We start from the raw sequence: 69746 nt of genomic DNA on the forward strand, positions 1-69746 counted from the left end.
CATCCGCTAATGATCCAGCCCATCAACCACCATATATTCATCACTATATGATATGCCATTATTTCAAGATGCAGTTTCAATAGAAGAATTTTTTCTATCTTCATAGATCAATGTTTGTTAACGAAATTTTATCCAAATATATTTATGTAGGGTCTTTTTTTTTGAAGGATTTGTTGTAGGATATATAAGGGTCAAATAGGAACTCAATTTTGATACCCAGTTTGTAAACTAAGCGTTTTTTAGTTTATCAAAAATATCACATGTGATGATGTTAGCAGTTTTTGTTGGACTTGCATGCATGGCTACAGACAAATGAAGAAAAACTTCAATGTTTCTTCATTTGTGAACTTTGAATATACAGATATAATATATTAATGTTGCTAAAGTAATATGAGCATTACATATTTTTTTTCCAGGAAGACTATCTTCAAACTTTATATCATAGCATCAGAGATCGCCTGTAGAAGAAGAAAATAAATTCTTATCATTTCGGAAATAGTAATGGTTATATGAGCAATAAGACACATATACTTATATTTCATAATGACTTATACTTACATTATTAACATAGAATTTTCTCATATGATGAATGACTACATGGTTCACATGGTACATAGGATCACAACATCACGCACCGACACCGCCCCGGCCCGCCTCACGTCGTCGTCGTCGTCAGCACGCCGGCCCGCCTCACGTCATCGTCGTCAGCACACCGGCCACCGCGCCGACACATATATATACGTCATTTGTATTCATATGCATTTCGTCCATGCGTTTCTATGTATACGGCGGAGCACCGCCGTCCTCGTTCATCCATGTGTACAGACATATATACGGCGGAGTGGAGCACCGCCACTCTTGTCACACCGCCCTTTCTCGTGCCCTAATTCGCCCTAGTACCGACGTAGTTCGTCCTAGTGTGGCGAATTGCGTCCGTGATCGAGGGGCAAGATTTAATAATGCATATTGTTTGTAGATTTTACGCATGTAATAAGCAAAGATTTGACGTACTATATATTGGTTTTGTTTTTTGAAGCTAGATGGCCGACCTAAGAAATATGGATGAGGAGGAGTTGATGATGAATTTGATCAACACTGGCACTCAAGTTGCCGGCGATGATGGTGCTAAAAATAACGTGCAAGAGGATGTAGATGACGGGAGTCAGTACTTAGCTCTTGAACAAAATGAGCAACAACATATTGGCCAAGTATATATTTTTTATTATTAGCTATATATATATATTATCATATGTCTTATGTGTGCTCATGACATTAAAAATAATGTTTATGTTTTGTAGCCCTCTGGATCGACATCAACAACTACAACGAAGAGTAAAAATGTTCGAGGTCCCAAAAAGCCATTGGAGGGTCGCTTCATCATCTCGGAGTTCAATGTGGATACAGGAGAACCGGGGGGGCCGAATAAAATGAAATTTGTGCACCACTGTGGTTACCTTGTACGGGACCGGCTCCCGATTAGTACCCGTGAATGGAAGAAGAAGACCAATGCTCCTCATATCAGTTTTGTCTCCGATCGTGACAAGGCGTTAATTTGGAATGATGTCTTGGTACATTTCACGCTCCAAACAGATGATTATGATGATATAATAGATGGTGATGAATTGAAGGAGCGAGTTAGGGATTGGGCAATGAAGAAGATGGCCACCCAGTTTCAGACTTGGAAGAAACACCTATACACGACGTATGTCAAGAAGAACATAGCACCAGATTTTACTGTCCCAGGCCTGATCTCAAAGCAGAGGCCCTATTGGGATGAGTTTGTACAGTACAAGACTTCGGAAGAGGGTGTGAGTCGGGTGATAAAGAACCAACGTAATGCCCAACAGAAGACATACCACCATACCTTGGGATCAGGTGGCTACCCGACTGCCATTAAGAAGTGGAACAAAATGGAAGCAGACCTTCTTGCCAAGGGTATCAGACCAGAATCACTCGAGTGGGGAGAACGTGCAAAGAATTGGTTTTTCGCTCATGGGGGAACACTAGACCAGGAGACAGGGAAGTGCGTTTATGGCGCAAGACTACAAGAAGCAGCAGAAAGATTGTTTTATGCTCAGAGAGCTACTGCTAGTGGTGCGTTCAGGCCCAACAGAGAGAAGGATGAGCTGACATACGCCATCGGGACTATTGAACATGGTGGCCGAACTAGAGGCAAAGGAAGTGTCTCATGGGAGCATGGATTCCCTCAGGACAGACCTTCCTACAGAAGTCGCCAGAGAAAGAAGGAAGAAGAGGCACACCGGCTCCAGAGGTTGGAGGAAGCGGTGCGTGAAGCACAGGAGCGGGAAAAAAACCTTGAAGCGAGAATGCAGGAGGAAATCAAAAGGCAAGTGCAAATAGCAGTGAGTGCAAGCAAGCAGGCATCAGAGCTAGGAATCAACATTAGCCAATCTGTTCAGTTGAAAAGCAGCTGCGCTTCCACGGAGATACCAAATCAAGGGGACACAGGACTGCGCTTCCCTGTGGATGATGTCACTGAACCTTGTACAACGTGTGAGCTACACATTCCGAAGGAGAATTCCACAATCAAGGTGGCTATCGGTCTTGTTAATCCTATCGACCGAACCAAGACACCAAGGATTCATGGGAATATAATCCAAGAAGGATATGCTACCATCTCGGTAGATAAAGCTGAAAAAGGTTTTAGTGATTTGCCTCTTGACATTCCTGGAGGTGATGGCGAGAAGACTCTAGGAGAAGCGGAGAAGACATTCATTCTATGGCGCAAGCGCTACATCATCATTCCAGGGATGTCGGCTCCACCTCCTCCTGAACTACCTCACCATAGGTACGTGCGGATGAAAACACTACATCATTAATTTGTATTGGCTTAAATAATTAACAATCTGCTCATAATAATATGTCATTCCTTTTTTGTAGCAGATCCTCCCCCAACCTAAATCCAATTGTTCAATCGCCAGATCATCATAGTGCTCTGTACGATGACATTGTGTTGGAAGACGAGGCTGCATCCACACCCTCTCCAAGGAGGTCTCCAACGCCGCAGCCGCCACCTCCAAGGAGGTCTCCAACGCCGCTGCCAACACCTCCAAGGAGGTCTCCAACGCCTCCCCCGCCCCCACCTACCAAGAAGCCTAGCAAGAGGCCAGCCCCTCAAACGAAGAACCAGTCCCCGCCTGCAAAGAAAGCCACCGTGAAACCAAGAGCTATTCCCAAAATAATATCTGAAGGGAAGGAAGAAGGAACTGATGCATATAAAAAAGACATGTCTAGATTCTATGACAAACTTAAAATGAATCAAGAAGCAAGGAGAAACCCAGAGAAACCGTACTTCTTCGTAGCTCCGGATATTTTAAGAAAAAAGGTGACTTCTTACCAGCAACAACAGCGGGAATCTCGTAAGCCGTCCAAATCAATGTTATCAGACTATGACCGCACTCTCACCAAGTCAATTGAGGCGGCACAGAAAAAGAAGCGGGCAGGGAAAGGAGTTGCCCAACTCGGACAACAAGCGCACCAATCAATCCCCCCGCTAGTTGTTGGTAATGAATATGGTTCGAATTTAGGATTAATGCATCAGGTAAACATACCTCCGGATGTCGATTTGGATCACCTTGGTGAATTTCTTGATGAGACTGGTCTCGACCTTTACCAGATGTTTGGTGATGGAAACATTGAGAGTGCGGCGGAGGTTGATATTTGGAAGAAAAAATTTGTACTAGGCCAGAGTCTATACAACCCTCAAGCCTTATCTGATCTAGGGACGCAAATGTACCTACTAAACAAGTGGTACATGCAGGCGTCTACCAGTGGAGACTTCTGCGTTGGTGTCAGAATTAGAGACGAACATTGGTTCCGTGGCGATGATGTTATGTATGTTGACTTTGCAGAATTTCATCAACTATGCCACCTGACCTCTCTGGACAAAGTTATCATTAGCTGCTATTGCCTGTAAGTAATAATTCTTTCGATCTATTATTAAACTCATCATATGTGTGTATATGCATAAATTATCCTAACAAGTACTATATATATGTAGATTTACAATGACAGAGCTCAGAAAGGAAGGCTGCAATGAAATTGGTTTTGTTGATCCCCATATAGTATTCAAAGACCCAATTACTCCAATGACTAATTGGAAGTCTGAGTCAGAGAGTAACATCATGAACTTCTTAGTGAACCAACGCCACAAGAAGGATATACTCTTTCCCTATAACTTCAAGTGAGTGTTAATCATGTCGATCATAGCCTTAATGGTTCATATGTTGAATGTAGTTAATTAATGAGTGTTATGCGTTATATCCTATAAACACATGCAGCAATCACTGGATATTGATGGACATCGATCTGGTGAAAAGTCACTTGATAATCTATGACTCGATGAGAAAACCGCAACAAGACTACCAAGATATGATAGATATTATCCAGAGGTAATTTCAGGATCTCTAGCAACTATATATACACACAAACATGATGATTAACTATATCTGATGACGTGGCAAATTTTTTATTGGGCAGTGTTTGGAAAACCTTTATTGAGAAGCAACACATGGAAAAATGCAAAGCGCCACTGAATGTAATCCCTTTGAAAGTAAGTCCCCTAAATCGCATCATCTTTATTAATTAAACATATAGCTTTCACCGGATCACCAGATTGGATGACAAATCTTTTTCTCGTAAAGTGGTGTCTGAGGCAGGAACAGGGGAACAACTACTGTGGTTACTATGTTTGCAAGTTTATCAAGGTGCTCTCCCAAAGAACTCCTACAGAGAGACTCAAAGTACGTTAAAAATACACTATATATTCATTTAATTATTATTATTGATTGTGTTACTATGTCTTTATATATATATATGTACATATATTAATTTATTTTCCTTTAATTCAAACCTGTAGACTCGATGGTTGGAGAAAAAGGTCATACGGCAAGACCAAATCAAAGCAATTCAAGAGTCTATAGCCGGATTTTTTAATGAGCAGGTCATCGATTCCAAGGGCGAGTTCTACTTCGATCCAACACTGCCATTGAAGCCAAGCTAGAGGATGAGAGGAAACTTGTTTTGTCACAACAACTATAATGCAATCTTTTGTATTATATTCACATAAAATATTATAATGTAAAATACACATATGCATGCATGCATGTAAATATATATATGATGCATGCATGCATATATATATATATATAAATATATTTCTATGCTTGAATTGTGTGATTTAATATGTTCATTGTGCTTGAACCGAAACATACTATATGCACGTATAAATGTATAATTAGCATCGTACAATACGACTTCGAAAACCTATTTTGAAAAGAAAACAAAAAAATGAAAAGAATAGAAAAAAGAAAAAATCCTTTAGTCCCGGTTCGTATTACCAACCGGGACTAAAGGTGCCGGCCATCGTGGCATGTCAGGAGGCACCTTTAGTCCCGGTTGATGTTACCCACCGGGACTAAAGGTCCTCCTTTAGTCCCGGTTCCTGACCCGGGACTAAAGGACCCCCCTTTAGTCCCGGATGCTTGCTCCCGGGTGGGGAACCGGGACTAGAGAGGGTTCCCCACCGGGAGTAAAGCTCGGTTCTCTACCAGTGCTAGCAACTGAACCAAAACCACGTTGGGCCTAGACAGCGCGAGCTAACGGGCTAGCAACTGAACCAAAACCACGTTTTTGGGCATAGGCCTGTTTATTGGAACAGCTTATTGGGCAAAGATATTGTCTTAAAAGCTAAGCTTGAGAACTGAGTGCTAGCTCAGTTGGTGTGCTCTGCGGGTGTACAAGCCACCCGTCCGGTTTGATCGTACGGATGTGCCACCACCGTAGTATCTTGTAGCGGTATTCTCTTAGCCCTAGATATAGGTTGTAAATCTAGCTTGCATATTATGGATGTGTGTGTGGTGTGAGTCAGTACGTGAGGGTGTCTCTTCGGGAACAATGTTTCCCTTTATAATTTATATTGCCTCGCACGGATGTGCCACCACCGTCGTATCTTTCAGCCATGTTCTCTTAGCCCTAGATATATAGGTTGTAGATCTAGTTTGCGTACTATAGTAGTAGAGAATAGACCTTTCATCCGAGGTCAAAATGGGCTCTAGTCCCGGCATTTTTTTGCGCCCGGGACTAGAGAGACCTTTAGTCCCGGTTGGTGTCTCCAACTGTGACTAAAGGTCCCTGCCCAACGACTACTGCAGTCGGCACAGTGGCACGGTTACGTGTGTATGGTGTGTGTGGTGTGAGTTAGTATATGAGTTCAGATACCATAGCTTGTATTCGAAGGTTGAGGCAATAAAGAAATTTCAGGCTCGCTCGTCTCCCTCCTTACCACCTCCGAACTCCGATCCGTCTACTTGAGCAGCTCCGGCAAAGCCCCTCCTGCCCCCACTGCCAGAGCGTCGTCCCTCATCATCTGCAGAGGCGTAGAGCTACGGAACGGACTTCACGTCCTCTCATGAGTCCCATCATCCTTAACCAACAAACACAAGTAGCTCTTGAACAAATAACCCGTGTCATGCACGTCTGACAACCAAACAACGAAACTAAAACAGCAAGCTTCACGATTGCAGCACGAATGCACTAGCTTGGATATCCTGATATGCACCTTAAGCAACACGCACATATATAGCTCCTGACGACGACTTGATCCTAAGCATCTAGAGAACACACCACTAATCAACAACTAGCAACTAACAGCAAGGGCTCTGTTCGCTTGAACTTATCAGCTATACCGTTTTAGTGATATAACAGTATTTTTCTCTCACAACAGATCAGTATCATATCAGCATCAGCATCCGCCGTTTTTTCCGGCCAACCGACGGGTCCACCGGTACGATCGAGCTCGGTCTTAGTCAGTACGTACGGTACGTACTGCGTTTCTTTTAGAGTTCAAAGGGTGGCACCCCGGCCTTTATATACGTACGTACTGCGTTGGCGGAGGAGCATCTAATGGCGAGAAAATCGCAGACCAGCCTTGCCCCGTTCGCTGGTCTGAAGTTTGACTGAAACTGACTAAAAAACACTATTCTAGCTAAATTGTTGTGAGAGAAAAATACTGTTCCAGCTAAAAAAAGAAACCGAATAAACCGAATACGGGGTAAGCCCAACAGACCCAGAACGATCGCTCGACTGCAGTGTGTTAGAAGATGCTCGATGACGAGTGCTACTGATAGCACCTTCTGCGTCCTTCACCTTACCATCTTACCATTTTTGTGGTGTGGCAAAAACAAAAAACAAAAAAAGCAGAACGAGTTTCGTGCATGAGTAAGGAAAATTACCAATATCAGGGTTTTTTCCTGAATGGTCCAAAAGGGAATTACAAGTTTATATATATTTCTTAAGCATATCCTAGCTACATCTTCAAGCAGAACAAGGGATATCCTTAGAAGAAAAAACATAATTTGAACACTGAAGAGACCTCTGCACATCTGTTCCTTAACTGCCCGTTTGCTAAGGAGTGTTGGAGTTCAATTGGAATATCCTTCCAAGGTAACATCATTGCCACATAGGCCGTCCTGGAGATAAGATCACAGTCTAATAACAGATTCTTCATGATCTCTGCAATTTTGATGTCCTGGGCAATTTGGACGATAAGAAACGACTTCATTTTCAAAAATCTTCAGCCAGAGGTAGAAATGGCAAAGGAGGTGTTCAAGAAAGAAATCCAGTTTCTGTCCCTAAGGGCCAAGGCAAAAGATTTGGCTTTATTTAATCAATGGACTCAGAATCTGTTGTAATCTACTTTGCTTCGTTACATTTTCTTTCTTTCTTTCTTTGTTTCTTGAGTTTCTTGCCTTGACTGTTGTTCACTCTTGTGACTTTATCTTTCAATAAACTAGAGAATACCCCGCGCATTGCAGCGGGAACTTCCAGATGAATTAGCTAAACTGTTTTCAGCGCCTTGCTTCATCGAGATCTTGGCCTTCTTGGAGCCATGCACCAGTCGGCAGGACCCCTGCTTCTTGATTTCTTATTTAATTGAGCAAATGGTTGGATCAGGTGTGTTGTTGAATCATGCTTGCTTATAGTATATAGAAGTAGAGTCACCTTCCAGGACCTGGAAAGATAGATTCTAACTAAGATGCCATTTTTTTTTACTAAGGAAACCCTGCTTTTATAAAGCCAAGAAGAGTGTTCTAACAAAGATATTCAGACAGGTCTAATAAATATACTACTATTTAACTCTCTCGATTCATCCTGGCTATTCAATTTAACAGAAACAACGATGCATAACTTAATACTGAAGCAGTAATCACGTTTTAGAAAACTCAGCTCCTAATTTGCTAGAGTGACTTCGAAGATCCATGAGTATGAGAGATTTTCTAAGGTACTTACAGGAGAACTTGTTTTCGTTGGCATGTATGAAGATGGAACGTGCGTTTGCAGTTTCCCACCGGTCCATGGAAGCAAGCATCACCGGCAGCTACGAATTCGTTGCCTTCTGAGTTCTGATGAATGGATCAACTGTACTGAGTCACATAAACGTATAATATACTCAGTTACCTCTCAAAAATAAGGGAGGCATTCCGTACAGGCACAGTCTAAGATGGCAGCCCTGTCTACGTTCTGGAGCAGGTGCCCAGACGCGGGTAGGTCGTACACGACGCCGACCGACGGCAACGGCGGTCGGCGGGTAAGGTAGTAGTACTGTTGTACGCTGCGACGGCTTCGGCAATGGGATCTGGGCTGTCTAGCTTCTTCTCCTCTTTCTTGTCCTTGCAGCCCACAAGCTGTGCAGGTCGCTGGTGAGCTTGATGGAGTCGACGTCCTCGCCGCCGACGACGACCTGGTCCTTGACATCGCCGGCGATGGCCACGGAGTCGACCCCGCCCACGGCTGCCACCAGCGCCATGGCCATGAACCGGCATGTCTCGACGTCGCCATGGAAGCAAGCATCGCCGGCTTTGGATTGGATTAACTCTAGCATAGCAACAAAGAGAAACACACTGCATCTTGCAGGGAGTATAGGTTGCGGATGGATATTCTTAAGCTAGACGGAGCGGCGATTGGATCATTGGTTTTTGTATGAACTGTAGGCGAAGTGATTTGATCGTGGAGGTGGCAATAAATAAAAAGTCCCTTTGAATCCCTCGTGTCTGTTTGGTGCCTGCACTGAACACGCAGTTGAAACAGCTGATCAATTGATGAAGGGAGGGAGGGGAACTGAAGAGACAGCTATGACGGAGAAAAGCTACCCCTTCGAGTCTGGGTGACGTGGCTTAACAGAACAGCAGGAAACCAGCTAGTGGGTATCTCCTATTTAGTTATAGAAGATAAAAGATTTTCTCTAGGGGTGAAAGTACCTCCAGTTTTCTTAAAACAACATCTTCAAGCAGAAGAGTAGAAGAAAAATTGGTTATGTTTTATACATAGGAATCAACCGTCATCATTGTTGTAAAAAAAACGTCATCATTGGTCAAATGAACAGACATGGGAAAACTAAAACAAACAATATTGACATGTTTGGCACGGCTCACAACAACTTCATGAACTATTTTTTTTCAAACACCCATTTCCAAAACAGCTTCTTAGGTGAAATATTTTTCTCCTCCTCTCACAAAAGGCATGAGTTGGGATGAAGATGAAAATAGTAGCTCACCCAGCTCTCTCCCTCATGAGCTGTTAACAAAGCTATTTTGCCAAACACTTTTTCCCAAAACAGCTCAGCTTCGCTAAAAAACTACTTATTGAAAAACAGCTTTACAAGCTAGTGAAGCTGATCTGTGCAAAATAGCCCTATGTACAGGGTTGGGCCTAGGGGAGGAGTGAGGGGTGTGACCACCGGGCGCCCAGCCCAGACAGGGGCCCAAACCCAGGTATGCAATCCCCCATAGACCATTGAGAGAATTCCTTATTTGACACCAGACAAATGACTTGTTCCTTTCTTGACCCTAAAAAAAATTATTCCCTATTTGACACCGAGTTCAACTTGCATTCCTTACGTGACACTCCGTTGCATTTTCCATCCGGCCATCGTTAACTGCGCTGTGAAAAGACAATTTTACCCTGTGGGCCCCACCACCCTTCTCCCCTCCTTTCCTCCTCCAGGCCGCCGTGTCCTCCCCCAGTCCGCGGCCGCGCCACCTGAGGAGCAGGCCGCCGGCCATCCTCGCTACCCATGGGCCCGCCGAGCCCATCCACGGGCAGCCGTCGACGCTCGCTGGATCCGCCGCCGGGGTGCATCCTCCACCGTCGAGCCGAATCCGGCTTCCCCACCAACAGATCCAGCCGATGCCTCGCCCGTGCCCGCCCTCGATTTGCCGCCGGCGAGCTCGCCAGATCCGTGGGTGGATTCGCGTGCCCCGAGGACGGATCCGCACGCTCCGAGGCCAGATCCATGAGCCCCGAGGCTGGATCTGCTGGATCCGCGCGCCCCGAGGCCAGATCCGCGAGCCCCGAGGCCGGATCTCGCTGGACTCCACCGTCGTCGTCGTGGCCGCCTGCTCCACCGCGCCACCGTCGTCGCCGCTTCTAGTCCACTGCCGGTCGCCATCGAGGAGAGGGAAGAGCGGGGAAGGGAGGGGCGCCGCCGCGCCTAGTGATGAGGACATCGCCACGCTGGACACACCGACGCCATGGTCTTCCCCAAGTTGCAATTCGTTTCCAACTCAGCTGCCACGTCGTCCTCGGATTCAGCAGACACGTCGTTACTGTTTCGGTCATAACTTCCTCATACGACATCGAAACGGGCCATTCTTGGATGCGTTGGAAAGGGGACGACGATGCCGTCGTTTTGGATCTGGTCCCAGCTCCAGAAGGTCCGTGGATCATTCTGTGTGACCACGGCAAGGTGCTGCGTCACCTATTTGGGCCAACTTGGCCATGTATCGTGTCGGGCCTTAAGCCCAAGTTGTGGGCGCCCAACCCCTGGTCGTCCCCAACCCTAGGTCGAGTCTTAGACTATAAACACAGCCGCCGCCGCTGCTATACAATGGGGTTTTTGTTTAGAGTTTAGTTTTCCCTCGAGAAACTGAATCGTTCATTGTAACTGTGGTGACAAATCCTTTTACAGTGATCCAGGGCCCCTGTTCTTGATCTCCTCCACTGTGTCGATTAGTCCTTTGGAACCGAGTTCTTGAACCCTCTATTGATTTTCGCGTCATTCATATTTGCAATTTCAGATTGCGTGTTTTACCTTCTTGCTTGTGCTCTTCGGTTCGCTTGCAGGAAAAGCCTTCTTGGCGAGGTCAATCAAGTTGTGCTTGGTTGATAACCAACGGAGCGGTGGTGTAACGGTTGCAGGGTTCGAATCGTGTCTGATTTGAAGCCGGATCGCCAACGTCGAGATCTCCACAAATCGAACTTACCGGCTACCTCTCGGAAGATCGGGCCTGTACTCATCACCTAGGGAAGGGAGGACCACCGCCGTGCTCGGGAAGGAGAGGGGCTCGGAATGGAGAGTTGGAGGGAGAGAGAGTGGAGAGAGGGAGAGAGTGGAGGGCACCATCGGGAGGGACTGGCGCGCCTTCAGCTGCGCGACTGCGGGGAGACGGAGGGAGTGAGGCGACTGCCAGGAGGAGGAGAGGAGGGAGAAGGGTGGTGGGGCCCATAGGAGTAAAATCGTCTTTTCACAGCGCAGTTAACGGTGGCCGGATGGAAAATGCAACGAAGTGTCATGTAAGGAATGAAAGTTGAACTCGGTGTCAAATAGGGAACAAAAATTTTTTGAGAGCCAAGAAAGGAACATGTTATTTGTCTGGTGTTAAATAAGGAATTCTCTCTAGACCATTAGCTGTTAGGCCTTCCTGAGGACTGAGGAGCGACAAGAGCAAGGCCCTATGAAGACGAAACGACCGTGTGTTCATGAATCCATGATCCATCGACTCATCCTCACGTCACTACTCTTGGCCTGGCCTTGTGTGCTTTAGTAGTGATTCAGTTGCCCGCTCCTGATACTCGATCGCCGATTCACCATGGCCCCTCGTGATGCAGTTGTGCTGGTGTGCCACGTGTAACAAGCGAGCAGGAGCCTGACATCCTGACAAGCAGCAGCCAGCAGGCCATGGCCATCGGGCGTCGGCCATCAGATCCAGGGATCAGCACCCTAGCATGTGACGCCCTGAAGTCTGAAGATTCAATTCTCAACTCTCAATCACCGTGGAGTATGTCAGCAACTAGACATTCAGATCGTTCTAGGCAATGGATATGACGGATATGATTAGTTTATAATAGTGTTGTTCATCGATCATTATTAAATATGTTAAAATTGAGAATATATTCCCATAAAAAATTAAGAATATATAATTACATTTGTTTTTGTTTTGCAAGTGAAATTAGATATACGTATATATCTATCCTAAACAAACATATATATAATCTTGAGGGCCCATCCTAGTGAGTTCGCCTTAGCACCCTTAAAAACTTAGGGCCGGCACTGCCTATGTATGCATTTCTCCTTGAGCATGGGCATGCTTGGTGGCCGGCAATAATATCCTAGGCCAGCGCTGGCCTAGTGGACAGCGGTCGACCAACAGGGTTTGTTTCTCTAGGACATCAACTTCAGTTAGCAATGCTCCGAGCAGCGTGAAGTCGTAATTCAGATCAACCTTCATTCTCTTCTCAATCTCAAAAGCATTTAATTTAGAGGCCGTTTGGTCAGCCCGTCGATGATTCATAGTGTGAATGGGTATCCTTGCTTGGACCTCTCCCCTCCTAGCGCTATCCATTCCCTTCAGGGAGTCACGACTGACAAAAATCAGACTCCACCGCCCCCTGTCCTTGCCCCGGCGTGCTTTGCCCTGCTTGCCTCTCCCACGCCGCACTGACTCTCGCACTGTGTCCATTTACGGTGGAAGCCTGGAAGGCTTCATCGTACCTTCCACTTGGGCATCCACGTCTTCAGCGCCCACACGTGTGCACGTCGCCCTTAGTGCGCCACCCTTCGTCGATCGGCATCCTGGACTCTCCTCCGACAACCCTCTCAAATCCATGGTTTTTTGTGAGCCTCGCCCTTGTTCCATGTCCTTTCCCTTTGATCATCTTCTTTTGTTTTTCTCTCCCTAGGCTTTGGAGCTTATTATTTCACGAAATATGTAGTTCTTGCGTGCTTCTCTGTCAGAAAAGATTATGGTTGGGAGATTTTTTTTTTGAAAACTTCAACGGGGGATAATTCCCCACCTGATTTTATTGATCTATAGCACTGGTAACATGATTACAAAGCTGTTTACAGCGAGTTTCTGTGAAACCTTATATGGCCCTGGATTACATTTGGCTTCTGTTCACGGAAAGATCAAAAAGTCTAGACCAGTCATCAACGACCTTTTTGCTTCTCTTTGGCATTCTGGCTCTCCAGTGATTGGCCTCGGCTTTGCAGGATAGAATTAGCTGCCTTAGAGTTAGGTGCTCATCACGGAAGACGATTCCATTTCTCCTGCCAGCAACAGAGGGTGATGAAAGCGCTGTACTGGTCTTCAGGGATGCCACTGATCCTCTGAATGCAATGCAGATTAGTAGTCTGAAGGCTTGGGTTCAGTTGCAGTCCAATGACAGACCTATGGTTGGGAGATCTCTTGATCACGGTAGGCTCTTTCCCCGAATTTTTTATTTTTTTAGCTCTTTTTTTGAAAAATTTTCACAAATATGCTCCTGGAGAAAAGATTTCAGAATCTGGACTTTTAGCTCGGCGCCATCGTCACTGGCGCCGAGCTAACACATCTCGGCGCCAGCGTCCATGGCGCCGAGCTCTTGGGCTCGAAGCAAACGTGACGGTGACATGGCAGGAAACTCGGCGCCAACCACCCTAGCGCCAAGATCTACGGAGCTCGGCACCGTAGATCTTGGCGTCGAACTTAGCGCCAGGGTAACTGGCGCCGAGCTTGTGTTTTAACCCCGGCCCCAACTTTCCTGCCCGAGCCTTCTTCCTCTTCTTTCTCCTCCCTCTCAGGTTTTTTCTCTCCCCACTTCGTCCTACCTCACGAATCGGCATATTGGACCTCGGAAACTTTGATTTGATCCGTAGATCTTCGAGAGCAAGGTATCCTCGCTCCCCTCCTATTTTTTTCGTATCGATTCGGTATATATTAGTCGGATTTTTCAACCTAAGAATCGTCATTACTTAGGGTTTCATTTTATCCCTCAATATTTGTATTATACAACCGTAGAATGAAGCCAAGGCGTGAAAAAGCTAGCAAACCTAGGTAACCGCAGCGTATGTAGTTATGTTATGTGTTCATTGTTGTGCATCAAATGGGAAACCCTAGGTTTAGGGTTTAATGTTAATTGCTTTCGGTTCTTAGAACGAAATTGGTTGTATTGTAGTTATGGTTCTCATTGACATTTATTTTTGATGTTTTGACTTTTGTTTGTTAAATTACATCCGTTTTGTTAGATTCAAGAAATGTATCGGAAGGAGTTTTGGCGAAAATAGGGGCGTTCTCGAGAATTATATCCTGACGCGTCTAGCAAAGAAGCCCCCGTCCCTCCTAACCTCCCTGTCTCTAACTGTGATTATGGTTTCCTAGCCCACGTTTTTCAATCGAAACATCCTGACACAGCGGCGCGGTGCTTCTACACATGCAGTCATTTTAATGTAAGAAATTATTTGCACTATCTTTTTTCTTTATTTGTGTAAGTATGCTACTGATATTTTGTTAGAATCTCGTTGTGTAGGACCATGAGAGGTGCTTTTTCTTTCAATGGATCGACGGTGCAGACAAGTTTGATCCTAGGTACCTCCTTTTCGATGATTGGTTTAGACGGAGACATCCACGTGAGCACTTCAAGCGGTGGGTTCCACCCCCAACCCTCCACCAATGACGGCTAAGGAGAAGCACCTAGCCGCAGTTAGACGACTCGAGAAATCTCCTCTGTGCGATTGCGGAGATCGAGCTGTGATAAACCCTAAGAATACGTTGGAGTTTGTGTGTCCAAACAAGCATGAAGTAAGTGCAAAGTGTATGTGTTGAAATATTAAGCTATATGTGTTCATGTACTAATGTCACCTTATTTAGATGTTTTTAATAGCAAAGTGTCATTTCAAGGAGTGGTTGTATGGTCCTAAGAATAAATGGCCGGAAGAACCACGAAAGGTTAAGAAAAGAAAGAAAGAAAGGGTAATTTACAAAGCACCTCCTGTCATGTGCGAATGTGGTGTTAAATCCAACTATGGCCTAGTTCCTTCAGAGCTTGGAATAGGCCATTATTACGGCCATATGGTTGACTATGATGAGGTTGGTTATTTTTATGGTCAAAATGAAATTATATTTTTTTTTCTTCTGCTAAGACATATGATATAATTTTTTGTTTGAACAGAGCACTAGGAAATGCAGGTGGAAATATTATGATGGTCAAGCCAAGTTCTTGAATGAACTGAAGGGGAGGCAAGTAATTGCACGGAAGAGGGGATATGGACCTGACTACATCAACCTATTCGTTAAACATCACAAAGAAAATATACGTGAGTTTGCTAGACAGCGCGGTATTTGTAACCCGATCGATGTTAGGCTTGATAAATAGGGATTGAAGAGACGAATGACGTTAGAGGAGAAGAGGGCAAGCAAAGAGACAAGGGAGAAGACAAGAGTACAGATACATGTCTTGAACGAGCATGTTGTTGTACTATATGTCAGTGAGTGCTTCAAAGCCTTTTTTCGTTGCTTGATTTTAATTGTAATATAATCGCGTTGCTAACTGATTGCATTTTATACATGTAGGGATTGGATGCAGCGAGAAACATGCCGCAGAGGTGGCTCGTGCAAGGAATGAGAAAAAGAAGTTAGATGAGCACAGATCGCGAACTGATCGCACCGTTCAATCACTGATTATGTTGTCTGATGAGGGGGCGAGGATGAGAACGACATTGGCAGACTGAGTGAGCTCATTGCTCTAGTAGAGGTGGGCTTCTAGGCGGAGGAGGCTAATGACGACACTGGCAGACTGAGCGAGCTCATCGCTCTAGCAGAGGCAGGCTTACAGGCGGAGGAGGATGACGACGCGTTCTTCACTCTGGCTGCAGGTGACGGGGCCGGCGGTGGCACGCGGCGGGCGCAGCGTGGCCGGCTCGACGGGCGCGGGCGGGATGGGCTGGCACGGTCGAGGCCGGCGGTGGGGGGTGACACGGTCACGGTCACGGCACCGGCGCGGCGGGGCATGACCAAGGCGACCGCGGGTGCGAGCGGTACATCAAGCGAGGCGAGGGCACGGCTCGGCGTGGGCGTGGGGAACGGTGAGGGGACCGGCGCGGCGCGGGAGGCAGGCGCGGGCACGACGCGGGTGGGCGGGCGGGCGCGGTGAGGGAGAGGGCGCGCCGGCGCCGGCAGCCGGGTGCGGGACAGGGCGCGGGCGGCGGCGGCGGTTCGACACTCGGGCAAGGGAAAAGCGAGAGAAAGGGAGAGGAAAGAAATGATTGGGGCCCATACATAAGGTAGGCTCGACGCCAAGATCTACGGCGCCGAGCTTGGCGCTAGGGTGACTGGCGCCGAGCTTCCCTGCCATGTCACCGCCACGTTCGATTCAAGCCCAAGAGCTCGGCGCTAGGGACGCTGGCGCTTAGCAATGTAAGCTCAGCGCCAGCAACGATGACGCCGAGCTAAGAGTCTAGATTTTAAAATCTTTCCTCCAGGGATATATTTGTGATTTTTTTAAAAAAAGAGCTAAAAATAAAAAAATTCGAGCTCTATCCTAGTCACTGATTTTAAACATTGTCTTCATTGTGGACTTGAGCTTCTATTGTTGCCACTTCATTAACTTGGAAGTGGTTGAAGAATCTTTAAAAGAAGTAGCAAATATGGCCGTATATTGTAATGGGACAAAGAAAAACTATAAAATGTTAGTGGGAAACGATGACGGGAATCGTACATATCTATTTACGTTTTATTCTTTCTATAAAAATTTGAATCTATATTTATTTATTTTATAATTATTGTGAATCTATAATATAAGTGGTTGACAATATATAAAAATGTCCTATTAAGTCTATATTGAGTTAAAATACAACTTGTAAAGCGGAGAAATATTTAGACGTAAATATATCATTAGCTTTAGTGTTCATACTATCCATGTGTTGTTGCAGTTAAATATTGAACTACTTGACTTTTTTGAGGACTCATAAAATATATAATTGTAATATCTAATTAAAGCCAGTAAGAAATTACTTGCAGACATGTCAAGGATTAGTTTGTCTGCCAATGATCATGAAGAGAAACCTCTCTTGATTTTTCACAAGGCATCCTTCGTTGGGGATTACAGAGATACATTTATTTAAACTAATTGGTTGGACCATTGACTGAGCCATATTTTAATAAGAATAAGGCTTTTTCTATAACAAAAACTACATTATCAACTGTTGGAGGTTTTTTTTTTTTTTTTTTGCTTTTGGCAATTATCAAAATAGCGGAGGAACACAGAAAAAACTGGACCCAAATACCAAGTGGAAAAAAAGGAAACACGAAAACAACATGGAGTGAAAAAAAATACTCGGAAACAACTGAACGTGGAGCAAACAACAAATCGGATAACCGATAACTGAACACAACAAAGAAAAGGAAAAAACGGAAACACCGAACAAGATGACAAATCAACAGAAAAAGGAAACAACCAACGACAAAACGGATAATCGACCACAACAATGAAAAGGAAAAAAAAAAAAAAACAGAAACATGGAACACGGAGCAGACGACAAATCAACTTGGAAACAACCGATTGAGGATCAAACCGAGCGGACCAAAAATGTGGAACTGGTAGGCAGAAAAAAATGTGGCAACAAATTGGGTCTTTAATATTAGACTAGGTAGCGTGTCCGTGTGTTGCTACAGAATAACTAAATCTTTTGTATTAAAAACACACGGATCCCACGATAAAATAACAATGCTGTTAAATTAAATATCGATGTCAAAGTGACATTTAATTCAAAAAGCAAAATTCATGAAATTAACACAGTCACAAAGAGCGTGACGTCGCAGGCTCACAAACTCTACTGTATAGATTTTTTCATGATACGGTTAAGATAATAGTTTATATCGGCAAAAAGAATTCTACGATATTCATTTCTTTCATGCGCCAATAAATCCATGAAATAAGTTCCACTGCATCTCCATATAATTATGTACACACAGGTTCGAGTATATATGCAAATAGGTTCGTGCCCGTGCGTTGTTACGGGACAGCTAAACTTTTGTATTAAAAACACACGAATCGCACGATAAGATAATAATACTGTAAAAATATATGACCGACGTTAAAGTGACATTTAATCCAAAAAGCTAAGTTCGTGAAATTTACACAGTCACAGAGAATGTGGCGTCGCGGCTCACAAACTCTACTGTGTAGATCTTTCCGTGATGCGGCTAAGATCGTTTTTATACGGGTAGGAAGAGATTTCTGATATCCATTTCTTTCGTGCGCCAATAAATTCACGAATAAGTTTCACCACATCTCCATACCATCCTGTACACGACGCTGGCAAGCGAATTAGCCACAACTTATGTAATTAGTTTTATAATTAGCTCATGTTTAGTCCTCCCCATTGATATCTAAAAATTCAATGTGACAGGAGACTAAAGTTTAGTTCTAGGATCAAACACCCCTAACTCTCGACTCCTGCCGGCTGCTCACTTACACCACCATGTCTATGTGTCTGCACGTATATACTTTAATGCCAGAACGTCTAAGATGGTCTTTATTGTTTACCCTTTAAAAATATCATAACTTTAAGGTTGTCATTTGTGTATGCTGTAGGATTGGGATGCTTTGCACTGATCCATGAGGGTGTCCATGAGAGTCAAAAATTTTAATACCATTATGAGGTCTAAGCTTACCAATCAGACAAAGACGAACTTGATTGTTAAAATATTTTCAACACTGGCTTTCATATGCTCCCTCGGTCCCAAAATAGAATTTATTCTCGCTTCTCGAGAAGTTAACTTTTTTTAACTTCGACCAATTATATATAAAAGAATATTAATATTTATAATATATAATTAGTATCATTATATAGAACATTGAATATATTTTCATAATAAACTTATTTAGAGATATAAATGTTGCACGTATTTTTTACAAACCTAGTTAAAGTTGAGAAAGTTTGACCTGCACGCATCCCATAACGACTTATATTTTGGGGTAGAGGAAGTATATGCTAATGGGAGTAATCAACTGGAAGTGGTGATGAACACAACAATACTTTCATATTATATGCTAATAGGAGAACAAAGAAACACAGAGGAATGGACCTATATACTAATGGTGGGAATATTCGTTTAGGAAATTACAGAAGGTTCACCAGTCTCACCATGTATAACATGCACATCTTTTATTTGGCACCACCGATGTTTTCTTCCATGCATGATTATTGTTTCCTTCTATGCATGTAGCCTCAGGTGATCGATTTGTTTCCTTCAAAGCAGATGGGGATCGCAGGGATGTCAGTTTTTTTTTCTATCGCGCCTTTCATTTTCTCGCTCGCCCGTTGGACAGCGTGGCAGGTGGGATCGATCGCATGGGGTGGTAGACGGACGAACCAAGGCAATTGTCGTACCAAAACGGTGTTCACACTTTGTTCTTTTTAGTTGTAAGAGATTATATATCGTATAAAATTTTGAGTTTATTTTGTGGATAATGGTTTTCTATTCATCCCTTTATGAATTTATTTGCTAGAATATGGTTAGTTAATCTTTGTTATCGTTTGGTGAGCAAGAGATGTCTGGCCTCGCTTGATTTGAAAATTCCACGAACTTTTCATTTCACACAAATGCTTAAGTCCAATAATGCACGGCCTGTCTAGAATGAACGAATTTGTATAGAGAATTGTCGGATAGGTAGTTAGTTTGCATAAAAAAATTATCCAAACATTCCGTAGTATTCAAAATGAGCATTTAGCGTTAGAAACAATAGAGCAATTTCTGTACTTTAGTTTTCTTTATTTTTTTCCTCTCAACTGTGGATCTAATTCCGGTCATTTTATGTACTATACTTCTAAGCTCTAGCTTTAGTTTGCTGTTGACTAAGCTCTTGCTTTAGTTGCTATAGAAGCTTTTGCCTGATGCTTGTGGATAAATGTTATTTTAGTTTGCTCTCAGTTTGGTGCCCCAATGTGCATGGACAAATGCTTTTTTTTCCTTCTTTTGCCTAAGGTACTGTGGTATAGTTATAGTTTGTCCTACATTGTTATCGTAACTGAATATTGTTGAGTATATTGATTTTGATTCTACATTCGAACAATGTGAGAAGCAGCAATATGAAAATCTTGGCCATGTAATTATTTCAAAATGTTGCTTCTATTTTAATTTGTTTCAAAATAATTCTATTGTTTTACTTTTCAATTTGACACATTAGCAATGTGTGGATAAATATGTTATTTTCACAAGTGCTACAATGTCCAGAGCCACCCAAATATTTGATGATTCGTTTGTTTGAGTCTATTACTGAATTGGCCAAACATTGGTTTCATTGGTTCTGAACTTGTCAAAGTTGCAAGTGTCTTTGTGAATGTCCCAAATTAGACAGCTATGTTTTTTGCGGTTTTAGAGACTTTAAGGTCAGAATTTCATACTAATCGTGCTTGCTTGTAAGTTGTTCCTAATGACCTTTCCATTCTCTTGTTCGGATGTTCCTCCTACTTGGTGTTTTTCTAGCCACAAATGACGCCAGGACTCTAATTTCTATATGTTAACTTTTTGCGGTATTTTTCAAGCATGTTGTTGTTGTCATGTGGTTAGTAGTTAGCGGCCTAGTTTGCTCATTTTTTAATTTATAGATAGGTGGTAGAACATGTACATAATCTAGCAGTTGTGTACGAAGTGACATGAAAAGCTGTTGGCTATAAGTAGAGTCTAGTATTTTGTTGCCGTGGAACACTACATCATGATGACAGTTCCGTTGGTCCATTTTTTTTTTTCTCTTCATTATGAAGAGTTTGCTTCTGTTACATATGGAAAAATGACACGTACTCACGTTGTACCATTTTGTTTCATTAGATGAGGCTTAAAGGAAGAAGTGAAGGATTTGCTACTTGATGCTTGCTGATAGCTATAATAATTTGACAAGCTAATGCCAATGTTCATTTGGGAAGCACATGAAGCTCAAAAGAGATATTGCCTTATAATTTTCGCCCTGTTCGTTTGGGCTTGTTTGGCTGATAAGCCATGGCTGAAAGTACCATTGATTGATTTGATGTGAGAGAAAAATATTGTTCGTTGGCTGAAAAAGTATGGTTTATAAGCCAAACAAGCCCAAACGAACAGGGGCGTTCATTCATGGATAATGTATTCTAAGAAGTGTATTGTTCATAAATTTGATCACTTTTATTGAGATTTTGAACCATTTATTGATATTTTGATTTGTAAAAGAATGGAAATAGTCTTTTCTCTTACCTGAGAATTTTGATTACTTTAGAATTTGTCTTAGAAAAGGTTTGATAATTCATAAATAAAGTGTCATAAGCTTTTTGTGTTGTCCTTGTTGTGTTCGATACTAGCATCGAACACACAATGTCTTTGTTGTCCTGGATTGAACCAAACAAGTAGCGTTTTTAATTCCCTTGTAATAGTTAGCGCTGGCAGCTAATCGCATTACCATCCCCTCAAAAAAGCTAATCGCATTACCATTCCCGCACCCACCTTTGAACTAAACAGTAGCCTAATAATAATATAAATAACACAACAAATGACCTATCATCAAAATAAAAAAGAAACACAAGAACAGGAGGTTGGTTACATAGAGGAAGGACCAGAGGCGAAGCGAAGGAAACGCAGCACGAAAGGGGGGTGGGCTGTCCGGACGCGAAAGCCACACACCGCCAGGAAATTCTTCCCCAGGGGAACGGCCACAGCACAGCACAGGTCACAGGAGGGCGAGAGCTCCCGGCCGAAATTCCCCAACCCCTTCCGCACCGCGCACCGCGTCCGCGTCCCTCGTGCGCCTGTCCACCCCCTGCCCCCACCACCGCCACCACCGACCACCGTCTCCGCCGCCCCAACGCCGCGGCCGACCAGCGCCATGCGCATCCGTCGCTACGCCGCGCGCCTCCTCTCCTCCACCTCCCCCGGCTCCGCCACCACCGCCGCCCCCTCCTCGCCGCCGCCCCCGCCCGCCGCGCCCTGGCTCCACACCGACGACGACGACTGCTGCGCCTTCTGCGAGCTCAGCCGCCCCGCCCCGCAGGTAACTCGATCCCCTTCTCCTCCCCCCTCCTCTATCGCTGCATTATTCGCCCGCGTCGCCATGGAGGGGAGCGCTTTTACTTCGTTTGGGGCGGGGGGTGTAACAGTGGGGGTGTGCCCTGGAATCGCAGGAGGGCCAGGACGCCATCAAGCTCAAAGGGCACATTGCCGGCCGGGTGCCGGAATCCGATGTCAGGGCCGACGAGCGCGTCGGCTTGCCCCAGCGACCGCCTGCTCCCGAAGGTTCGCACTGTATTTCCGTTCAAAATATCATTTGCGTTTGCACCGTGGTAAATGCTAATGCAATAACTTACTGTTCCTTTTGGTGTTATATGGACGATTTCAGTTAAGAAATGCAAGATTGATCATGTACCTCCTGTGAATAAAGCTCCTGTGGGACTGCGAGTTTTTAAACGTGCTTCTGAGGTTAAACCGGAAGGTGCTACTCCTGTTAGTGAAGCTGCTGCTGGTCCTGCAGCTAAAGCCGGTGCTTTTGTTGTCAATGATGCTGCTATTGAGCAGGGAGTTAAATTTAGAGCTTCTCTTCCGGGTGGTGACTCCAAGCTGGAGGTTACAGCGGAGAATTCTCTTGTGAATGGGTCGACCACTGAATTAGGAGTTTTCAAGGGCGCGTCCCTCGCTAATGAATCGGCCGATGTGCCAGGGGTTACAAGCACTATGCCAGAAGTTACAGGCAAACCTGTTACTGATCCAGGGGTTATAACCACCGTGGCGGAAGTTAGTGATACAGGTTCTTTCGTGCATGAAACTACTGAACTGGAATCTGCAGGCAAAGATTATATTGCTAGTGAAGTTGCTGCTGAACCGGAAGATGCTGGCAGAGCTTCTTGCAATGTAGATGATACTGCTGCTTTAGATGAGCCACAGCCGCCTAGTTGTGATCCGAACATAGGCAATGTGCAGGTTGGAAATGCTATAGACACTGTTGCTAGTACAGTGCAGCCTTCTCGATGTGATGCTTCAGAAGACGGTGGTTCTGTGAATTCCACAACCAATGGTCCTGTTAGAGCCAGAGGACCAACCGTTAAGGCAGAAGTATCAAAGGATAAATCTGTTGCACCCAGTGTTTTACGTGTATTAGACGCAGTGACTAGAAGCATTGGTAAATCAGGGAGAACAGATGTTATTTGTTATGCTAGGCGGACAGGTAAGAGGAAGCTGGAGCTGCTGGAGGTAAAGAAGGAAAATATTGACTTGGAAGATGGTGTTATATGCGAGAAAGAGGAGACACTGGTGAGAAGTGATCGTTGTGAAAGTGTCTTGTCAACAGCTGGGTCCATAGATGTTAAACTTGCTGACATAAAGAAAGACCTTATGGATAATTCAGCTGCAAGCAAGGTTAAAAAGATGAAGACAAATAAATTTGAATGTAATATTGATTACTGCCACATGGCGTTCAAGACAAAAGCTGAGCTTGCTGTCCACAAGAAGAACATGTGCACGGTCAATTCATGCAACAAACATTTCAGATCCCACAGGTACCTGAGGCGCCACCAGAGTGCACACAACGATGATATGCCTTACAAGTGCCCATGGGATGGTTGTAATATGGCTTTCAAGTGGTCATGGGATCGGGCTGAGCATTTCAAGGTCCATGCTGGGGTCAAGCCTTACAAATGCACGACGCCTGGGTGCAGCAAAATATTTAAGTTTGTTTCAGATTTCACCCGGCATAGGAGGAGGTGCAAACCTCAGAGGTAAAAGCTTGCTTGATACTATAGAATTAGGATAGTAGTGAAGTTTGTGCTTGCTACTGTAGATGTTTTTTTTTTATTTGCTAGGAGATCCATCGCCCAACTGTTCTGACAACTTATAGTGGGATTATCTGTTTCTTTGTTGAGGAAAATGCTAAAATCTTTAGCTTAGAAACTTGAGTTTCTCAAAATATCAATGTACATTTGCGGAAGGTAGTTGTGCGCTGGTTATGATCAGCGCTGTATCGAATCTGAGACTTAGAGCTGTAAATGGGAAGCTATTATTTTTTATTTCTTTTATTTTTTTTCAGCATAGTATTCCATACTTATTTATCTACTTGGATTAACATGATTGCACCCGAGTACAACATAAGGTTAGTCTATTTTGATTACTCAACCGCTTTATATAAAAATGATTTCTGTTACATTCATCTCATCATCTTTATACTCTCAAGGGTAGCAATCTCATATTTTTAAATAATTTGTGATGTTGTTTGGGGCAGGCCTGGTGCAGTGGTGACAGTTGTCTCACTGAGTCACCAGGTCGTGGGTTCGAAGCAGCCTCTCCGCATATTTTGCGGGGGAAGGCTTGCCTCGGTTTTTCCCTTCCCTAGACCCCACTCATGTGGGAGCCTCCGGCGCTGGGTCTGCCCCTTTTTGTTTGCAACTTTATATCGCGTGGTTGTACAAAGGAAGATAAATCACAATCCGTTGCTTCTGGGTGCCTGGTGAACTTCACAGCTGTTCAATCATTAACTAATGTGCTGTGTCCATTGTCGTGACAAGCTTGTTAATTGTTTCTGCTGTGCTTTCCAAGAAGAATGACATTGTCAATTTGGAAGTTACAGAAGATACTAAAATGTGAACTCTTATGCTTTGAATTTTACCTGATGTGCATTCTGGCATGGATTTGCCTAGGTTCTTAATACCTGAATTACTACCAAGCCAGTGAATGTGTTCCTTGACAGGGAAACAAGTACTAGCTCTCAAATATAAATATTGTAGTGTTATGAATGGAATAGTTAGGAGCATGCTATATGATTTTAATGACTAATCTTGTTTTCGTAGATAGATTATTTGTAACAGTTCAGTGCATTGTTAGATTTGCACTAGATTGCAAAAGCAAAACCAAAGTTGAGCCTTAGCAGTACATAAGCACCTTCTGTAACTGTTCTCCTTTTCCAAGGAAGAAACATTTATTAATCTTTTCCTCCACAAAAAATGTCTGTCAAACGAAAGAAAGAGCTGAGACTTCTGGACTCTGGGGTCCTATGGTCTATCTGGATGCTGTATATTGACATTTCCTGCATGTTAGTTGCAATCTGCTCTTGCCTGTTCTCCATTTGACTTCTTATACATAATTCATTTGGCTATTTGTTAAACACATCACAAGTAAACATAGACTGTTTTTTCATAAGTAGCGGTATTTGGTTAAAATGACCTCTTGCCTTCAAATCCTGATGGCCCTAGTTAATTTCATGATTGAAGTGAATCCATAGCAGTTCAGATGTACTAGTGATCAGCTTATACCAGATAGTCGCTGAACTCATAATTTTGGGCCACACAATGACGTGTCACGGTATATCCTACTTTTAAGATGGCACAGTTAATTTTCAAGTATGGAGACAAGTATGGAGAACTGGAGATGGTTGAGGAGGGTACATGTTTTGCCTTGATTGAGTTTTCGATGAGAAGTGCAAGTTTGTTTTTCGTTGCCATCCTACCAGACGTATATCCTTGACGACGTTTGCTGCAAAGTGACGACTTGACGAGCTATTTGGGATCTGCATTCAATCTTTTTTGCTACCTATCTTCTGTGATGCTTCAGGATTTGCTACCTGCTCTGCATATATACTTGAACCTGGTGCTGTAGCTGGATACTGCAGTACTATTTCAGGAGCCGTTTCATTGCAATTGAATTTTGGTCCAATCTTTCGGTGATGGTTGGGTGAATGTTTGTCGAAACTTCCTTGTTTATGTAAAGCGATGACCGTGTTGAGTATGTAATAATCTGCGGTTATGATATTATTACCATGCGTCTTTTAGGGTGAAGAATCCTGTCCCGTAAAACCGTACGGCTGCGGGCTTCCTCTCAAATCCAGTCATTTTTGTCTCTGTCCTTCCGTGAGATGCAGTTTTGGCTCTTGTACGGCTGGGAGGAAGAGAGCCGTAACATCCTGCACGCGGCTGGCTGCCTAGTTTAATTGTCTGCTGACTGAGAAGAGATCATGTTTAGTTATATATCGTCTGATTGAGAAGAGAGTGTTCAGTTGGGATGCAATAAACTGCATGTTTGCATGCCATAATTGGACGGAGTTATAGAGGCTGACATTAATCGACATTTTAGCTCGAAGATAAAAGAGGTAACTGAGCTACTTGTCAGGAAGGCAGCTCCCAGTTCCCCCGTCCAAACTACGACAACAGTGAGTCCCGCACCCCCTGTGCCGGGATGAGGCACCGCACAAATTGAACGCCAGGAAAGAAAGACTGAAAGAGCACAAATACAGGTACTGAATGTTGCTAATCATACGCTGAACATTGCCCATCATAGACAACAAAACAAAAGATGCATTACTGCATGGAAACAAGAAGATTTCTTCATGCGTGATGCATTTACCTGTATAAGAAAACCTACAAGATATACACACCATTAGATAGCTGGTACTCGTATATGTTTGCTCAGCAACATTTTCACACAGCATACTAAGACCTGTAGGGGATTTTCTGGTTTCTAGCTAGTAGACACAAAACATCTAGGAAGGCCATCAGTCCTGTTCACAACCACTTGCGGTAACTGAAAGAATCCCAGCAATTGGGTGATTTCCACCACCAATCTTTGAAGAGAGGCAAACTGGAATACATCTTCTGTTCACTTGATTGCTCCAGATGATCTGCTTCAGTTCATGGCAGAGGTGGGTACAACCAACTCCCTGTAATCTTTACGTATGCTCCACAGAATCTCTACGGACCGCCTCATGCTCGGTCGGTTCCTCTTTGTTGGAGCTAAGCATTGCAGAGCCAGCTCGTACAACTTCTCGACTGCAAGATTGATCGCATCGGTTGCTTCCAGATTTGGATCTAGTGTTTGGATAGCATTGCCCTCTGCAAATTTTTCCATTGCCTGTAAAAAGTAAAAACACGTGTAGTATATTAATAGGACATGAATGAAGCACATTAAGACCAAATATAGACTATTTTTGTTGACATATTACTACATGACTCTGTTTCTATTTCATCAGGTAATGGGAACCAGTGGTAATGCAATACAAGTATGATGTCTGGAGCGACAGCAACTAACCCATTTTGTGGTAACACGCTCAATGATTGACCTCTTTGGCTCTATAGGGCGCCTCCCAGTAACCAACTCCACCAGAAGGACTCCAAAGGAGTAGACATCACTCTTCTCATTGAGCTGGTATGTTCTGAGATATTCTGGATCAAGATAGCCTGCTGTTCCTTTGACTTGAGTAGAAATATGACTAGCATCAGTTGGAGCCAGTTTGGCGAATCCGAAGTCAGCAACCTTGGCTCGACAATTGTTCATTAGAAGAATGTTTGAGGATTTGATGTCCCTGTGGATGACTGGTTGGTCTACATGGATGGAATAAATTAGAGTATTAATTGCTAATGATCCGGGTGCTAGGTGTTCACAGATGATTTCTTTATATGAAAGTAAAGCTACACAACAAAAGAAGTCTTCAATCTACCATCTGAAGATCAAGCCCTACAACGTCCAAGCAAGTTTGTAGCATCCAATATTTCTTCAAGATATGTAGCATAGAATCTTACATCTAATATATACCTAAAATTTAGCTTAGATAGTTTCTTTTAATTAGTATCCTGGGTAAAAGCTTGTTGCAAATTTGTGGAAAGGGTTCTTCTAGTGTCATTTACTAGGTATGTTATGAAGGATCCATCATCAAATACACAATAATTCCCTACAGATTAGCATGCAAAATAATCAAAGAGAGCACGTACATTACTCTTATGGGTGTGGAGTACAGTCATGCAAAAAGAAGAAATCGACATCTCAATTAAATATTATATTGACTGCTTCCCCATTAGGACTAAAATTTATAAATCTTGAATATTTTTGTTAGGTGTTGATTATTATTGCCACAGCTGTTCCCGGAATAATATCTAATGCTAGTTTCAGTTGTCTCATCTCTATTAATTAATAATTACAGCAAAAGTAGACAACCATAACATATGAGAACTTGTTAACTATGAATTTTGTTATATCATTTCAGAAATAAAGAAAACGAATAGTTGAAGTATTCAAAATTGAAATGTATTTTCTGGATTAAAAGGTAAATACTAGAACATCAAAGATTATTCCTGGAACATTACACCCCAGAACAAAAGGAACAATTAATATGGAAAATTAGCAACAAACTGCAGCTGGAAGAATAATTACCTGAATAGGTATGAAGATATGTAATAGCATGAGCCACATCAATTGCAATTTCCAATCTCATTGAGAATTCCAATATTTTACCATTTATACCTGCATATAGCTATCCTCATGTAATATACAGTTGGTACAAGGCTACAAACCATTGCAACTCTAATAGCTATCCTCGTGTAAGAAATTGACAGGACCATGACATTCTTACAGTCCAGGTGCTCTCGAAGATTCCCATTGGGAACATACTCCACAATAATCAACTGCTCGCCACCAAACTCCAGGTACCCATGAAATCTAACCAAATTCTGGTGCTCAATGCGTTGCAATGTCTCAATCTCGTTCCAGAACTCACGACCCATACGCTTATCATACACATTCTGGAAATGATGAAAACTCATATATTCTTGTATCGAGAACTAGTTTATACAAACAGATCATAAGAAAATAAGCAAAAACCTTCTTGGCCCGTTTGACAGCGACAAGAGTACCATCAGCAAGCTGACCCTTGTATACAGTCCCAGAACCACCCTGCCCAATCTTGAAGTTTGGTGAGAAGTTCTTTGTTGCTTTCTGGATCTGTGGCAAGGAGAATTTTGTGCTGCCAGGGATCTCCCTATCTAAAGAACTCTTGTGCATGGGACTATACATTCCTTTAATTGATCGCCTGCTCCCAAACACGCTCCCACTGTTAGAACCTTGTGAGCTCAAAGACTGTGAGACTGCAAATTTAACAGAGGTAAGGCCCTGAGCATGCCAGAAAACATATCGATATAGCACGTGCTGCAAAAATAGTCAAAAAGCGTTTACGTGTATGGTTCAATGAATTCAACAGCGCCCATTCAAGGATAGCTTATCTATACATCACTAAGATATTTAATGTCGTCAGGACTTTGAAAGAATTAACAAGAAGGTCACAGTTCACCATTCTTTACAGGTTTCGGAATTCTCCTTCAATCATAGAGGACATTAACAAATTCGTAGATTGTGGTAGGGGTTTGCATATAGTATGGCAGCTCGTATGGGGCTGGGACAGGGCCACATGGTGACAGATGGAAGGCAAACAAATAAATAAATAAAACCATGAAGGACAGACAGGCGAAGTGTCGCACACGTCCGGTTTATAGTAAAGCTCAGCAGGAGACAAATGTTATTGTTGCAGCAGACATGCTGCAAAACTGCAGCAATAAAATTTAAGCTAAGATCAAAATTAAATCTTTTGCAAACAAAGCTGGAAGTACTAATTAGACACTAGTTACTAATAATTGGAGAAAATATCTCGAAAACTGTTCATTGTACAAGAGTACTTTTGCGGCATTAGTGCACAAATAACAGTATGTAGTCTCCAAAATAGAGCATAAATGGACTAGCTTTTCTGGCAAAAAGCGCCATCTTGGACTGAAAAAGGAACCTGAAAGTACAAAAGCAGTGGAGAAATGGGTGGAGACAAGTGCGTTTTCCTACGTACGTTGGTGGGAGGGGTGGGATTCGTCGGACATGGAGTTCTCCGGCGAGCGCGCCTCCGGGGGCACGAAGCAGGCCCGGAAGGCGTCAAGGAAAGAGATCCCGCGCCCGCCACCGCTCGCGGATGACGCTGTGGTGGCGACGGAGAAGCGGGACAGCTCGCCGCTGCCGCCGGGGTCGCTCCGGCTCCCGGCCGAGCCGGTGCCGCTGACGCTCCTCATCATGGCCGACCCTCTGATCGCACTGCACGCGCGGCGAGGCTCCTGCTGTGGCGTGCGGAGACGGAAGGGGGCCTGCTCCTGCCTTGATAGCTTGGAATTGGAAAGCGGCGGTTTGACGACGGCACGGGGAGAAGGAAAGAGCCGGGAGCGAGAAGGGTCGGAGCCCGTGGGGTTTCGCGCTCTGTGTTCGGTGCGTCAAGTTGGACGACTGCTTCGGGTCGGGGCTCGGGAAGACTTACGCTGCGAGTAGGCCCACTGGCCCAGCCCGTAGCATGCGTTTTGTTTGTGTTTTTCTTTTTTACTTGTTTTTTTAGAAACTCCTCTAGGTTTATTTCTCCGATTCACATATTATTAGCGCTGGCAGCTAATCGCATTACCATCCCCTCAAAAAAGCTAATCGCATTACCATTCCCGCACCCACCTTTGAACTAAACAGTAGCCTAATAATAATATAAATAACACAACAAATGACCTATCATCAAAATAAAAAAGAAACACAAGAACAGGAGGTTGGTTACATAGAGGAAGGACCAGAGGCGAAGCGAAGGAAACGCAGCACGAAAGGGGGGTGGGCTGTCCGGACGCGAAAGCCACACACCGCCAGGAAATTCTTCCCCAGGGGAACGGCCACAGCACAGCACAGGTCACAGGAGGGCGAGAGCTCCCGGCCGAAATTCCCCAACCCCTTCCGCACCGCGCACCGCGTCCGCGTCCCTCGTGCGCCTGTCCACCCCCTGCCCCCACCACCGCCACCACCGACCACCGTCTCCGCCGCCCCAACGCCGCGGCCGACCAGCGCCATGCGCATCCGTCGCTACGCCGCGCGCCTCCTCTCCTCCACCTCCCCCGGCTCCGCCACCACCGCCGCCCCCTCCTCGCCGCCGCCCCCGCCCGCCGCGCCCTGGCTCCACACCGACGACGACGACTGCTGCGCCTTCTGCGAGCTCAGCCGCCCCGCCCCGCAGGTAACTCGATCCCCTTCTCCTCCCCCCTCCTCTATCGCTGCATTATTCGCCCGCGTCGCCATGGAGGGGAGCGCTTTTACTTCGTTTGGGGCGGGGGGTGTAACAGTGGGGGTGTGCCCTGGAATCGCAGGAGGGCCAGGACGCCATCAAGCTCAAAGGGCACATTGCCGGCCGGGTGCCGGAATCCGATGTCAGGGCCGACGAGCGCGTCGGCTTGCCCCAGCGACCGCCTGCTCCCGAAGGTTCGCACTGTATTTCCGTTCAAAATATCATTTGCGTTTGCACCGTGGTAAATGCTAATGCAATAACTTACTGTTCCTTTTGGTGTTATATGGACGATTTCAGTTAAGAAATGCAAGATTGATCATGTACCTCCTGTGAATAAAGCTCCTGTGGGACTGCGAGTTTTTAAACGTGCTTCTGAGGTTAAACCGGAAGGTGCTACTCCTGTTAGTGAAGCTGCTGCTGGTCCTGCAGCTAAAGCCGGTGCTTTTGTTGTCAATGATGCTGCTATTGAGCAGGGAGTTAAATTTAGAGCTTCTCTTCCGGGTGGTGACTCCAAGCTGGAGGTTACAGCGGAGAATTCTCTTGTGAATGGGTCGACCACTGAATTAGGAGTTTTCAAGGGCGCGTCCCTCGCTAATGAATCGGCCGATGTGCCAGGGGTTACAAGCACTATGCCAGAAGTTACAGGCAAACCTGTTACTGATCCAGGGGTTATAACCACCGTGGCGGAAGTTAGTGATACAGGTTCTTTCGTGCATGAAACTACTGAACTGGAATCTGCAGGCAAAGATTATATTGCTAGTGAAGTTGCTGCTGAACCGGAAGATGCTGGCAGAGCTTCTTGCAATGTAGATGATACTGCTGCTTTAGATGAGCCACAGCCGCCTAGTTGTGATCCGAACATAGGCAATGTGCAGGTTGGAAATGCTATAGACACTGTTGCTAGTACAGTGCAGCCTTCTCGATGTGATGCTTCAGAAGACGGTGGTTCTGTGAATTCCACAACCAATGGTCCTGTTAGAGCCAGAGGACCAACCGTTAAGGCAGAAGTATCAAAGGATAAATCTGTTGCACCCAGTGTTTTACGTGTATTAGACGCAGTGACTAGAAGCATTGGTAAATCAGGGAGAACAGATGTTATTTGTTATGCTAGGCGGACAGGTAAGAGGAAGCTGGAGCTGCTGGAGGTAAAGAAGGAAAATATTGACTTGGAAGATGGTGTTATATGCGAGAAAGAGGAGACACTGGTGAGAAGTGATCGTTGTGAAAGTGTCTTGTCAACAGCTGGGTCCATAGATGTTAAACTTGCTGACATAAAGAAAGACCTTATGGATAATTCAGCTGCAAGCAAGGTTAAAAAGATGAAGACAAATAAATTTGAATGTAATATTGATTACTGCCACATGGCGTTCAAGACAAAAGCTGAGCTTGCTGTCCACAAGAAGAACATGTGCACGGTCAATTCATGCAACAAACATTTCAGATCCCACAGGTACCTGAGGCGCCACCAGAGTGCACACAACGATGATATGCCTTACAAGTGCCCATGGGATGGTTGTAATATGGCTTTCAAGTGGTCATGGGATCGGGCTGAGCATTTCAAGGTCCATGCTGGGGTCAAGCCTTACAAATGCACGACGCCTGGGTGCAGCAAAATATTTAAGTTTGTTTCAGATTTCACCCGGCATAGGAGGAGGTGCAAACCTCAGAGGTAAAAGCTTGCTTGATACTATAGAATTAGGATAGTAGTGAAGTTTGTGCTTGCTACTGTAGATGTTTTTTTTTTATTTGCTAGGAGATCCATCGCCCAACTGTTCTGACAACTTATAGTGGGATTATCTGTTTCTTTGTTGAGGAAAATGCTAAAATCTTTAGCTTAGAAACTTGAGTTTCTCAAAATATCAATGTACATTTGCGGAAGGTAGTTGTGCGCTGGTTATGATCAGCGCTGTATCGAATCTGAGACTTAGAGCTGTAAATGGGAAGCTATTATTTTTTATTTCTTTTATTTTTTTTCAGCATAGTATTCCATACTTATTTATCTACTTGGATTAACATGATTGCACCCGAGTACAACATAAGGTTAGTCTATTTTGATTACTCAACCGCTTTATATAAAAATGATTTCTGTTACATTCATCTCATCATCTTTATACTCTCAAGGGTAGCAATCTCATATTTTTAAATAATTTGTGATGTTGTTTGGGGCAGGCCTGGTGCAGTGGTGACAGTTGTCTCACTGAGTCACCAGGTCGTGGGTTCGAAGCAGCCTCTCCGCATATTTTGCGGGGGAAGGCTTGCCTCGGTTTTTCCCTTCCCTAGACCCCACTCATGTGGGAGCCTCCGGCGCTGGGTCTGCCCCTTTTTGTTTGCAACTTTATATCGCGTGGTTGTACAAAGGAAGATAAATCACAATCCGTTGCTTCTGGGTGCCTGGTGAACTTCACAGCTGTTCAATCATTAACTAATGTGCTGTGTCCATTGTCGTGACAAGCTTGTTAATTGTTTCTGCTGTGCTTTCCAAGAAGAATGACATTGTCAATTTGGAAGTTACAGAAGATACTAAAATGTGAACTCTTATGCTTTGAATTTTACCTGATGTGCATTCTGGCATGGATTTGCCTAGGTTCTTAATACCTGAATTACTACCAAGCCAGTGAATGTGTTCCTTGACAGGGAAACAAGTACTAGCTCTCAAATATAAATATTGTAGTGTTATGAATGGAATAGTTAGGAGCATGCTATATGATTTTAATGACTAATCTTGTTTTCGTAGATAGATTATTTGTAACAGTTCAGTGCATTGTTAGATTTGCACTAGATTGCAAAAGCAAAACCAAAGTTGAGCCTTAGCAGTACATAAGCACCTTCTGTAACTGTTCTCCTTTTCCAAGGAAGAAACATTTATTAATCTTTTCCTCCACAAAAAATGTCTGTCAAACGAAAGAAAGAGCTGAGACTTCTGGACTCTGGGGTCCTATGGTCTATCTGGATGCTGTATATTGACATTTCCTGCATGTTAGTTGCAATCTGCTCTTGCCTGTTCTCCATTTGACTTCTTATACATAATTCATTTGGCTATTTGTTAAACACATCACAAGTAAACATAGACTGTTTTTTCATAAGTAGCGGTATTTGGTTAAAATGACCTCTTGCCTTCAAATCCTGATGGCCCTAGTTAATTTCATGATTGAAGTGAATCCATAGCAGTTCAGATGTACTAGTGATCAGCTTATACCAGATAGTCGCTGAACTCATAATTTTGGGCCACACAATGACGTGTCACGGTATATCCTACTTTTAAGATGGCACAGTTAATTTTCAAGTATGGAGACAAGTATGGAGAACTGGAGATGGTTGAGGAGGGTACATGTTTTGCCTTGATTGAGTTTTCGATGAGAAGTGCAAGTTTGTTTTTCGTTGCCATCCTACCAGACGTATATCCTTGACGACGTTTGCTGCAAAGTGACGACTTGACGAGCTATTTGGGATCTGCATTCAATCTTTTTTGCTACCTATCTTCTGTGATGCTTCAGGATTTGCTACCTGCTCTGCATATATACTTGAACCTGGTGCTGTAGCTGGATACTGCAGTACTATTTCAGGAGCCGTTTCATTGCAATTGAATTTTGGTCCAATCTTTCGGTGATGGTTGGGTGAATGTTTGTCGAAACTTCCTTGTTTATGTAAAGCGATGACCGTGTTGAGTATGTAATAATCTGCGGTTATGATATTATTACCATGCGTCTTTTAGGGTGAAGAATCCTGTCCCGTAAAACCGTACGGCTGCGGGCTTCCTCTCAAATCCAGTCATTTTTGTCTCTGTCCTTCCGTGAGATGCAGTTTTGGCTCTTGTACGGCTGGGAGGAAGAGAGCCGTAACATCCTGCACGCGGCTGGCTGCCTAGTTTAATTGTCTGCTGACTGAGAAGAGATCATGTTTAGTTATATATCGTCTGATTGAGAAGAGAGTGTTCAGTTGGGATGCAATAAACTGCATGTTTGCATGCCATAATTGGACGGAGTTATAGAGGCTGACATTAATCGACATTTTAGCTCGAAGATAAAAGAGGTAACTGAGCTACTTGTCAGGAAGGCAGCTCCCAGTTCCCCCGTCCAAACTACGACAACAGTGAGTCCCGCACCCCCTGTGCCGGGATGAGGCACCGCACAAATTGAACGCCAGGAAAGAAAGACTGAAAGAGCACAAATACAGGTACTGAATGTTGCTAATCATACGCTGAACATTGCCCATCATAGACAACAAAACAAAAGATGCATTACTGCATGGAAACAAGAAGATTTCTTCATGCGTGATGCATTTACCTGTATAAGAAAACCTACAAGATATACACACCATTAGATAGCTGGTACTCGTATATGTTTGCTCAGCAACATTTTCACACAGCATACTAAGACCTGTAGGGGATTTTCTGGTTTCTAGCTAGTAGACACAAAACATCTAGGAAGGCCATCAGTCCTGTTCACAACCACTTGCGGTAACTGAAAGAATCCCAGCAATTGGGTGATTTCCACCACCAATCTTTGAAGAGAGGCAAACTGGAATACATCTTCTGTTCACTTGATTGCTCCAGATGATCTGCTTCAGTTCATGGCAGAGGTGGGTACAACCAACTCCCTGTAATCTTTACGTATGCTCCACAGAATCTCTACGGACCGCCTCATGCTCGGTCGGTTCCTCTTTGTTGGAGCTAAGCATTGCAGAGCCAGCTCGTACAACTTCTCGACTGCAAGATTGATCGCATCGGTTGCTTCCAGATTTGGATCTAGTGTTTGGATAGCATTGCCCTCTGCAAATTTTTCCATTGCCTGTAAAAAGTAAAAACACGTGTAGTATATTAATAGGACATGAATGAAGCACATTAAGACCAAATATAGACTATTTTTGTTGACATATTACTACATGACTCTGTTTCTATTTCATCAGGTAATGGGAACCAGTGGTAATGCAATACAAGTATGATGTCTGGAGCGACAGCAACTAACCCATTTTGTGGTAACACGCTCAATGATTGACCTCTTTGGCTCTATAGGGCGCCTCCCAGTAACCAACTCCACCAGAAGGACTCCAAAGGAGTAGACATCACTCTTCTCATTGAGCTGGTATGTTCTGAGATATTCTGGATCAAGATAGCCTGCTGTTCCTTTGACTTGAGTAGAAATATGACTAGCATCAGTTGGAGCCAGTTTGGCGAATCCGAAGTCAGCAACCTTGGCTCGACAATTGTTCATTAGAAGAATGTTTGAGGATTTGATGTCCCTGTGGATGACTGGTTGGTCTACATGGATGGAATAAATTAGAGTATTAATTGCTAATGATCCGGGTGCTAGGTGTTCACAGATGATTTCTTTATATGAAAGTAAAGCTACACAACAAAAGAAGTCTTCAATCTACCATCTGAAGATCAAGCCCTACAACGTCCAAGCAAGTTTGTAGCATCCAATATTTCTTCAAGATATGTAGCATAGAATCTTACATCTAATATATACCTAAAATTTAGCTTAGATAGTTTCTTTTAATTAGTATCCTGGGTAAAAGCTTGTTGCAAATTTGTGGAAAGGGTTCTTCTAGTGTCATTTACTAGGTATGTTATGAAGGATCCATCATCAAATACACAATAATTCCCTACAGATTAGCATGCAAAATAATCAAAGAGAGCACGTACATTACTCTTATGGGTGTGGAGTACAGTCATGCAAAAAGAAGAAATCGACATCTCAATTAAATATTATATTGACTGCTTCCCCATTAGGACTAAAATTTATAAATCTTGAATATTTTTGTTAGGTGTTGATTATTATTGCCACAGCTGTTCCCGGAATAATATCTAATGCTAGTTTCAGTTGTCTCATCTCTATTAATTAATAATTACAGCAAAAGTAGACAACCATAACATATGAGAACTTGTTAACTATGAATTTTGTTATATCATTTCAGAAATAAAGAAAACGAATAGTTGAAGTATTCAAAATTGAAATGTATTTTCTGGATTAAAAGGTAAATACTAGAACATCAAAGATTATTCCTGGAACATTACACCCCAGAACAAAAGGAACAATTAATATGGAAAATTAGCAACAAACTGCAGCTGGAAGAATAATTACCTGAATAGGTATGAAGATATGTAATAGCATGAGCCACATCAATTGCAATTTCCAATCTCATTGAGAATTCCAATATTTTACCATTTATACCTGCATATAGCTATCCTCATGTAATATACAGTTGGTACAAGGCTACAAACCATTGCAACTCTAATAGCTATCCTCGTGTAAGAAATTGACAGGACCATGACATTCTTACAGTCCAGGTGCTCTCGAAGATTCCCATTGGGAACATACTCCACAATAATCAACTGCTCGCCACCAAACTCCAGGTACCCATGAAATCTAACCAAATTCTGGTGCTCAATGCGTTGCAATGTCTCAATCTCGTTCCAGAACTCACGACCCATACGCTTATCATACACATTCTGGAAATGATGAAAACTCATATATTCTTGTATCGAGAACTAGTTTATACAAACAGATCATAAGAAAATAAGCAAAAACCTTCTTGGCCCGTTTGACAGCGACAAGAGTACCATCAGCAAGCTGACCCTTGTATACAGTCCCAGAACCACCCTGCCCAATCTTGAAGTTTGGTGAGAAGTTCTTTGTTGCTTTCTGGATCTGTGGCAAGGAGAATTTTGTGCTGCCAGGGATCTCCCTATCTAAAGAACTCTTGTGCATGGGACTATACATTCCTTTAATTGATCGCCTGCTCCCAAACACGCTCCCACTGTTAGAACCTTGTGAGCTCAAAGACTGTGAGACTGCAAATTTAACAGAGGTAAGGCCCTGAGCATGCCAGAAAACATATCGATATAGCACGTGCTGCAAAAATAGTCAAAAAGCGTTTACGTGTATGGTTCAATGAATTCAACAGCGCCCATTCAAGGATAGCTTATCTATACATCACTAAGATATTTAATGTCGTCAGGACTTTGAAAGAATTAACAAGAAGGTCACAGTTCACCATTCTTTACAGGTTTCGGAATTCTCCTTCAATCATAGAGGACATTAACAAATTCGTAGATTGTGGTAGGGGTTTGCATATAGTATGGCAGCTCGTATGGGGCTGGGACAGGGCCACATGGTGACAGATGGAAGGCAAACAAATAAATAAATAAAACCATGAAGGACAGACAGGCGAAGTGTCGCACACGTCCGGTTTATAGTAAAGCTCAGCAGGAGACAAATGTTATTGTTGCAGCAGACATGCTGCAAAACTGCAGCAATAAAATTTAAGCTAAGATCAAAATTAAATCTTTTGCAAACAAAGCTGGAAGTACTAATTAGACACTAGTTACTAATAATTGGAGAAAATATCTCGAAAACTGTTCATTGTACAAGAGTACTTTTGCGGCATTAGTGCACAAATAACAGTATGTAGTCTCCAAAATAGAGCATAAATGGACTAGCTTTTCTGGCAAAAAGCGCCATCTTGGACTGAAAAAGGAACCTGAAAGTACAAAAGCAGTGGAGAAATGGGTGGAGACAAGTGCGTTTTCCTACGTACGTTGGTGGGAGGGGTGGGATTCGTCGGACATGGAGTTCTCCGGCGAGCGCGCCTCCGGGGGCACGAAGCAGGCCCGGAAGGCGTCAAGGAAAGAGATCCCGCGCCCGCCACCGCTCGCGGATGACGCTGTGGTGGCGACGGAGAAGCGGGACAGCTCGCCGCTGCCGCCGGGGTCGCTCCGGCTCCCGGCCGAGCCGGTGCCGCTGACGCTCCTCATCATGGCCGACCCTCTGATCGCACTGCACGCGCGGCGAGGCTCCTGCTGTGGCGTGCGGAGACGGAAGGGGGCCTGCTCCTGCCTTGATAGCTTGGAATTGGAAAGCGGCGGTTTGACGACGGCACGGGGAGAAGGAAAGAGCCGGGAGCGAGAAGGGTCGGAGCCCGTGGGGTTTCGCGCTCTGTGTTCGGTGCGTCAAGTTGGACGACTGCTTCGGGTCGGGGCTCGGGAAGACTTACGCTGCGAGTAGGCCCACTGGCCCAGCCCGTAGCATGCGTTTTGTTTGTGTTTTTCTTTTTTACTTGTTTTTTTAGAAACTCCTCTAGGTTTATTTCTCCGATTCACATATTATCGGTGTAGAAAGTGATCAACACGTAAATATTTGTAGTTTTACCGTACGTTGTGATCGGAGGTGGCCTAACACTCAATGACATAGGGTTTATACTGGTTCAGGCAATGTGCCCTACGTCCAGTTTGAGTCGGTCGGATGACTTTATTCCTAAGCCCAGGTGCTCGAAGTTTGCAGTGGGGTTACAAATGAGAAGAAGAAAGATGGGAGGTACAAGAGGTCTAGTCGGACTCTGGTTGGAGGGATCGAGAGCAACGGGAGCTCCGCTATGTGCTAAGTGTTCGAGCGTGTACTCGTGGTTTGAACCTGGTGATTCTACTGTTGTGTACTAGTGAATTGATCGATCCGAATCAACCTGTCTGTTGGAAGAGAGCACATCTCCTTTTATAGATGAAGGAGATGGCTTTACAAGCGAGAGGGAGAAAGTACGTTTGTTGCCTACGCCGACGGGTACAAGACGATGATAGACGCCCACAATACTGTGGAATGTCAGATGCACGTGGGAGGCTATGTCGTCTTCTTCAGGTATAGCAGATATCGGTACCTGCTATACTGTTGATGCCTAGAGACATGTGAGGGGTTTTACCGCGTTCGCCTGCTACGGTAAATGTCGACGCCCACAACACCATCGATGCTTCAGAGGCATGTGGGGGAGCCTTACCATATTTATCTGGTATGGGAGTTGACGGCGCCCACAACACTGTTGGGAAAATAGTCGGCGCCTACAACACTGCTTGGGTTCTGTTATGTCAGGGAGGTCGCAGGGTACTGTCCTGTAGGTGTATAGGGTACGGTCCTCAGTATTACGGTTGACTTGGGTACCCTACCTTGCTTTCTCCGTCCATTTCCTGGTCCTTACCGAGCGGGCGTCTCCAGTCGATTGGGTCTCAGTCGGCTCTGATTACGCCAGTCGGAGTTGTAAGCAGGGGTTCGATGCAACCGGTCAAAGAAGCGGGTCAGAGTCGAAGTGGTGTTTGGCCAGGCATTTCAGATCAGAGAGGCCGTCCGGAGGCAGGCTGGAGACCGAAGCGAGCGCTCCGGTCGGAGAGGTGGGCCGGAGTCGAAAGCGGGCGCCGATCCTCCTTGGCCAGGCCTTCGATTGGTGATTGGATCGCCCTTCTAGCCTATTGTTTAGGCTCTTGGGCCAGCCCAAGAGCTACGCGTTCGTTCACAGCAGTTCGTCTGCTTAGCCGAACCTTTGTAGGGAAGCCGATCCATAAAGGACCCTGGGTTTATGAACCCGACAGGAGCCTCCGAGCCCCTAGGCGATTCGAGTAGAATCGTCTGGGGATTTTTTGTCTTGACGGCAGGTGCTCGAGCCCTTGGGCAATTCGGGTAGAATCGTCTGGGTTTTTTTTTGTGTTACCTGGGGCTAGGGGGTTTTCGTTTTGTCAGCGGGTGCGCGCGAGCGCACCCATAGGTGTAGCCCCCGAGCCCTCGAGTGATTCGAGCAGAATCGTCTAGGGGTTTCGTTTAGCGGATGTGTGTGTGTATTTTAGTCACATCAGTTTATTTTTAGGGATCAGACGAGACGGAGCTCGTGGATCCTAGCGTCGGTGCGTGCCGTGGGATCAAGGCGATTAGTCAATTAGTTTAGGGATCGGACGAGACGGAGCTCGTGGATCCTGGCCTTGGTACAACCCGCACAGCAGAGGCAGTTTAGTTTAGGGATCAGGCGAGACGGAGCTTGCGGATCCTGATGGGGTGAATTTGGGGTCACAGACCCAGGCGTTTTGGTGTGCAGTCGAGGTGTAGCCGAGGGATGGGGCGAGTTCGGGGTCGCAGACCCAGGCATTTGGTGTGCAGTCGAGGCATAGCTGAGGGATGGGGCGAGTTCGGGGTCATAGACCTAGGCGTTGGTGTTTTGAGCCCCCCGAGCCCCATTGGGCTTGGTGGAGGTCAGTTTGAGTTTTGTGCGTTACCCCTATCCTCGGTTTCTCACAACCGGAGGGCTGAGCTTTGTCGCTTGCCTTGATCACTCAGGCTCGAGTGACGCGCATGGTGAGCACGCTAATGGGTATGATCGAGTGGAATTCAGGTCCGTCGTTCGTGACGGGGTCGACATAGCCCTCTTGTAAAATTCTACTACTCCTTTACCTGTAACCCGGCAGATGCTTGGGCCATTCCGAAGACTGACCCGGGTGGCCTACTGGCCTTCCCTCGATAGAGATTCTATGGGTTTGGCAGAGGTTTAGGATCGAACAAGAAGGTTGAGATGACCCTGTCCGCTTCGGGGCAGACTAGGTGAGGGCCGCATAGGGCTCATTTGTGTTTTCTCCCCTAGCTCTGTTTGATGCGAGGCAGCCTCGAGCCCTTCGTGGGCCAGCCTTTGAACCTTGGTCGATCGTTGCTCATGTTTGGATGAGGCAACTGCCGCTTCATGACACAACACAGAGCGTTGTGATGCATTTCACCGTATGTGCAATGCCTTAGTTCCCGAGCCCCCGGGCAATTCAGGGCCCGAATCATCAAGGGGCACGGGTGTATGGAATGAATGCATGTATGGATGTATGAAATGATTATGAAGAAATAGCGAGGGTTCGGTAGTGTTACCTTGATGACTCGAGTGACAGGGTCTGAAGAGCTCCAATAGGAAATGTCCGATCGGGACCTGTGCTCGTCGTTCCTGATGGAGTCGACATGGCCTACATGGGGCGTCCCTTTGCTCCTTACCTATATCTCGATGTTTTCCTGAGCCGTTTGATTGACTTAGGAAGCCCGATGGTCTCTCCTAGCAGAGATTCCGCTGTTTGGGTTTTTCTAAGTCCCGCCTAAGGAGACGGAGAGCCGACTGCACGTGGTGACGCTTTGGTTCTCATGCTCAGTGTGCGGTAGTGGTGGGCCATACCCAGGCCATGTCCCATCTGATTAGGCGTCGTTCCATCGGGCAGGGCGAGTCTCATCGGTCAGGGCCCATTATTTCGCCTTTCCCTAATCGGCGCGCCTTCCCCAACTGTTGCGCCCTTTTCCTTAAGTAGGAGAAGGGAGAAGGCTTTTTGCCCTATTCCTTTGCCTATTCGTCATCTGCCGCCTCTTCTTATCTTTCTTCTCACCGAGAGCATTTGAGAGCTGTGGCGGTTCCTAGGAGAGAGCGAGGGAGAGGAGAAAACTCACAAATTCATTCATGAACCCAGAGCGAAATGTTAGACTTGAGGTCATCCACTGTGAGGGAGTCGGTGCTGGAGGCCTTCGCCGTGATGGGGTTTCTACCGCCAAAGGAGGTGGCGCACTAGAGGGCTCCTAGGAGGGAGGATGTTCCGTAACCTTAGCCCGGCGAGGTGGTTTCCTTCCTCACTTTCCATGAGCACAGGTTAGGATACCCCACGCACTGGTTCATGATTCATTTGGCTATTTGTTAAACACATCACAAGTAAACATAGACTGTTTTTTCATAAGTAGCGGTATTGGTTAAAATGACCTCTTGCCTTCAAATCCTGATGGCCCTAGTTAATTTCATGATTGAAGTGAATCCATAGCGTTCAGATGTACTAGTGATCAGCTTATACCAGATAGTCGCTGAACTCATAATTTTGGGCCACACAATGACGTGTCACGGTATATCCTACTTTTAAGATGGCACAGTTAATTTTCAAGTATGGAGACAAGTATGGAGAACTGGAGATGGTTGAGGAGGGTACATGTTTTGCCTTGATTGAGTTTTCGATGAGAAGTGCAAGTTTGTTTTTCGTTGCCATCCTACCAGACGTATATCCTTGACGACGTTTGCTGCAAAGTGACGACTTGACGAGCTATTTGGGATCTGCATTCAATCTTTTTTGCTACCTATCTTCTGTGATGCTTCAGGATTTGCTACCTGCTCTGCATATATACTTGAACCTGGTGCTGTAGCTGGATACTGCAGTACTATTTCAGGAGCCGTTTCATTGCAATTGAATTTTGGTCCAATCTTTCGGTGATGGTTGGGTGAATGTTTGTCGAAACTTCCTTGTTTATGTAAAGCGATGACCGTGTTGAGTATGTAATAATCTGCGGTTATGATATTATTACCATGCGTCTTTTAGGGTGAAGAATCCTGTCCCGTAAAACCGTACGGCTGCGGGCTTCCTCTCAAATCCAGTCATTTTTGTCTCTGTCCTTCCGTGAGATGCAGTTTTGGCTCTTGTACGGCTGGGAGGAAGAGAGCCGTAACATCCTGCACGCGGCTGGCTGCCTAGTTTAATTGTCTGCTGACTGAGAAGAGATCATGTTTAGTTATATATCGTCTGATTGAGAAGAGAGTGTTCAGTTGGGATGCAATAAACTGCATGTTTGCATGCCATAATTGGACGGAGTTATAGAGGCTGACATTAATCGACATTTTAGCTCGAAGATAAAAGAGGTAACTGAGCTACTTGTCAGGAAGGCAGCTCCCAGTTCCCCCGTCCAAACTACGACAACAGTGAGTCCCGCACCCCCTGTGCCGGGATGAGGCACCGCACAAATTGAACGCCAGGAAAGAAAGACTGAAAGAGCACAAATACAGGTACTGAATGTTGCTAATCATACGCTGAACATTGCCCATCATAGACAACAAAACAAAAGATGCATTACTGCATGGAAACAAGAAGATTTCTTCATGCGTGATGCATTTACCTGTATAAGAAAACCTACAAGATATACACACCATTAGATAGCTGGTACTCGTATATGTTTGCTCAGCAACATTTTCACACAGCATACTAAGACCTGTAGGGGATTTTCTGGTTTCTAGCTAGTAGACACAAAACATCTAGGAAGGCCATCAGTCCTGTTCACAACCACTTGCGGTAACTGAAAGAATCCCAGCAATTGGGTGATTTCCACCACCAATCTTTGAAGAGAGGCAAACTGGAATACATCTTCTGTTCACTTGATTGCTCCAGATGATCTGCTTCAGTTCATGGCAGAGGTGGGTACAACCAACTCCCTGTAATCTTTACGTATGCTCCACAGAATCTCTACGGACCGCCTCATGCTCGGTCGGTTCCTCTTTGTTGGAGCTAAGCATTGCAGAGCCAGCTCGTACAACTTCTCGACTGCAAGATTGATCGCATCGGTTGCTTCCAGATTTGGATCTAGTGTTTGGATAGCATTGCCCTCTGCAAATTTTTCCATTGCCTGTAAAAAGTAAAAACACGTGTAGTATATTAATAGGACATGAATGAAGCACATTAAGACCAAATATAGACTATTTTTGTTGACATATTACTACATGACTCTGTTTCTATTTCATCAGGTAATGGGAACCAGTGGTAATGCAATACAAGTATGATGTCTGGAGCGACAGCAACTAACCCATTTTGTGGTAACACGCTCAATGATTGACCTCTTTGGCTCTATAGGGCGCCTCCCAGTAACCAACTCCACCAGAAGGACTCCAAAGGAGTAGACATCACTCTTCTCATTGAGCTGGTATGTTCTGAGATATTCTGGATCAAGATAGCCTGCTGTTCCTTTGACTTGAGTAGAAATATGACTAGCATCAGTTGGAGCCAGTTTGGCGAATCCGAAGTCAGCAACCTTGGCTCGACAATTGTTCATTAGAAGAATGTTTGAGGATTTGATGTCCCTGTGGATGACTGGTTGGTCTACATGGATGGAATAAATTAGAGTATTAATTGCTAATGATCCGGGTGCTAGGTGTTCACAGATGATTTCTTTATATGAAAGTAAAGCTACACAACAAAAGAAGTCTTCAATCTACCATCTGAAGATCAAGCCCTACAACGTCCAAGCAAGTTTGTAGCATCCAATATTTCTTCAAGATATGTAGCATAGAATCTTACATCTAATATATACCTAAAATTTAGCTTAGATAGTTTCTTTTAATTAGTATCCTGGGTAAAAGCTTGTTGCAAATTTGTGGAAAGGGTTCTTCTAGTGTCATTTACTAGGTATGTTATGAAGGATCCATCATCAAATACACAATAATTCCCTACAGATTAGCATGCAAAATAATCAAAGAGAGCACGTACATTACTCTTATGGGTGTGGAGTACAGTCATGCAAAAAGAAGAAATCGACATCTCAATTAAATATTATATTGACTGCTTCCCCATTAGGACTAAAATTTATAAATCTTGAATATTTTTGTTAGGTGTTGATTATTATTGCCACAGCTGTTCCCGGAATAATATCTAATGCTAGTTTCAGTTGTCTCATCTCTATTAATTAATAATTACAGCAAAAGTAGACAACCATAACATATGAGAACTTGTTAACTATGAATTTTGTTATATCATTTCAGAAATAAAGAAAACGAATAGTTGAAGTATTCAAAATTGAAATGTATTTTCTGGATTAAAAGGTAAATACTAGAACATCAAAGATTATTCCTGGAACATTACACCCCAGAACAAAAGGAACAATTAATATGGAAAATTAGCAACAAACTGCAGCTGGAAGAATAATTACCTGAATAGGTATGAAGATATGTAATAGCATGAGCCACATCAATTGCAATTTCCAATCTCATTGAGAATTCCAATATTTTACCATTTATACCTGCATATAGCTATCCTCATGTAATATACAGTTGGTACAAGGCTACAAACCATTGCAACTCTAATAGCTATCCTCGTGTAAGAAATTGACAGGACCATGACATTCTTACAGTCCAGGTGCTCTCGAAGATTCCCATTGGGAACATACTCCACAATAATCAACTGCTCGCCACCAAACTCCAGGTACCCATGAAATCTAACCAAATTCTGGTGCTCAATGCGTTGCAATGTCTCAATCTCGTTCCAGAACTCACGACCCATACGCTTATCATACACATTCTGGAAATGATGAAAACTCATATATTCTTGTATCGAGAACTAGTTTATACAAACAGATCATAAGAAAATAAGCAAAAACCTTCTTGGCCCGTTTGACAGCGACAAGAGTACCATCAGCAAGCTGACCCTTGTATACAGTCCCAGAACCACCCTGCCCAATCTTGAAGTTTGGTGAGAAGTTCTTTGTTGCTTTCTGGATCTGTGGCAAGGAGAATTTTGTGCTGCCAGGGATCTCCCTATCTAAAGAACTCTTGTGCATGGGACTATACATTCCTTTAATTGATCGCCTGCTCCCAAACACGCTCCCACTGTTAGAACCTTGTGAGCTCAAAGACTGTGAGACTGCAAATTTAACAGAGGTAAGGCCCTGAGCATGCCAGAAAACATATCGATATAGCACGTGCTGCAAAAATAGTCAAAAAGCGTTTACGTGTATGGTTCAATGAATTCAACAGCGCCCATTCAAGGATAGCTTATCTATACATCACTAAGATATTTAATGTCGTCAGGACTTTGAAAGAATTAACAAGAAGGTCACAGTTCACCATTCTTTACAGGTTTCGGAATTCTCCTTCAATCATAGAGGACATTAACAAATTCGTAGATTGTGGTAGGGGTTTGCATATAGTATGGCAGCTCGTATGGGGCTGGGACAGGGCCACATGGTGACAGATGGAAGGCAAACAAATAAATAAATAAAACCATGAAGGACAGACAGGCGAAGTGTCGCACACGTCCGGTTTATAGTAAAGCTCAGCAGGAGACAAATGTTATTGTTGCAGCAGACATGCTGCAAAACTGCAGCAATAAAATTTAAGCTAAGATCAAAATTAAATCTTTTGCAAACAAAGCTGGAAGTACTAATTAGACACTAGTTACTAATAATTGGAGAAAATATCTCGAAAACTGTTCATTGTACAAGAGTACTTTTGCGGCATTAGTGCACAAATAACAGTATGTAGTCTCCAAAATAGAGCATAAATGGACTAGCTTTTCTGGCAAAAAGCGCCATCTTGGACTGAAAAAGGAACCTGAAAGTACAAAAGCAGTGGAGAAATGGGTGGAGACAAGTGCGTTTTCCTACGTACGTTGGTGGGAGGGGTGGGATTCGTCGGACATGGAGTTCTCCGGCGAGCGCGCCTCCGGGGGCACGAAGCAGGCCCGGAAGGCGTCAAGGAAAGAGATCCCGCGCCCGCCACCGCTCGCGGATGACGCTGTGGTGGCGACGGAGAAGCGGGACAGCTCGCCGCTGCCGCCGGGGTCGCTCCGGCTCCCGGCCGAGCCGGTGCCGCTGACGCTCCTCATCATGGCCGACCCTCTGATCGCACTGCACGCGCGGCGAGGCTCCTGCTGTGGCGTGCGGAGACGGAAGGGGGCCTGCTCCTGCCTTGATAGCTTGGAATTGGAAAGCGGCGGTTTGACGACGGCACGGGGAGAAGGAAAGAGCCGGGAGCGAGAAGGGTCGGAGCCCGTGGGGTTTCGCGCTCTGTGTTCGGTGCGTCAAGTTGGACGACTGCTTCGGGTCGGGGCTCGGGAAGACTTACGCTGCGAGTAGGCCCACTGGCCCAGCCCGTAGCATGCGTTTTGTTTGTGTTTTTCTTTTTTACTTGTTTTTTTAGAAACTCCTCTAGGTTTATTTCTCGATTCACATATTATCGGTGTAGAAAGTGATCAACACGTAAATATTTGTAGTTTTACCGTACGTTGTGATCGGAGGTGGCCTAACACTCAATGACATAGGGTTTATACTGGTTCAGGCAATGTGCCCTACGTCCAGTTTGAGTCGGTCGGGTGACTTTATTCCTAAACCCAGGTGCTCGAAGTTTGCAGTGGGGTTACAAATGAGAAGAAGAAAGATGGGAGGTACAAGAGGTCTAGTCGGACTCTGGTTGGAGGGACCGAGAGCAACGGGAGCTCCGCTATGTGCTAAGTGTTCGAGCGTGTACTCGTGGTTTGAACCTGGTGATTCTACTGTTGTGTACTAGTAAATTGATCGATCCGAATCAACCTGTCTGTTGGAAGAGAGCACATCTCCTTTTATAGATGAAGGAGATGGCTTTACAAGCGAGAGGGAGAAAGTACGTTTGTTGCCTACGCCGACGGGTACAAGACGATGATAGACGCCCACAATACTGTGGAATGTCAGATGCACGTGGGAGGCTATGTCGTCTTCTTCAGGTATAGCAGATATCGGTACCTGCTATACTGTTGATGCCTAGAGACATGTGAGGGGTTTTACCGCGTTCGCCTGCTACGGTAAATGTCGACGCCCACAACACCATCGATGCTTCAGAGGCATGTGGGGGAGCCTTACCATATTTATCTGGTATGGGAGTTGACGGCGCCCACAACACTGTTGGGAAAATGTCGGCGCCTACAACACTGCTTGGGTTCTGTTATGTCAGGGAGGTCGCAGGGTACTGTCCTGTAGGTGTATAGGGTACGGTCCTCAGTATTACGGTTGACTTGGGTACCCTACCTTGCTTTCTCCGTCCATTTCCTGGTCCTTACCGAGCGGGCGTCTCCAGTCGATTGGGTCTCAGTCGGCTCTGATTACGCCAGCCGGAGTTGTAAGCAGGGGTTCGATGCAACCGGTCAAAGAAGCGGGTCAGAGTCGAAAGTGGTGTTTGGCCAGGCCTTTCAATCGGAGAGGCCGTCCGGAGGCAGGCTGGAGACCGAAGCGAGCGCTCCGGTCGGAGAGGTGGGCCGGAGTCGAAAGCGGGCGCCGATCCTCCTTGGCCAGGCCTTTCGATTGGTGATTGGATCGCCCTTCTAGCCTATTGTTTAGGCTCTTGGGCCAGCCCAAGAGCTACGCGTTCGTTCACAGCGTTCGTCTGCTTAGCCGAACCTTTGTAGGGAAGCCGATCCATAAAGGACCCTGGGTTTATGAACCCGACAGGAGCCTCCGAGCCCCTAGGCGATTCGAGTAGAATCGTCTGGGGATTTTTTGTCTTGACGGCAGGTGCTCGAGCCCTTGGGCAATTCGGGTAGAATCGTCTGGGTTTTTTTTTGTGTTACCTGGGGCTAGGGGGTTTTCGTTTTGTCAGCGGGTGCGCGCGAGCGCACCCATAGGTGTAGCCCCCGAGCCCTCGAGTGATTCGAGCAGAATCGTCTAGGGGTTTCGTTTAGCGGATGTGTGTGTGTATTTTAGTCACATCAGTTTATTTTTAGGGATCAGACGAGACGGAGCTCGTGGATCCTAGCGTCGGTGCGTGCCGTGGGATCAAGGCGATTAGTCAATTAGTTTAGGGATCGGACGAGACGGAGCTCGTGGATCCTGGCCTTGGTACAACCCGCACAGCAGAGGCAGTTTAGTTTAGGGATCAGGCGAGACGGAGCTTGCGGATCCTGATGGGGTGAATTTGGGGTCACAGACCCAGGCGTTTTGGTGTGCAGTCGAGGTGTAGCCGAGGGATGGGGCGAGTTCGGGGTCGCAGACCCAGGCATTTGGTGTGCAGTCGAGGCATAGCTGAGGGATGGGGCGAGTTCGGGGTCATAGACCTAGGCGTTGGTGTTTTGAGCCCCCCGAGCCCCATTGGGCTTGGTGGAGGTCAGTTTGAGTTTTGTGCGTTACCCTATCCTCGGTTTCTCACAACCGGAGGGCTGAGCTTTGTCGCTTGCCTTGATCACTCAGGCTCGAGTGACGCGCATGGTGAGCACGCTAATGGGTATGATCGAGTGGAATTCAGGTCCGTCGTTCGTGACGGGGTCGACATAGCCCTCTTGTAAAATTCTACTACTCCTTTACCTGTAACCCGGCAGATGCTTGGGCCATTCCGAAGACTGACCCGGGTGGCCTACTGGCCTTCCCTCGATAGAGATTCTATGGGTTTGGCAGAGGTTTAGGATCGAACAAGAAGGTTGAGATGACCCTGTCCGCTTCGGGGCAGACTAGGTGAGGGCCGCATAGGGCTCATTTGTGTTTTCTCCCCTAGCTCTGTTTGATGCGAGGCAGCCTCGAGCCCTTCGTGGGCCAGCCTTTGAACCTTGGTCGATCGTTGCTCATGTTTGGATGAGGCAACTGCCGCTTCATGACACAACACAGAGCGTTGTGATGCATTTCACCGTATGTGCAATGCCTTAGTTCCCGAGCCCCCGGGCAATTCAGGGCCCGAATCATCAAGGGGCACGGGTGTATGGAATGAATGCATGTATGGATGTATGAAATGATTATGAAGAAATAGCGAGGGTTCGGTAGTGTTACCTTGATGACTCGAGTGACAGGGTCTGAAGAGCTCCAATAGGAAATGTCCGATCGGGACCTGTGCTCGTCGTTCCTGATGGAGTCGACATGGCCTACATGGGGCGTCCCTTTGCTCCTTACCTATATCTCGATGTTTTCCTGAGCCGTTTGATTGACTTAGGAAGCCCGATGGTCTCTCCTAGCAGAGATTCCGCTGTTTGGGTTTTTCTAAGTCCCGCCTAAGGAGACGGAGAGCCGACTGCACGTGGTGACGCTTTGGTTCTCATGCTCAGTGTGCGGTAGTGGTGGGCCATACCCAGGCCATGTCCCATCTGATTAGGCGTCGTTCCATCGGGCAGGGCGAGTCTCATCGGTCAGGGCCCATTATTTCGCCTTTCCCTAATCGGCGCGCCTTCCCCAACTGTTGCGCCCTTTTCCTTAAGTAGGAGAAGGGAGAAGGCTTTTTGCCCTATTCCTTTGCCTATTCGTCATCTGCCGCCTCTTCTTATCTTTCTTCTCACCGAGAGCATTTGAGAGCTGTGGCGGTTCCTAGGAGAGAGCGAGGGAGAGGAGAAAACTCACAAATTCATTCATGAACCCAGAGCGAAATGTTAGACTTGAGGTCATCCACTGTGAGGGAGTCGGTGCTGGAGGCCTTCGCCGTGATGGGGTTTCTACCGCCAAAGGAGGTGGCGCACTAGAGGGCTCCTAGGAGGGAGGATGTTCCGTAACCTTAGCCCGGCGAGGTGGTTTCCTTCCTCACTTTCCATGAGCACAGGTTAGGATACCCCACGCACTGGTTCATGCGTAGGCTCCTCAATGAGTGGGGTCTGGAGCTGCAGCACCTCAATTCGATAGGGGTGCTACATATCGTCGGCTTCGTCACTGTTTGCGAGACCTTGCTCGGGATGGAGCTACACGTAGACTTCTTCTAACGGCTATTCTCTGGGCGAACTTTGCCGGTGGGGAATTCGCCCAAGGTCGCGCCGGTGGGGGGTTCGCCCTGTAGAGAAAACCGAGCGTGGGGGGCTCATATCCCACGTACATCCCCTGTGACTCCAACCGAGAGTGGCATAGGGAATGGTTTTATATCAGGAACCTGGTGGAGGCACCATTCCTGGCATTTACCGGTGGGAGGCCAGAGAGGCTGGATAGTTGGTCGCGGGGCCCTTCCCGTTGGGAGAAGAAGAAGGTGGAGATCATCGAGGAGGAGCTCTAGAAGCTCATGTGGCACATCCTTGACAGGGTGCGGGTGTTCCACACCCTCTAACGCCACTAGATTGCTCCATTGGCAGAGAGGGCATGGCCGATGTGGAGGTACGGCGGCCCGTCAGACCCTGATCGTGCGTCGCCAGAGGAGCTACCGAATGACGAGGTCTAGAGTCGCCTTGACCAGGTGCTGCAGCTAAAGCCCAAGGAGAAGGTCGATGGAAAGCCCAAACCTCTCAATGCCTCGGTGGTGTACAAACTGGTATGCTCCTCTCTCTTTACTTCGTGTTCTTTTCTCCTTTGCTTTCCTACTTTTTTTATTTTGAGTCATCTATTTCATAGGGACTTGATGCTTACAAGTCCCCGCCGCACCTTCCAAAGGGGCCAGAGGGTGTGGCTCAGTAGGCCACCCAGAAGGAGGCGGCGGATGCCAAGAAGAAGAAGAAAGCTAAGGTGGCTCGGCAGAAGTATAAGAAGGAGAAGGAGATCGCCCGGCGTGTGAAGGCCGAGGAAAATAAGAGCGACGTTGAGTCAGAGCTCGAGTCAGAGGATCCCACAGAGGTGGATGACATGGTTTTCTTCGAGGAGGAAAGTCAGGAGGTCATTGTGACCTCGGTGGAGCATCGTGACCCTACGGTGATGTCTGCTAGCAATGAGCAAGAGGTGGAGAGGCACGCCGTGGTTCCCATGCCGAGGAAGCATGCGGCGAGGGCGGACGCCACGATGAACGGGAAGTGAAGCGGACGCGGTCACCATGCCCTTTGGTGGCGTCGTCGGTCTTGTACCCACCTGCTATGGATGCGGTCGAGCAAGCCAGGTGGTCCTAGCAGTGGGCTTGTACCCGTGCATCACCGGGGCCAGCGCCAGCACGTGATTCACAATAGGAGGATGCCTCGCCTGACGCCCCGATCAAAGTGCCCCGAGCTGAAGGTCGTGGTGCCTCATGGGCCGGGCAGGAGCTGGTTGGGATGACTCCGCCCTCGGCTAAAGTGAGGAGCCATGTGTCGCAGTCTAGGAGTAGTCCACGCCCTACGGGCCCACCAACGTCGGGTCTTGGTTTTAGAGTCATGCCGCTTACCTCCCGGTATGTTTTTCTTTGTTTCTTTTCGATCTTGCTGATGATTTTTCTAGAGTATGACTGACCTGTAGTTTTTGTCAGTGGCCGGATGGTGACAGGGCTGAGCATCGCCCCAACTCCCGTGCAGGAGGTTTGGAGGCCCACCCTGCAGCGCACCATGGCGAGTGGCAGGGGGAACAGGGTAGTGGCGGCGAGTCCTTCCCTTTCGAGGGTGGTGCTCCCCGGGTTAGTTGCTAGTATGGCGACAGCGGCGACGACGGTGCTGGCGGTGATCCCGATGGTGATGGCGGAGGCTTCACCAGAGGTGTCCCTTGTGGCCCCTCCTCCACCGGCTATGGCGAAAGAGGAGAGGGAGATCGAGCTCCCTGCCTCTCTAGGTGGAGGGCTGCATAGCTCACCCTTACAGTCGAAGCTGAAGGCACCGGAGGGAGACGTGGCTGGGACAAAGTTAGAACACCCGTCGGTGGCCTATGAAACCAAGGTGGTGGAGATTCCTTCTAACGATGAAGCGGATGACGTGGTGGAGCTGTCGACGCCGTCGTGGGAGTTGGTGGTGGTTTGGTCGGAGGCTAGGCCCTCTAGCAGGCTGGAGGAAGGTGACCTAGAGTGGCCCTGCCCCGAGGACTCGTCAAAGGTTTGGTTCATCCTTTGGGATTCCTAGGAGTGTTAGCTCTAGGACATCCTCAGGAGGAGAGGACTCACCATGGAGTCCGATCTTGCCAAGCTATCGGTGAAGCTTGAGGATGCCCAAAGTGGGTCAAGTCCATCCAGTAGTTGGTCAAGGTTGACCAGCAGCTCACCGCAGAGGTGAGTTTCCCGTGCTTGTCCTTGACCTCTTAGTCTCTTGCTGGTCACCTCAGCATGCTTGCTTCTTGTTTTCGTAGGGTCTATAGGAGATGTCATCCCGCAAGTCCCGTTTCCTCCGGATGGAGCATGCCTGGATGGTCGAGCTTGAGCATTAGCTAGGATCTGCCCACCGCGAGTCCCAGGACCAGGCGGCCGAGGTGACCATGGTGCGGGTGAAGGAGCAGCGCATGGCAGAGCGGGCGATCGCCGCTGAGCGGTGGCTTGAGGCGGCGAAGGCCCGCCAGGCGAAGACCAAGTCAGAGCTATGGAAATCCCTAGCGAACACCGAGGCGGCGCTCCAAAAATCCCTAAAGACCCTTGAGTCAGAGCGGAAGGCCCTAGAGTCAGAGCGAAAGGCCCAGTCGGAGGCAAACCAGGAAGTGCTCGCGCTTCGGGGCCGGGTGATGGGGACAGAGGAGGCGAATGCCCGGCTGCGCGAGCAAGTGGCCCGGTAGGCGGAGGGACTCTCTGCCCTCGAGAACTTTCGCCTTGGTACATACCTTTTCTATTTTTCATCATGTTGGTTTCTTCCTTTAGCTTATTTCTAAGCTTGTCACCCTTCTTCCAGAGCTGGGCAGAAAGGTGGAGTCGTTGGAGCAAGTCCCAGAGACGGCCAAGGCGATGTTTGGCTAGAATGCGGAGGCGCTGGCCAAATCCCTTGAGGAGCGACGTGCTCTCAAGGGGGAACTTGACCAGATTCACAATGTTGCCTAGCTCATCGTCTCAAAGGTCTTTGGGTCAGCGCCAAGTACCAGCGTGCATGCCATCCAGCTGGCGAAGGTTCCAGATGAGGTCCGGGCCCTTATCACATGCGGGTTGTTCTATGGAGCGTCGGGGGTGTTGACTTCGGTGGCGACGTACCACCCGAACCTAGACTTCGTCACTATCTACAGCGAGTATACCGATGGCTTGAGCATGGAGGACATCCAATCGCTCAGGGAGAGCTTGCTGTCGCACGCAAGGTTGGTGGCGTATCAAGTCTCTACGTAGTGGGTGATGGATGCCCATCGTGAGGATATGGCCAGAAACATGCGTCAGGGGGATGTCGCCTAGCCTGCGGATGGCGTGGAGCCTAGGTCGGAAGTGGACATCGCCCTGCCTTCAACCGAGACGAATATTGTCCAGCCGGGGAGTGAGCAGCCCATGCCTTCGTTGGTGGCACCGACAGCAGATGCCGCTGGGCAGCCCAAATAGCTTGTAAAGTATAAGTAGTTTAGCAGATGTAAAAAGTTTAAGTTCATGGGGGAGCCCACATGTAAACGTTCTTGTGTACTCAATGACTACAATCGATTTTATTTTTTGTGATGGAGTCGCTCCGTTCGGGGAAGCTTGTCCCTTTCGTTACTTAGTTTTACCTTAGCATAATTTTCTTTTTTTATTCTTTCTTTTTTGTACATGCCCATTTGTCTCATAGGCTGCAACCTTAGGAGCCCGGGCATGGCCTGCGAGGCTCAACTGCTCGTAACCATAGGTAGAGGCGGGGTGCGATCGGTCGAAATATTTTAAAGCAAAGCTACGGAAGGCAATTTAAAGGAACGAACTACCCTTTTGTTCGGGTACAAAGGAGTTTTACCATATGTCAGTAAACAAAAAGAGAGATAATAGTGCACCCTCATGGAGCCCCCGAGCGACCTAGGCTGAAAGTGTTCGGGTCGAGGCACTTTTATAGGAGCAAACGTTAAGTAAACAATGGTAAGACTGAATTTTAGGGGAAGAAAGAACATAGTTGTTCTAAGCGCCGGTGAGAACGTTGTCGTTGTCGTCCTTCAGTCGGTAGGCATCCGGTCGGATCACCTCGGCCTTCAGTCATCCAGATCCTTGCCCGCTATGCCCCCTTTCTTGGCCACTACTTCTTCACCTTTTTCTTCCTTTGGCCCGTCGGCCTATCGTAGAAGGCGCTTGAGGAGCTTGTAGTCCTTGTAGAGGTGTTTGACATGGTAGGCGTGGTTAGTGCATGGGCTCTCCATGAGCTCGTTGAAGGGGCCCAGAAGGTCCTGCTAGGGTTGCTTGCCCGTGTGATCAGCTATGGTGACCAACGCAGAGTTGGTCGATTAGCGGCGATCTTTTCTGTTCTTTTTCCCCTTCTACGTGGAGGGGCCCTTGTCCTGATCCTGGTGCTTGGCCTTGCCTTTGCCTCGGCCTCCGTTGGAGCGCTGCGGGAGCGGCGCTCTCTGGATGCATCAAACAAAGGCCCGTGGTCCCGGGCCATCCGGGCTAGGACTCTGGTTGCTGATGATGTCGCGAGTGTCTTGGTTTGGTCCGAGCCACTCGTGTACTGGCGGTCGGTGTAGAGTGGTCGCCAAGTCAAGACAAGGCACAGATGCGGCCTCCTATGCCACACTCAGTGGTTGTAGCGGTGAGCGAGTGGAGCGATTCGTCTGGTGCATCCCACTCCCCTAGTGGGGAGAGAGGCCATGAGTCGATGTCGCAATGTGGAGCTCTCCGCCTATTGAACGGTGGCGGTCTCCACCAATGCCCAAAGGTTTCGGTGGATCGCCTGTTTCTAGGGGTCGTTCAGCTCAGGAAGGCCATGTAGAAGCATTACCATAGCGGCGATGTTCTCATTGGCCTGAGCGAACTGTGGGGGATCGTTCCTCCATCCGTGGTGTTGCGCTAGAACCAATAGGGGCGACCCCGGGCGCCGTTCGCTGGTTTATGCGCATGGGGCGCGGTGTGGTGTGTTGAGCGTGCTGGCGCAGTTGGCGGCTAGTTCAACTGCTGTTGTCATAGCTCCTCGTCGTGGTCCCATGTGAGCGTGAGTGTCTCCGCATGAGGGTCTGGAGGGGTGTGAGTCTACAAGGACTCCATTACCGCCGGTGCCTGTCCTACAGCGTCCGCCATAGTGCACTCCCGGGAAGGACGGTGGCTAGGCATCACATCGCCGATGCTAGAGCGATCACTCTCAACATCATCATCCATGAGGTTGAGGAAATAGGTTAGAGCATAGCTCACTATCCCCACGAATTCAGACATAAGAGGGGTGGCGGTGGCATCCTTCGGAGCCCCCGGGCGTACACATCCATGAGAGATGCGAGGCCGTAGGGGAACTGATCGCATAGCGGTCACGGTGGGGACAATGGGGCCCCTTCAGATAATTGGTGGAAGATAGAGAATAGCAAGTAAATAACAGCATGTACGTTACTCACAGCGGGGTTTGAGTAGAGAGTTTGCTTGGAATGAAGCGCAGATGCCTCGTCGTTGAAGTCGTCGTGCGTCCTAGAGACAATGGAGGGTGCCCCTCCAAATGGGCGCCGAAACAAGTGCCTCCTCACAGAGGTGTAGTACACTAAGCCGGTCGGTGATGAAGTCTAGGCTTCTAGAGAGGAAGGCCTGGGACGGCTCGGAGACAGGTGGAACCCACATCCCAACAGGTGGGAGTGTGGGAAACTCTAGTAAGTCAAAGCGGGTCGTATCGCCTAAGCCTGCCATGATGAAGGTGGTGGAAAAGTGGGCTATCTGATGACCAAAAAGTGTTGAACGTACAACATCTTCTCCACGGATGGCGCCAACTATCGGTGCAGAAAGTGACCAACACATAAATATTTGTAGTTTTGTCGTACGTTATGATTGGAGGTGGCCTAGTACTCAATGACACAGGGTTTATACTAGTTTAGACAATGTGCCCTACGTCCAGTTTGAGTCGATTGGTGACTTTATTCCTGAGCCCAGGTGCTCAAAGTTTGTAGTGGGGTTACAAACAAGAAGGAGAAAGATGGGAGGTATAAGAGGTCCGGTCGGACTCTGGTTGGAGGGACCGAGAGCAACAGGAGCTCCGCTATGTGCTAAGTGTTCGAGCGTATACTCATGGTTTGAACCTGGTGGTTCTACTGTTGTGTACTAGTGAACCGATCGATACAAATCAACCTGTCTGTTAGAAGAGAGCGCATCCCCTTTTATAGATGAAGGGGATGACTTTATAAGCGAGAGGGAGGGAGTACGTTTGCTGCTAAGCCTTGTTGCCCATGCCGGCAGGTACAAGAGGATAGTAGGCGCCCACAATACTGTGGAATGTTAGATGCACGTGGGAGGCTGCGTCGTCTTCTTTAGGTATGGCAGATGTCGGTACCTGCTACACTATTGATGCCCAGAGGCATGCGAGGGGTTTTCCCGTGTTCGCCTGCTACGGTAAATGCTGGCGCCCACAACACTGTCGATGCCTCAGAGGCACGTGGGGGAGCCTTATCGTATTTGTCTGGTATGGGAGTTGACGGTGCCCATAACACTATTGGGAAAATATTAGCGCCAACAACACTGCTTGAGTTCTATTATGTTAGGGAGGTCGCAGGATATTATCCTATAGGTTTACAAGGTACGGTCCTCGGTATTGCGGTTGACTTGGGTGCCCAACCTTGCTTTCTCTGTCTATTTCCTAGTCCTTACCGAGCGGGCATCCCCGGTCGGTTGGGTCCCAGTCGGCTCTAATTGTGCCAGCCAGAGTTGTAAGCAGGGGTTCGGTGCAACCGGTTGAAGAAGCCGGTTGGAGTCAGAAGTTGTGTTTGGCCAGGCCTTCTGGTCGGAGAGGCCATCCAAAGGCAGGCTAGAGACCAAAGCGAGCGCTCTAGTCGGAGAGACGGGCCAGAGTCAGAAGCGAGCGCCGTTCCTCCTCGGCCAGGCCTTCCGATCGGTGATTGGATCGCTCTTCTGGCTTGTCGTTTAGGCTCTTGGGCTGGCCCAAGAGTTGCGCGTTCGTTCACAACATTTGTCTATTGGAACAAACCTTTGAAGGAAAGCCGGTCCATAAGGAACCCTGGGTTTATGAACCCGACACATATACTCATTTTTATGAACATATGTTGGCACACCTTATCTGTGCAAGCGCTTTTAGAAGCCTAGACTACAAGATATGGAAATTAAGAACTCGTTTAGTAGACCTCTTTGAAGAAGCTGAAACCGTTTTAAAGAAACTATAATATCTTTTCTAAAAAATGTCGAGAAATGGCACCTCCCTTGTGGGGGTACAACCCTAGATACCTACGGCAGACCACATGGGCCGCACCATCAGAAGTGCCCCAGCCCACAAGATTAAGACGTGCACGACACTGGTCGACATATACCGCAAGATATTGTATAGTACCAAATATGATACTTTCCTTGTAACCCTTCCTCTCCAGAGTATATAAGGAGAGGCAGGGGTCCCCTAGTGGATATCGATCTCCATACATCTTATATTCAATACAATGCACCAAAGACATAGGACGTAGGGTATTACGACGATCAGACGACCCGAACCTGTCTAAATCATTGTCTCTCCGCCTTGTGTCACCATCCGATTCCTGATCACGCGCACCTCCATCGATCAATCTACCTTCATGGGATACCCCTCGGAGGACTGTCGAGCATCTTTTGTCGATAGTTGGCGCCCACCGTGGGGCTTGTGCGCGCTGATTCTTGGCGAACCAGATAGCGTAACTCAAGATCAACATCCTTCACGACAACTCGGTGGATCACGTCGACATTTTTCGACAAACACGGCGCACGTCTTCATATGCGGATTGACACCGCCAAGCTTTGACTATGTCCGTCCTACTTCAACACGAGATCAATTTTGTTCCGGCCGTCAAGCGAGCCACTAAGCGAGCTACCCGTGTCGTCGATCTGATAACGCCATACGCCGATGACCAGACGTTCTATATAAACCTAAGTCACGCTTTAATATTTTTCTAAATATTCTCTAATCTCCGTATATCGCCATAATGTTTTCTCCATGTTTGTTCTCCAAATGATTTTCTTTCATGTATACCATCTTAAAGATGACATACAGCTAAGTATAAGGCGAACCAACAAACAGTTATGTTGACGCTCGGATGTCCCTAGAGATGGCCCGATCTCCAGCTCCACCCTACACGTGCACGAGCGTCTGCCCTCTACGTCATGTGTGGTCAGCAGCGGCTCCTTAGCGATGCTTTGTTCTTCCTATACGCACACAGGCTCCGCGCTCCGCGTTATGGTTAACAGGCTAGTTAGGGCTAAAGGCTCAGTTACGCACTAACTGATCGAGCGGTTTATATTAAATATAAATACATCTTCAGAATAACATTAAGTGTTCAGACCAACTGATCACCTAGCTGCATACGCTATTTCATCGTCATTGAGTTCATATATTTTTACATCATATACTACATATTCTATACATTTGTTTCGTAGGGGCACGACTCAGTCAATGAGCTTACGCTCAGGGACTGGATAAGATGATCATCGTCTGGGTGGTCGGACCACCTATTGGACGGACTTCACAGCCAACCAACTGGTCGGACTGCTCGGAGCTCACTCCTGCTCGGCGCTCGCTTCGCCGCCAACTAGTTAGCCGGGCTATTCGTCGCTTGCGCTTCGCCAGCTAAGCTGAGGACTCCCTTGGTGGTCGGATCTTGCTACGTCTCATCGGTGTGCTATCAAGCTGCTCCATGCTGTTTAGATCAGGGTGCTGATCTTGGGCAGCACGTCTGGGGTCTTGATACGCGCATGTTAGATGACGTCGGTAAGCTTTCAGACTTTTTTCTTTGAGCCTTCTACAATATTCATTATTTATCTTCCAACAGGCTCGGAGACTAAACGGCTACACTTCATCTAGCGATGAATGTAGTGCTTATTTCTTGATTTACCCTCCTTATTGACAGAGTCTAAGTGGCTACACTTCTCCTAAGTGAAGAATTTTTAAAATTTATCTTGAGCTCCTTATATCCTTCTAGCAAATCTTACTTGGCTAAGTCCAAGGTCTCCTAACCAGTTAAACTGGTCGGCATTGACTTTCACCATCCGGGTCATCAGTTAAACTGGTCGGTTTCGACTTCCACTGCTCGGATCACCAGTTAAACTGATCGGCTTCACGTCAAAGTGCTCGGACTTGTTCAAGACAACATTACTCAAAGGATACAAGGCATTTGGGGACTAGCTGTGGAGGGTACGACCCCAGATACCTACGACAGATCATATGGGCTACACCATCAGAGGTGGTCGGTAGTGGCTCCCACAAGATCAAGGCGTGCACGGCACTGGTCGACGTGCACCGCAAGATATTGTATAGTACTAAATATGATAGTTTTCTTGTAACCATACCCCTCTAGAGTATATAAGGAGAGGCAGGGGTCCCCTAGTGGACATCGATATCCATACATCTCATATTCAATGCAATACACAAAGACATAAGACGTAGGGTATTATGTCGATCAGATAGCCCGAACCTGTCTAAATCACTATCTTTACGTCTTGTGTCACCATTCAATTCCTGATCACGCGTACCTCCATCGATCAATCTACCTTCACAGGCCTCGAAAGATTGCCGAGCATCTTTCATTGACGTCCCACTAAACGGTTGGGTAGGACTGCTCGTGAGAACCGAAGCTTAGAGCCGGCAAGCCTAAAGATATCATACGTGCACGTGCTTGCTATCAAAAAGCACATCACCTGGCATCGAAAGATATAAGAGAAAATTTTGTATTTGGCCCTAAAAATAATGCTCCTTTCTTATTTGACATCGAAACTGAAAATCTTTCCTATATGTCCTGAACTCGAGTTTTTCTTTCCTATTTGACACTTCCGTCAGTTTGGATGGTTAACGACGTCAAGTCCTATGTGAAAAGTCCGTTTTACCCCTAGAGTTTTTACAGTCCTGGCATTCCATGGTTAATATTGCTATCTTTTATGAATGTTTTTATCTTAAACTGCAATGTTTCATAAAAGATAGCAATATTAACCATGGAATGTCAGGACTGTAAAAAACTCTAGGGGTAAAACGGACTTTTCACATAGAACTTGACGCCGTTAACCATCCAAACTGACGGAAGTGTCAAATAGGAAAGAAAAACTCGAGTTCAGGACATATAGGAAGATTTTCAGTTTCGATGTCAAATAAGAAAGGAGCATTATTTTTAAGGCCAAATACAAAATTTTCTCAAGATATAATTAGCTAAAATAAGGAACCACGCTAGATGGCACAATCGAGTTTGTACGGACATACCACAAAGAACCTCGGCTCACAAAGAACTCTCTACCTTGTTTCGTGAATCTGTATAAAACGATATCAGTCTTGAACTGCCAATGAGCTTAAAGGGAGCCAAACCTAGTCATGCCATTTTATTTATTCTACAGTGGTAAATAAAGAACCATTTATTCAACCGGCAAAACCACTGGTTGGACACTTAGACCCATTGAACTTGATCTTCCATCCAGGTTCATTCAAGGATTGGGATCCAAACGTAAAGTGTTTCTATTCTTTACTGTTCCATTTTATCTTTAATAAAGTGCATGTCCGATTAGTGCTGTCCTGCTGCGCTATTAGTAGGTCGTTCGACGATGGGACACGACTAGTGCCGCACCTGCACCGCGTCACCGTCAGAAACCGCGGTGGGTCTGGTGTCCGGACCATGCGTGCGTAACCGTGTGGAACTTGGAAATGCCAGAGTGGAGTGGAGTGGAGTCAAAGTCAATCCTTTGCCCGTCCCGCTCACTGGCGCGTGGGCCGGACCCCAGTAGACCAGTGCATGGCCCTTCCCTGTCAAGAGCAGGCGAGACGGGACTAGTGTGGGTGGAGACATTCATCAGTGCCGCCCTGCCTTGCTGTACTCGAGTGTGCTCTAGCAGGCTAGCGACCAGAGAGGCAGCGACCGGTGAGTGAGTGGACAACAGCAGGTCGGCAAAGCGATTTTTCCCGTCCCCCGCACCGCACGAGCTAGCACGACTGCAAAGGGTAAAACGCAGGAAACTTCGGGTCCAGGTCGCCGGGATTCCTCGGTCGCGGCAGGGCAGCGCAGTCGCCCCGTGCCCGAGCAGAAGATACCGCGCGAAAGGTACGCGTCGCTCGGCGCCACCGCGCGGTGATACGGGCCTTCGGCTTACCCCATATTCAATTTATTCGATTTATTTTTTAGTCAGAGCAGTATTTTTCTCTCATAACAATTTAGTCAAAACAATAGTGTTTAACTATTTTCAGTCAAGTTTCAGACGAACAAATGAGGCCAACTGGCGATGGCGGCCGGCGCGCGGACGACGACGAGCGCGGTTGCCGGTTGGGACTTGGCTCACGCGTTTTCACGAGAAAACATCGCGCGCGTGGTGGGTGGGTGGTGGGCTGCTGGACTTGTGGCCGGGCGGCATTGGGGGGGGGGGGGGGGGGGGGGGGGGCAAGCGAGGCGACGTGAGCTTGCGTCGTGTTCGCTGGCTTATAAGTCGTACCTTTTCAGCTAACGAATAATATTTTTCTCTTAAAATAAATTAGCCAACAGTACTAAAGGTGATTAGGCTTGAGATATCGGGCGGTCAACATCTAGGGTCAGGAAGTCCATGGTGTATTTGTTTGGCAGGTAATAACTGAAAGCCTCTTATCTGCTACAACTAAAAAGAATAAAATGTGGACATTTTTTAGTACGATATTTGTTTAGGTTCGTCCGTCTACCCACGCCTGCGATCCCACGATATCTCCATGATTGAATATTGCATGTCATGTGATAGAGGAATCACGACAAAATAGAAAGTAGAAAATTATTGTGCTATCTATATACATAGTGCATGTTTGCATGCACCAGCAAATATGGCAACGAGCAAAAGGAAAAAGAATTAACATAGAAGGAAAGAGAATTAAGACAAAAGAAACATCTTTGCTATTTCTGAGAACCTTGCCAAATTTGCCTATATTTAATTACTTTTTCTCTTTGCATTTGCAAAAGGGACAGCTTTTTTCTCCTTTTATTTGGTTTCACGCTCACGTGTTTCATCTGCCTCAGTCTCCTCCCTGCTCGTCGCTCCCCTTGCGATCACGGCATCGCTCCCCTCCCCTCTGTGACTCCCCGCTTGGCCGTGCTGCACGCCTTCGACCACCGTGAGGCGCGCGCGGCGTCCACGGTGCTGGAGGGCCGGATCGAGGCACCAGTGATGCTGGTGAAGAAGGACACGTTCAGCTTGGGCCACTTTCAGGCGTCGCTCCTTGATAGCATCCACCATATCCTCGACCAGGACACCGGGCTCGCCTTCTAGCTTCGTCAGCACCACCAAAGCCAACCACCGTGAGGTGGCACGGCGTCTCAGTGCTGGAGGCGGCGCACGCGTCCATGCGTGGCATCCCGACAGAGCAGGTGGTCAACCAGGGTATGCTCACCCCTTCCCTGCTCTCCCTTCTGTGCGAAAAAGCGGACACCTAAGTGGGCAATGTAACGCGGGCAACATGTTCGACAAAATATGTCTCTATGCTAGCTGTAACAGAACCGACCAATTATACGAAATTAAGTAAGAAAATCTCCGCCAGAGCAGACGATTTAGCAGACTTAAAGCCCGTATAACCCGGTAGTCCGTGAAATCACGAAGGATTTCAAACCAACTCACATCCCAGCCAAGATCGTAATAAGTTTAGCGGTCACCATCACATATTACATAAAAGTTCGCATCGCAGATACATCAGAGTTTAAACATAGTTATTACAAAACGAGTTCAAATAGAAGTAGCGGAAGCCATTTGTTCAAAACCGCACACACTCACACGGAGTTCAAATATAGTACCAGCTAATGATCATCTTCAACAAAAGCATCAGGCGAGACATAAGGAATGACCATGCCCATGGTCCTAAGCATCACCCATCGTAGGATAAAGGCAGTTGATACAGTAGCCGTAATACATCTGCCCATCTGCAACAAGTGGGAATAAAACCTATGAGTACGAGAAGGTACTCAGCTAGACTTACCCGACATAACCGAAAATAAAGTGACACCAAGGATTATGAAGAGCTTTATAGTAGGGTAGCTGACTCATTTGCAAAAAGAGGCATTTTTAGCATTTCAAGAACCTTTCCAAAAGCATTATTGTCAAGTTAATTATTATTAACCTGTCGACTACATTTGCACCTATACTAGAGCAAGCATGTGATTAAGCAAATAATGATAACCAATGATCATTAATAACTTCCATAATGTCATATTCATTATAACTATCTAAGTATTCTATCAACATTACTACGATGAAGTCACTCAAGTCAAGTGCTCACTAATCAGGAGCGATGGCGATTCGAATCGATTCCTAACCAGCTGGGGATTTATTCCTTACACAAACCTCACTCATCCGCTAAAGTGAGGTATCGGTCACTGAGTCAACTATCTAGGAATCTCGAGTTTGCCAGGAACCACATGTACCATGGGGGCCGATCGACTGCACTTTGGTCTTATCATCTTACCCCCGTGTCCTACCACACTTGCTCCGGCACAGTAGCGCTGCGGGCAATCTACTCGGCCCGAACAATCTTGCCCCCATGTCCTACCACACTTGCTCCGATCGAAAGGTACTTTATTTGGCCAGCTAAATATAAGGCATGCGTTCAACATGACTCGAGGCCCAACAACGGTCGATCCTTAATCGATATAGACGGAAAGCACTACAGTCCAAAACTCTATAAGTCTCCGTCCAGTCTCAACTTCATTTAACACTTAGTTATACCATGACTACATAGTTATCCAAGCAGATCCAGGTAACCACCTATAGCTCGCAGGTGACAGAAAATTACCCGACTTCTACTGGTCTAAGCCAGCTAAGCATTGACTCGACTACGGATACCAAGGTAACAAGGATATAGTATAACAAAGGTAGACAAGGTATAATGCAGCAACGGTTACAAACAACTCCTAAACGTAATGCATCAATTAAAGTAAAGCATTTAATTAATAACTACAAATCGGGGAGAAAATGCTCCGGGGCTTGCCTCTCTCGAAGGAGCTCGGGCGGTGATCTGGGCACTCCGAAAGTTCCTCAACGTCCTCCTCGTCGGCTTCGGTCACTTCCTGCGGCTGCACCTCGAGCTGTTCCTCGAGCTCCATGGGTATGACGACTAGGCTCTCCGTTTGCGATCATGTATGATGCATGTGCGTAAGTGCTTATGCAAAAAGTGCATCGGATGAAATAAACACAATGGATATGCTTGAGTGCAAGGTAGTCAACATCATCCAAGAATATATACTACAAGCACATGTCATCTACTGCATTCTCTTCTACTACTAATATGCTAAGTCAACACATCTCATTAAATGCTTCAAAGATACACCAAAGCTTCACTAATTTCTTAAAAATACACAAAGCAACATTTGATTAACCCTAGTTAATAATATGTTTGAATAACAACATCTATTTTTATAGCTTAGAAAAATCTTAGAAAATTACCATAGCACAGTACTACCCTAAGTAGTCTATCATCAGATTTTTATGGCATTTGGATGAGTGGATTAGCCTACACAAAAATAACAAGCTATGGCATGATTATGAACATGAAAATACTTTGTACTGTGAAAAGTGTCAAACAATAGATAAAATATTTTTCCTATGTTATTCATAGCATATAATCACTGTACAAAAATTATCACATGCATGTTTTATACAAATTTTGCTCTCTAGCAAAAATAAAAAAAGCAGCCATTAAAGGCACTTGAACTACACCTCATACTTTTTCTACAGGACATGCATGGCATATATTTTTCCTAGGAAGTACATTACACAAGAAGAATAACACACTTAGAAGCATATTTTTCTGAAGCATATAGGTTTTACTACACATTTTTCAAGATATCAGCAATATTAAGGATTAAATAAAGCTCTATAGAAAAGTATCTCAAAAATGACATGCAATATTTTTATCATGTAGATTTGGTGACAAGGAACCTAGCAAAATTTGTTTCAATAAATTTGGAGCCAAAATGAGTATACAAATATTTTTCAAAGCATTTAACAGAATTCTGAAAAGCATTTTCTTAAATCCATTTTAAAACCAGCCGACAAAATTGCTGGGTGCACCCGGTGCTGTGCACCCGGAACTTCCACCGATCACTGCGGCTGGGCCCTATGGCCCCATGGGTCAGTGACCCGAGAACAGGGGAGGAGCCCCGCCGACTGGTGCTCCTCGGCGGCGAGCTCTCCCGGTGGCATAGGCGGTGCCAGCATGCACACCACGCCGAGCAGCACTGACTGGGAGGGTGGCGTTGGCTCGGCGGTGTGACGGACCACACGGCCATGGCAGTGCACTCGCTAGAGAGGAAGGAGGTGGCCAAGCTCGGCCCTTACCTCGACGACGGCGACCGCGAGCGAGCGCAAGCAAGGTAGGGACCCTAGGCGGAGCTGCTGGCGGCGGGAATCGAAGAAAGAAGGTGTGGAAGGAGGGGTACGTCACCGGCGAGGTAGCAGCGGCGTTCGGTGGTGAGAGTGGGCATGCGCTGCTGCTGTCGTTGCGTCTGAGAGAGCGGGAGGGCGAAGTGGGGAGCGCAGCGGGGGCAGCAGATGAAGGCGAGCGTGTGGAGGGCGAGGTAGGCCAGGGCTGCCGCGCGGCATGCGTCGCCGGCGCATGGCGGTCACGCGGCGAGCGCGTCCTGACGCTGTCGGGCGTGGCACGTGGGAACGGCACGGCGTAGCGTGGAGGCAGGCCGGGTGAGCGGGCTAGCGCGGAGGCAGGCCAGGCACGCGAGGTGGGCTGGGCCACGGCGAAGGCGTTGCTGGGCCAGACGTGGGGCAGGCGAGCGAGCGGCGGGTGCGGTGGCAGGCCGAGCCGGCTTCGGCCGTGGGCTAGAAAGGAGGCGGCGGCCCATGAAAGGAGAAAACCTTTTTTTCAATTTCTATTTTCAAGAAATTTTCAAATACCAGTTTTCAAATATCATTTTGAGCAAGAAAATGACATCTTTTGAAAATGTCCCAAAAATAAAAGTTGCTTAGAATTTAATCCTCTACAACTTTGCTTTAGGGACAAACTAAAAATTTTTGCATAGATTTTGAATTGGGAAGCAAAATCTAAATTGGGAGAATTTTTGACCATTTTCAATAAAGGTTTCAAATGCATATTTTGTCAAAAGCTTGAATACAAACCTTGCTCCAAAAACTGTGCTAAATAATTCTAGATGATTTACAATTATAGCCAAACATGTTTTACTAACCTAGCAAGCATAATTAGGGCAAAAACAACTCTAAACAAGTGTATGCAACATTCATATTTCACGAGCATGTTTCATACGTTTCGAAGCATGGTTTTAGTTATCATTTACATAGTTAGGCATGGATACTTAGGATGCTTGATGATGCACAATATGCATGATTTGCAGTGCCTAAATGCTGGCATAACATCGGGGTGTTACAGCCCTCCCCCCTTATAAAAATCTTGTCTCGAGATTTGGGTTACGAACCATTTGTTATAAAAATCTTCATAAGCTTTTTGTAGATATTCTCCTATTTCCCAAGTTGCATCTCCCTCATCATGATGATCCTACTGTATCTTGTATGTTTTCACCACACTATTCTAAGTAGCATATTCTTTAGTGTCTAACACACGGACCGGTTGCTCATGATACACCAAATCTGATTTGAGTTGGATGCCTCGAGGTTCTATTCTTTCCTTCGGAACACGCAAACACTTCTTGAGATGTGATACATGGAAAACTAGAAAGATGGTACTCATTGTCTCAGGTAACTCTAACTTATAAGCTACTGGACCTCTTCTTTCCAAGATCTTGTATGGTCCTATGAATCTAGCGGCAAGCTTTCTTCGGACTCCAAACCGTTTCTTCTTTATTGGCGTGACCTTGAGATAAACATAGTCACCAACTTCAAACACAAGGGGTCTCTTTCTTTTGTCTGCATAACTTTTCTAACGCGATTAGGCTGCCTTCATATTTTGTTGAATAATATGAACTTTCTTCTCGGCCTCTTCTACAAAGTCAATGCCATAATACCTTCTATCTCCTGGCTCGACCCAATTTAATGGTGTTCTACATTTTCTGCCATATAAAGCTTCGAATGGAGCCATCTTGATGCTTTCTTGATAACTATTATTGTAAGCAAACTCAGCTAACGCTAACCATGACTCCCATGATCCCCTAGAAGACAACACACAGGCTCTTAACATATCCTCTAGAACAACATTCACTCATTTAGTCTGACCATCTGTCTGAGGATGATAAGCGGTACTATGAATCAAACTAGTTCCTAAGCCTTTGTGCAAATGTTCCCAAAAGTGAGCTATGAACTAGGGCCCTCTATCAGATACTATAGTCTTTGGTATACCATGCAACCTCACAATTTCTGCAATATACTTGGCATATTGAGGTGGTCGATAAGTTGTCTTGATAGGTAAGAAATGAGCGGTCTTGGTAAGACGATCCACAATCACCCAAATCGAATCATGTCCCTTTTGAGTCATGGGCAAACCCGAGATAAAATCCATACTTATATCATCCCACTTCCAACTAGGTACGGACAAAGGTTGCAACAAACTGATAGGTTTCATATGAATAGCTTTTACTCTACAACATGTGTCACATCTGGCAACATATGCTGTAACTTCTTTCTTCATTTTGGTCCACCAATAACGAGGTCTTAGTTCTTGATACATCTTACTACTTCCCAGATGGATAGATAGCTTAGAAAGGTGAGCTTCATCTATGAGTTTATTCCTAAGCTCTTGATCCTTAGGAACCACAAGACGGTCGTCAAACCACAACACGCCCTGTTCATCCACTTTAAAGTGCTTAGACGGCTTTTCTTTTATTTTCTCTTTGATGTGGAATATCCCCTTGTTAGTTTTCTAGCCTTCTATTATCTTACTCTCCAAAGAGCAACTAATCTGAATACTATGTAACACAGCAGGATGCATCAGATCGAACCCATCTTCAAGTAATGGCTGCATATTCAAGCAATGTGACTTTCTACTCAAAGCATCTGCCACTACATTAGCCTTTCTAGGATGATATTGCACATTCAAGTTGCAATCTTTGATCAATTCCAACCATCTGCGTTGTCTCATGTTCAGCTCGGGTTGGGTAAAGATGTACTTGAGACTCTTGTGATCTGTGAAAATATTGCACACATTACCAAGTAGATAATGTCTCCAAATTTTTAGGGCATGCACAACTGCAGCAAGTTCAAGATCATGTGTCGGATAGTTGACCTCGTGCTTTCTCAACTGACGTGAGGCATAAGCAATGACTCTTCTTTCTTGCATAAGAACACAGCCCAAACCAGTTTTCGATGCATCGCAAAACACATCAAATGATTTCTCAATGTCTGGTTTTGCAAGAACAGGAGCAGTGGTCAACAGCTTTTGCAAGGTGTGGAAAGCTGCTTCATACTCCTCTATCCACACAAACTTGTGATCTTTTTGTAGCAGACTTGTCATTGGCTTGGCAATCTTCGAGAAGTCCGGTATAAAACGACGATAGTAACCAGCTAATCCTAAGAAACTTCTAATCTCAGGAACTGTGGTCGATGCCTTCCAATCCATAACCTCTTGCGCCTTACTTGGATCGACTGAAACTCTATTTTCTGACAAAATGTGACCAAGGAAAGGAACTTTCTTCAATCAGAATTTGCATTTGCTAAACTTAGCATATAGCTTATGATCTCTAAGTCTGGTCAAGACAATTCTCAGATGCTCTTCATGATCCTTCTCGTTCTCGGAGTACACCAGAATGTCATCGATGAACACAACCATGAACTTATCCAATTCTGGCATGAAAACTATATTCATCAAAAACATAAAGTATGCAGGAGCATTTGTCAGGCCAAAGGACATGACAAGATACTCATACAACCCATATCTGATGGAAAATGCAGTTTTCGATATATCTTGTGGCCTAATCTTGATATGATGATAACCGGATCTCAAATCTATTTTTGAGAACACCTTAGCCTTGGCTAACTGGTCAAATAGAACATCAATATGAGGCAAGGGATAC

At 46.0% G+C, this 69746-nt stretch overlaps 6 protein-coding genes across 6 annotated transcripts; 3 read left to right on the top strand and 3 right to left on the bottom strand.

The window, feature by feature from the left end:
• Window positions 1-15444: 15444 nt before the first annotated feature.
• Window positions 15445-16206, top strand: LOC136469340 (uncharacterized). The gene is made up of 3 exons (XM_066467568.1): window positions 15445-15541; window positions 15627-15721; window positions 15820-16206. The coding sequence occupies exons 1-3, from the start codon at window positions 15445-15447 to the stop codon at window positions 16204-16206; spliced, it is 579 nt and encodes a 192-aa protein (XP_066323665.1).
• A 5538-nt stretch (window positions 16207-21744) lies between these two features.
• LOC136552880 (uncharacterized) lies at window positions 21745-24276 on the top strand. The gene is made up of 3 exons (XM_066544461.1): window positions 21745-22071; window positions 22202-22313; window positions 22417-24276. Exons 1-3 carry the CDS (start codon window positions 21907-21909, stop codon window positions 23790-23792), a joined length of 1653 nt encoding a protein of 550 aa, XP_066400558.1. The 5' UTR covers window positions 21745-21906; the 3' UTR covers window positions 23793-24276.
• A 2015-nt stretch (window positions 24277-26291) lies between these two features.
• On the bottom strand, window positions 26292-30062 carry LOC136552901 (calmodulin-binding receptor-like cytoplasmic kinase 2). The gene is made up of 6 exons (XM_066544479.1): window positions 29659-30062; window positions 28650-28912; window positions 28402-28570; window positions 28203-28292; window positions 27084-27376; window positions 26292-26906 (listed from the first exon to the last, which is right to left on the bottom strand). The coding sequence occupies exons 1-6, from the start codon at window positions 29876-29878 to the stop codon at window positions 26682-26684; spliced, it is 1260 nt and encodes a 419-aa protein (XP_066400576.1). The 5' UTR covers window positions 29879-30062; the 3' UTR covers window positions 26292-26681.
• A 451-nt stretch (window positions 30063-30513) lies between these two features.
• On the top strand, window positions 30514-33045 carry LOC136552891 (uncharacterized). Its single transcript, XM_066544470.1, has 3 exons — window positions 30514-30840; window positions 30971-31082; window positions 31186-33045. The coding sequence occupies exons 1-3, from the start codon at window positions 30676-30678 to the stop codon at window positions 32559-32561; spliced, it is 1653 nt and encodes a 550-aa protein (XP_066400567.1). The 5' UTR covers window positions 30514-30675; the 3' UTR covers window positions 32562-33045.
• Window positions 33046-35060: 2015 nt separating this feature from the next.
• Window positions 35061-38831, bottom strand: LOC136507759 (calmodulin-binding receptor-like cytoplasmic kinase 2). Its single transcript, XM_066502383.1, has 6 exons — window positions 38428-38831; window positions 37419-37681; window positions 37171-37339; window positions 36972-37061; window positions 35853-36145; window positions 35061-35675 (listed from the first exon to the last, which is right to left on the bottom strand). Exons 1-6 carry the CDS (start codon window positions 38645-38647, stop codon window positions 35451-35453), a joined length of 1260 nt encoding a protein of 419 aa, XP_066358480.1. The 5' UTR covers window positions 38648-38831; the 3' UTR covers window positions 35061-35450.
• Window positions 38832-43475: 4644 nt separating this feature from the next.
• LOC136507768 (calmodulin-binding receptor-like cytoplasmic kinase 2) lies at window positions 43476-47246 on the bottom strand. The gene is made up of 6 exons (XM_066502391.1): window positions 46843-47246; window positions 45834-46096; window positions 45586-45754; window positions 45387-45476; window positions 44268-44560; window positions 43476-44090 (listed from the first exon to the last, which is right to left on the bottom strand). The coding sequence occupies exons 1-6, from the start codon at window positions 47060-47062 to the stop codon at window positions 43866-43868; spliced, it is 1260 nt and encodes a 419-aa protein (XP_066358488.1). The 5' UTR covers window positions 47063-47246; the 3' UTR covers window positions 43476-43865.
• Window positions 47247-69746: the final 22500 nt, after the last annotated feature.

The sequence above is a fragment of the Miscanthus floridulus genome, chromosome 1, assembly GCF_019320115.1.
Source record: "Miscanthus floridulus cultivar M001 chromosome 1, ASM1932011v1, whole genome shotgun sequence".
NCBI lineage: Eukaryota > Viridiplantae > Streptophyta > Magnoliopsida > Poales > Poaceae > Miscanthus > Miscanthus floridulus.

Coding starts and splice junctions, on each gene's coding strand:
- LOC136552880 (XM_066544461.1), top strand. CDS start 21,907: ATGCGCATCCGTCGCTACGCCGCGCGCCTCCTCTCCTCCACCTCCCCC. Junction 22,072..22,201: donor TCAGCCGCCCCGCCCCGCAG/GTAACTCGATCC, acceptor CTGGAATCGCAG/GAGGGCCAGGACGCCATCAA. Junction 22,314..22,416: donor GCGACCGCCTGCTCCCGAAG/GTTCGCACTGTA, acceptor GGACGATTTCAG/TTAAGAAATGCAAGATTGAT.
- LOC136507759 (XM_066502383.1), bottom strand. CDS start 38,647: ATGATGAGGAGCGTCAGCGGCACCGGCTCGGCCGGGAGCCGGAGCGAC. Junction 37,062..37,170: donor TCTTCGAGAGCACCTGGACT/GTAAGAATGTCA, acceptor AGCTATATGCAG/GTATAAATGGTAAAATATTG. Junction 36,146..36,971: donor ATATCTTCATACCTATTCAG/GTAATTATTCTT, acceptor CCATCCATGTAG/ACCAACCAGTCATCCACAGG.
- LOC136469340 (XM_066467568.1), top strand. CDS start 15,445: ATGACGTTAGAGGAGAAGAGGGCAAGCAAAGAGACAAGGGAGAAGACA. Junction 15,542..15,626: donor TGTTGTTGTACTATATGTCA/GTGAGTGCTTCA, acceptor TTATACATGTAG/GGATTGGATGCAGCGAGAAA. Junction 15,722..15,819: donor GATCGCGAACTGATCGCACC/GTTCAATCACTG, acceptor GTGGGCTTCTAG/GCGGAGGAGGCTAATGACGA.
- LOC136552891 (XM_066544470.1), top strand. CDS start 30,676: ATGCGCATCCGTCGCTACGCCGCGCGCCTCCTCTCCTCCACCTCCCCC. Junction 30,841..30,970: donor TCAGCCGCCCCGCCCCGCAG/GTAACTCGATCC, acceptor CTGGAATCGCAG/GAGGGCCAGGACGCCATCAA. Junction 31,083..31,185: donor GCGACCGCCTGCTCCCGAAG/GTTCGCACTGTA, acceptor GGACGATTTCAG/TTAAGAAATGCAAGATTGAT.
- LOC136507768 (XM_066502391.1), bottom strand. CDS start 47,062: ATGATGAGGAGCGTCAGCGGCACCGGCTCGGCCGGGAGCCGGAGCGAC. Junction 45,755..45,833: donor CTGTCAAACGGGCCAAGAAG/GTTTTTGCTTAT, acceptor CATCATTTCCAG/AATGTGTATGATAAGCGTAT. Junction 44,561..45,386: donor ATATCTTCATACCTATTCAG/GTAATTATTCTT, acceptor CCATCCATGTAG/ACCAACCAGTCATCCACAGG.
- LOC136552901 (XM_066544479.1), bottom strand. CDS start 29,878: ATGATGAGGAGCGTCAGCGGCACCGGCTCGGCCGGGAGCCGGAGCGAC. Junction 28,293..28,401: donor TCTTCGAGAGCACCTGGACT/GTAAGAATGTCA, acceptor AGCTATATGCAG/GTATAAATGGTAAAATATTG. Junction 27,377..28,202: donor ATATCTTCATACCTATTCAG/GTAATTATTCTT, acceptor CCATCCATGTAG/ACCAACCAGTCATCCACAGG.